The sequence below is a fragment of the Aedes aegypti genome, chromosome 3 (assembly GCF_002204515.2).
Source record: "Aedes aegypti strain LVP_AGWG chromosome 3, AaegL5.0 Primary Assembly, whole genome shotgun sequence".
In the NCBI taxonomy this organism is placed as follows: Eukaryota; Metazoa; Arthropoda; class Insecta; order Diptera; family Culicidae; genus Aedes; species Aedes aegypti.
In genome coordinates, this window is record NC_035109.1 from 185,086,448 (window position 1) to 185,158,536 (window position 72,089).

Below are 72,089 nucleotides of genomic sequence, written 5' to 3' on the forward strand. Positions count from 1 at the left end.
ATTATCTTACAGAACTGCCATTGGAAACTTTCTGCATGTAATATGATGATAGTTATGTCAAAACACTAAGAAAGGCTTTTTAAAGACATACATATCAATATAAGATACGTTGCATCGGTTGAAATATATATAAATAAAAGTTATGTGAAGTATAACCTAAAATACTATTACATTTGTTGATAAATTGTATTGAAACATTGGCTTTTCAATAATGGTCAAGACTTATGATATGCTAGAATTTCCCCGTGTGGACACCCTATGCAATACCAATGTAGTTTTCAATCGAATTGGTTTAATGCTCATAATTCAATCAAAAATAATTAGTTTTCTAAGAGTAAAGTATCCTGTTTCTGATTATTGTTATGCTTTTACTGCAGAAGTTTAGTAAATGATCATAATAAAACGATATAGGTTAAGTTTTTAATGATGAAATTTAGGTTGCACTATGTGTTGCATGTTACCCCACATCAGGGGTAGCATGAAAAATGTATACTTTTCGTCTCTTCTGAGCCCAGAAAACCAAATACTGTTAAAATTATTATCGCGTGGTATTATTTACGTGGCGATTAGGCTACCAGATGGTTTTTATCTCATCTGAATCCTTAAATGTTTCATCCATATAGCTTTGAAGTTGAAATGTGTTGCAAGTTACCCCGTTTGACGGTACGGCAAAATTGCAAAACAAGAGCGGCATCGGCTTAGACTGCCGAGAATACGTAAATTCCCCCAGTGGCTTAGCTAGAGTTTTTTGAGGCCCGGTGCGGAGTTCGAACTAGGGGCCCTCAAAATTAAGGTGAATGCGCCTATGTGACATCGACTGTTGAATTAAAAGATGAATAATTCGTTTTTGTAGAGTTATGACTAAAGTGATGGAAAAATGTCAATTGGGTCCTAAAATTTTGCATGAATTCTTGTTTTAATTTAATAATACGGAAGAGCATGATCTTGGAACTACTTTAGCAATTTTCCCAACTACAATTACGGCTATAACATATTTAAACTTCAATTGAAACATGAACCTTGACACTTTCGATCATGTTTGACGTTCACTTTTGTCGACAAAAATGCCATAGGGGTTTTAGTTCTTACACTGGGGTTGTTCCTATCTGTCATTTTGGAAGGGACATGGAAAACAAAATATACCCAAAATATTAGTTTAAACCAAGAGGTGTGACAAAATCTCAAAAAACCGTAAAAAACTGTTTTTTGGAATGAATCAATAAAAATCATTTAAAAAATTAGTAAAAATCTGTTTTTGGCCTAAACTTAAGCGTTTGGTACTAAAATTGGGACAGGGCTTTAGGACCTTATTAAACGAAAAATAACCATCATCGTTTTACACATTTTCAAAACCAGTTTTTTTTGCTCAAAACCGAACCAATGTTCATGAAAATCTATCGTTGCATTGCACTTGCTATCTGCAATGCAGTGTTAGATTTACATGTGCATATTTTTAAAATTGAACGAAAAACTGGTTTTTCATTATTGATTATTGCTGATGATTGAATGATGGTTTTTGAGCCTTAATTTGCTATATTTCTTTTTTTTCTAAATTCATGTTCAGAAATATATTAGTTTACTAAGAATTATGGGGAGGACTTCTAGTGAAATGACATGGAAATGGAAATATTAGGAAGCAAAGTAGGTCTAGAAAGCAATGTTTTACAGCTTTTATTGGGTATTCTGGAAAATTTAGACATGGGAAAGCCTTAATTATAAAATGAACTTTTAAGATTTCTTCAGGTAATTTATGCGAATTTCAAAAGAATTTCTTTTTAGATACCTTCAAAAATTAAACGTAGAAATTTTCTGAAGAAAATCACATTTCAGATATTTTTGAAGTAAATCATAAGTACTCCAGGATTATCTCGACTGATTTTACTATTGTGTTTGTGCAAAACGTTCAATATATGTACATTTACCCTACCATTTTACCACCACATATGTGTCTAAGAAATAAATCGTATTTTATTCAATAAATATTACTATAAGTTCTTGTGCCTCCGCCATGGCAGGACGGCTAGAAAGTCGGTCGTGTTTTACTTATTTTTTTACCAATTATCACACAACGTAATTAGGGTCCAAATCGCTGCGCGATCATAATTTGGTGCCGTGACCAAACACTCGCAACCGTGGGCAACAGTTTTGCTCTATTAGCCGTGCAATATTTTCGAAACAAGTGTCGATAGTGAAGAAGCAAAGTGAATGATGCCGTCGACTGCAAGCCATTCCTGTCACTCCCAGCTACGATGGTGTGGCCTCGTATAGGTAGCCATCTAGCAAAAGTGTGTACGTTCTCGACCCACCGTGAGCTGCAGATAGTTCTTGTCGAGAAACACGCTTTCATCATACGGCGAGCTGATGTATCGGATTCTGGCAAAGTTACCGCATTCACATCGCTGCTATCCGCATATTGAAAGAAGGACAAGCCACGGAAAACAATAGTTCACCAACTGGAATCACATCCGTACGGGCCGATTCTTCAACGTACTCATAGTCATCCGTTCAATTGTAATTGTGTAAAATGTTGTTCTCGTCTCGTCAGCACGAGTTTTCTTTTTTTTGGAAAACCGTTGGTTTTGGCGGGCCGGTATGTTTGTGCAAAACGTTCAATATATGTACATTTACCCTACCATTTTACCACCACATATGTGTCTAAGAAATAAATCGTATTTTATTCAATAAATATTACTATAAGTTCTTGTGCCTCCGCCATGGCAGGACGGCTAGAAAGTCGGTCGTGTTTTACTTATTTTTTTACCAATTATCACACAACGTAATTAGGGTCCAAATCGCTGCGCGATCATATTGTTTTCTTAAAAATTCTATCGAGATCCCGATTACAAATTTTTCAAAATTTCACCTAGTATTTTCTCCATTAAATTTTCTAGATTTTTCTTCAAAATCATCATTCAGATTTCATCCAGACAAATCTTTCAGGAATTACTCCAGAGATTGTTCCTAAGATTTCTTCAGGAATTATTCTAGAAGTTCTTAGATTTATTTCCCAAAGACGTCTTCGAAGAATTTCCTCACACATTTCCCCAGGAATATCTCCAAAAAAGATCAAGAACCATCTTAGGAGATTTTTTTTATTAATCTCCCAGATTCAGAAAGAAATCACAAAGTAACATCTAATGAATCTTGATTAAAGTTTGAAAGTAACCCTTGATGAACTCCCACAATGTTCTCTGAACGAACTCCTGGGCTATTGAGGAAGTCTTGAAGGATTTCGTAAAGAAATCGATTGGAATTACTAGAATATTTACTGTAGGAAGGTGTGGAACCTCGGATGAACTTTTGTAGAAGCCATGAAGATTTCACTTGAAAAAATATACGAGACATTGTTTGAATGAGCTGCAGGAGTAATTTGGCATGAAATGTTTGAGAAATTTTTAAATATATTTCTGAAGGATCTTCATGAGGAACCCAGATCAAATTTGAAGAGGAATTTCTAAAAGAGTATTGGGGACGGACCTGGTGTAGTGGTTAGAACACACGCCTCTCAAGCCGAGGACCTGGGATCGAATCCCATCCCCGAGATAGTCACTAAAAATTTCAGTGACGACTTCCTTCGGAAGGGAAGTAAAACCGTTGGTCCCGAGATGAACTAGCCCAGGGCTAAAAATCTCGTTAATAAAGATTAAAAAAAAAGAGTACCGTCAGACGGGGCTACTTTTGATTCCGGGGGCTACTTTGGACACTCACGTTTTGGATTTATTTCCAGCATAAATATTAATCTGAGGCATTTTGTGTATTCAGCTTTTTTATTAACCAATTTATGTTCAACAATCAGGCATGAATATTTTTTGGAACAACATCAACAATAACAGGATAAACAAGAAAATATATCAAAAAAGTCCAAACAAATATTCACAAGCTACAAAACATTTGCTATGTAAACATTGTATGAATTTTCCACATATCGTGGAAAGTTGTTGGGAACACCACAAAACTATCGAATCGTCATGATTCAAAGAAATTTGTGATAAATTTATGATAAACGTTGTTTTTTAGAAAAATAAATGATCAAATGTCTTAATTTTACGACTCATATTTAATTATAAAGTGTTGGTTTCCATATTTTACAACACAATAAAAAATAAACAAAGGATTAAGAAAAGTAAATAATTGTAAAACATATATATTTCAACTCATATAAACAGTAAACTTACAACATAATCCTTAAAAAATATTGTTCAGTCATATTTTACATGAATCTGCTATACAAAACAATGGCATCCTTCAACTGCTAAAATAAACTACTCTTACGCCATCTCAAAGCTATTAAGAGCCAAAATGTATCTAACAAAGGCAAACTTTTATTGTTTATGATCTTGTGAATCATTATTCTTATACTTCATGGATTGTGTTTGGAATAAAAATCACTTTCAGTTACAGGAATTAATTAGATTTTTCTACATATCGTTCATATAACATTAAGAATCAGAACGAATATTTCTGTACAAAGCTAATTTTTCATCGCAGTACTTGGTAGTTACACAATTCGTTTGCGTCAACTTGAACAATCAAGCATAAGTCGCTATTTATTAGCTGACATTTAAAAGGAAGTAAACATATCATCATGCAAACTAAAAATTATGAATAGCATGTTTTTGTGAAAAGTATTGTATAGGTATGTGTAGTTTTTTCAAGCTTTACAATTTGCTAAATTATGTATATCATTGAAAAACATTCGAAAACATCACAATGAACGATAATCAATAGAATCAGTTTGAAATTTATGATGAAAAATCATTTTACTATCAAAACGTATTAATTTCTAAAAGTGTCCAAAGTAGCCCCTTTTTTGTCTTGAAGGACACATTTTTTTCGCTATTCAAGCAACTTTTTTATTTATTGATGGATTTGCCTCATATTTTGCACATTGGTTACTTACAAATACAACTTAAATATACGCAAGAATTATCGAAATCTATCCATTATTCACAGAGCTACAAATCCTCAAAGTTGAAGAATGTGGAAATAATGTCAAAAGAAGCCCCGTTTGACGGTATTAAATTTATTTCCTCGGATAATTCCTGGAGAAATTTAAGGAGCTATTCATAGGGTAAATGTAAATTAATCCTTGAAGGAATCTACATAAAAAAATCCTAAGAGGATAACTAAAGAAACTGGCATAGGAATTCTCGTATATCTTTTTGGAAAATCCCCAGTAGAATGATTTTTTTCTTGAAAGAACTCCTGTAGGAAATTTTTTAGGATCTCCTAAAGTTTCAACTGTGGAAATCAAAATAGTCAAAGAAATCGTTGTACATTATGATGAAATTCCTCTAAGCATTCCTTGAAACAAAACAATGCTAAAAGATTTTTTTGGGAGGCTTGGTGGTGGAATCAATAGAGAAAATTCTGAAGGAGATTACAGACGTACACCTGAAGAGATCTTTATAGAAATAACTAGAAGAGTTCCTGAAGTTTTTCCTTGAGTAATTTGAAAAGAAATTCTTGAAGGCCCTGTGAAAAATCGTGTAATAGTCTCGTAAGGTCTCTCGGGAACCTCTTGAAGCAGGATTAACTACAAGCAGAATAAAGAAAAAGAGTGACTTTCAAGACCTTCCGTTAAAAATAGAGACTATGTCTCTAAAAAGAGATCTGCTCCCAAGTAACATTTTTAGTTTTTTCATTTACTACAAGCTGTTGTTACCACCATATCGTTAATACTCATTTTAGAACTTATTAGTCTTAATAACCTTAATAAACCTTTGATAAAACTCTGTTAAGCCCGAAAAGGCCCACACTACAGGAGGTTGTTAAGACTATACCTTAAACCCGTTTCTAAACTTCTTAGTTTTGTATCGTATGAAAACATCTACCCTTGTAGTATGCTACAAAACATTCATAAGAGCTATTGTATAGTCTTATTCAGCTCAACTTGCGGTATTAAATCTTTTACGATATCCTAATACACAGAATAAAACCAATGGTAAGAGCATATGATTGAACAAACACCAACCAATAATTTGTTTATAAACCATAACCTTTTTTTGATATTGAAATCATCATGATGTCTGCCGACTCATAATAATAAATTAAAATAATCATTTTTTGCGTGGCAGAAAATTTTCTTACTAGCGCGTGAAATTCCTGCCAACAAAAATTTACTGGTGGAATGACATAAAATTTTTCGATTTACAGCAACGCGCCACAATTACGGCAACATTATTGGCTATCCAATATTTTACTCCATTCCATTTTCAGAATGATTTCATGCTCATCTCAATCATAAATTGGAATTTCCCACGCATATTGTAATTATCAATCCGAAACGGCGACAATAAAAATGGATTCCATCCAGTTAAATCTTGCTGGTCTGGTCTGTGATGGTTTAAGATCAATTGGTGATTATTCCGAACAATATAATCATTCATAAACGCTTTTGATCTTAAGAACCCGTGCGCAAAACCCTAACTGGCTAAAATATTCCTAAACCAGAATATTTGTTCTGCACTAAGACAAATTGGTTTTTAAATACTTGCGATGATTGATGCTAAAGATCTATCAATCGTCATAAAAATTAAATCATTACCAGTACTACAATAATAATAATTTCTACGGACTCCGCAAGACCTTATGGTCTGGAAAACTGTTGCTCAAAAGCATACCATGTACAAGACACTGATAAGATCGGTAATACTCTACGGGCATGAGACGTGCACGCAGGACGATCTTTGGCGGAGTATGTGAAAACGGCGCGGTGTATGCGCAACTGTACGGTGAACCCAGTATTCAGAAACTCACCAAAGCTGGAAGGGTAAGATGGGCAGGGCACGTTGTGAGAATGCCAGACAACCATCCCGCAAAATGATGTTCACCTGGAATCCGGTCGGTACAACACGAAGAGGGGCGCCAGGAGCTAGGTGTTTCGACCAAGTGGAGCAGGATCTTGGAAGTGTGGGACGATCGAGAAACTTAAGGACGTAGCGTCATCAAAAATAAGTGAATAAAGACGGCCACCTATAAGGGGAAAGTACTCTAAAATGAATAGATGACTGAGAATGGACCAAAGAAGAAAATCTTCCATTTTCGCTTCATAGTCTGTCAATTGTATTGGGCACAAATCTGCCATTATTTGCCGAAGTGACGTAAACGCCACGGTAAATGCTGGGCTTAGAATATCATTGGTACCTCGTGCACCTGCAGGAATACAATCAACTCCCGCTGATGGTGTCTGGGTTCGATTCCTGGTCGGTACAGGATCTTTTTGTAATGGAGATTTCCTTGACTTCCCTGGGCATAGAGTATAATCGTACTTGCCACAGGTATACCAATATAAAAATGGCAACATTGGCAAAGAAAGCTCTCAGTTAATAACTGTGGAAGTGCTCATAAGAACACTACGTTAAAAAGCAGGCTCTGTCCCAGTGAGGACGTAAATGCCAATAAGAAGAACGTCAACAGAATAATACGGACCGAAACAATCGGCAAAGACCAATGCGACGAAAAAGGACTAACGATTGGAAACTCGGTACGTGGAACCGTAAATCCCTCAACTTCATCGGAAGCACCCACATACTCTCCGAGGCATTGAAGGACCGCAAGTTCGACATCGTAGCGCTGCAGGAAATTTGTTGTAGAGAATCAATGGTGCGTACGTCTTGATATAATCATTCATCTACTAGAGCTGCGGCAATACACACGAGCTGGGAACAGCTTTCATCGTGATGGGCAACATGCAAAAGCACGTAATCGGATGGTGGCCGATCAATGAGAGAATTTACAGATTAGCACTGGTTAAGTTAGGTTAATACTGATGCAGGTTAGCATCAAAGAGCATAATCAATGTGCACAGCCCACACTCCGGATGCAGTGGTGATGATTAAGATGCATTTTACGCGCAGCTTGAGCGTGAAGCCACGACATCAAGATCATCATAGGAGATTTAAACCCTCAGGTGACCGACGATTGGAAAGTTCAGCGCTCATCGGCTGACAAACGGGAACTGCCTACGATTGATTGATTTCACCGCCTCCAAGAATACGGCCATTCGCAGCACCAACATAGCCTTCCGTACCGATACATCTGGAGATCATCACAGCATCGACCACGTTTTGATTGATGGACGACACTTCATCGACATTATCGAAGTCAGGACCTATTGTGGCGCTAACATCGACTCCGACCACTACCTGGTAATGGTAAAACTGCGCCCCAAACTCTCCGTCGTTAACAACCTACGCCCGCCTCGGTATAAGCTTGAGCGTCTGAAGCAGCCGGATTTCGCCACAGCACACGCACAGCATCTCAAACATTTCCTAAAAAGGAATCGCTCGCCGAACCCCCTCTCGAGGACTGCTGGAGTACAATAAAAACAGACATCATCGTCGTAGGCGAGAATATTGTTGGGTACGTTGAACAGAGTCGAATGTTTCTGGAGGAGAAGAACGCAGCGCGGACAGTAATGCTGCAACAAGGTACTTGACAGAACGTGGCACGTTATAGACATAAACGGAAGCAGCAGACCCATCTGTCCCAGGACAAAAAGCGACACCTGGAGGAGACGGGATGCGAAGAAATGGAATTGTTGCACCGCACCCATGAAACGCGAAAGTTCTATCAAAAACTCAATGCATCCCGCGGAGGCTTCGTGCCGCGAGCCGAAATGTGCAGGGATGAAGATGAGAACATTTCGTCAGACGGACGTGAGGTGATCGAAAGGAGGAAGCAGCACTACGACGAACATTTGAATGGCGCTGAGAGCACAGGCTTTGAGGCTCAAGGCAACGGGAGAAATTACCACGTCGGAATGTCGAACAATAGCAACCAACCAGCTCCCACTTTGAGGGAAGTTAAGGATGCCGTTCTACAGCTCAAAAATAACAAGGCAGCTGTGAAGGATGGTATCGGAGCGGAACTCGTTAAGATGGTCCCGACGAAGTTGGTCGCTTGTCTGCATCGGCTGATAGTCAGAATCTGAGACAGAACAGCTATCTAAGGAGTGGAAGCAAGGGATTATATGCCCTATCTACAAAAAAGGGCGACAAGCTAGAATGTGAGAAGTATCGAGCGATCACTATTCTAAATGCCGCCTACAAAGTATTATTCCAGATCATCTCCCGTCGTCTATCACCAATAGCTAATGAGTTCGTGGGAAGTTATCAAGCCGGTTTCGTAAACGGCCGCTCGACGACGGACCAGATCCTTACGGTACGACAAATTCTCCAAAAAATCCTGGAATACCAGATCCCTACACATCCCCTGTTCATTGATTTTAAAGCGGCATACGACAGTATAGACCGAGAATCATGGGCGAGAACAGCTTTTTCGGGAAGCTCACAAGACTGATTAGAGCAACGATGGATGGTGTGCAGAACTGCGTAAATATTTCGAGCAAACACTCCAGTTCGTTTCGATCCCACCGGGGGCTAAGACTAAGATGGACTTTCGTGCCTGTTGTTCAACATTTCGCTAGAGGGTGTCATGCGGAGAGCCGGGTTTAACAGCCGAGGCACGATTTTTACAAGGTCCACTCAATTTGTTTGCTTTGCTGATGACATGGATATAATCTTAAGAACATTTGAAACGGTGGCAGAAGTGTACACCCGCCTGAAACGCGAAGCAACAAGAGTCGGACTGGTGGTGAATGCGTCGAAAACAAAGTACATGCTGGTGGGCGGAGCCTAGGAACCAGCGTTACGATTGACGGCATGCCTTCGAGGTGGTAGATGTATTCATTTACCTCGGATCCTTGCTGACGGATTGTCCACCGTTAGCCGTGAAATACGGAGACGCTTCATCTGTGGAAGTCGTGCCTACTATGGGCTCCAGAAGAACCGGCGGTCAAAAAAGATTCGTCCCTGCTCCAAATTTACCGTGTACAAAACGCTGATTAGACCGGTGGTTCTCTACGGGCATGAAACGTTGGCGATGCTCGAGGAGGACCTGCAAGCGTTCGGCGTATTCGAACGTCGGTTACTTTGGCGGCGGTGTGCAGGAGAATGTGGCGGCGAAGAATGAATCCCGAGCTCACTATACTCTTCGGTGAACCTAGCATCCTGAAGGTAGCAAAAGCTGGAATAATGCATTGGGCGGGGCATGTTGTATGAATGCCGGACAACAACCCTGCAAAAATTATGTTCGCCTTCGACCTGGCACGTGCAGGAAGGCGTGAAGCACAGCGGGCACGGTGGGCTGACCAGGTGCTGCATGATCTGGCGAGTGTGGGCCACAGCCGAGGATGGAGGGAGGCAGCTACGAACCGAGTTGTATGGCGTGGAATAGCTGACGTGGTTTATTGACTGTAGTCAATGTTAAATTTAAAGATCTTTTCTGGTTGGAAATTTTCTGGATTTTCTAGCTAGGGCGTATAGTATATAAATGCAAAAAAAAATCATTGGCAACATATTGGCTCATGGAGGTTTGACCGTAGAATGAAAATTATACTCCTAGCATTCACTTACATACTCTAATTCTACACGTTTGTATAACGCTCAAAGTTTGTCTATGCATTATTTATTCTCAACCCTAGAGAGGGTTTCTTATAATGTTTTTTGAACAAGTTTAGATGCATAGCGTTCATCATATTTTAGCTAAACTCGCCGTGTAAATCAAGTGGAAAGTCACTTCACTCGAGTCGAGAATTGTCACCTCGCTATACGAGACCGACAATTCTCACCCCACGCCACACGTAGAATAAACTTAAGATGCAATTGTGCTTATTCTGTGCGGCGTGTAAGCGAGCTGAGTTGAATGAGGTGACAATTGTCGACTCGCTGCCAAGTGCTACTTTTCAGCACCGTGCTTTAGCACTGCTTCTTTCGGTAGGAAAAGTAGGCCGTTATGTTGATCAACTTCTCAATGAAAAGTTGATTGATTTGCAACGGAATTACAAAAACAAACTTGTGCAACTTTTAACTTTAGATGGCTGTTTTTATTTTATGATAACTGTTAATGAAGCAGCGTAGATATGAAAAAGGACTTTTCTTTAATAATAGAAGCCAGAAGAAAAACCTGTAAAATGAGAAATGGAAAGGTAGGTAAAAATGAGTTGAGAATATGTTAAAAAAAAAACAATCGAGAAAGATAAGAAAATGTCACAGCAGTGCATTCAAGAATAAGTCTAAAAGAAAACAAAGCCTAAAATCAAATGCGATATAGATTTAGTGTGAGACGACGGAGATTGCTGAATGCGTCCAAAGTGCGTCGAGTGACTATTTATTGTGGATTATGTGTGAGTGATTCGAGTCTCGAAAGTAAATCAAAAATTAATAACGGATTGAGCATGAGTAAAGATAGTCCAAAATGAAATGACATTTTATGAAGAATGCCGTATTCAGAAGTAGTATTGATCAGTTTGATATTGTAAATACAAATGCAGATTAAAGAAAATACGGTTAGATTGAACATAATGTTACTTTCTAAATGCATGACCTCTTCCCAAGTAACCACTAACCCACTAATTTACCTTTTTGGCCTTATAGAGCTATTATACGTCTAATAGTCAGCTTTATAATAGCGCTATAATGGCATGCAGGGTGAATTATAGTGATATTTGGTCACTTGGGTTAATCCGAATATAATTCCAGCAATTCCTGTATTATTTGAGTTAGGTAATATCCTAAGGAAAATGCATATATAAATTTGATATTAGTAATCGACTTCAACAACCCCATTTTAAAGAATTATAGCAATTTATTACATATAATCTATTAGATATCCATCTAAGGCACGAATAATTGTTAAAGTCATTTAAAAATTACAAAATTTACGCAAAATAATGAGCCTTGAGAAACACCATCCATGACCTCTACGAGATACCATTTCACGGTATATTCATATGAATTCGGTCGTTTTGCTATTTCTTTGAATGTAATTCAAAGAAATTTGACAAAAGTGTTCAGTAAACGTTTGTCGTCAGTCAGAAAGACTGGATCGAGGGAAATCGAAAGCTGAAGATCAACGACAGAATCCGTTGGCCATTGAATCCGAAATTTCGACGAAAAAATACATAACAATATTGACGAAGTCAGTGGTGCATTTTGAACTGAACGCGAGGCAAAAAAGAACGGAGCCCGAGCCAAATTTGCACTTGAACGTAGTAGTCAATGAACTTACGAGCAAGAGCTTGCCGTTGCTCAAGAACGGCCCGTTCAGTTCATAATAATGACTGGAGGTCCCACTTGAAGAATGAATGTATTAATCGTCGAAATTTATCATGAATATAGAAATCATACAGCCCTCGATATTATGCATGTCAAAAACATAACATTGACCTAGAATTTGTCGTAAATCAGTCAAAACTGATCGCGTTCATTTTTCGGCTCGCACGGGTTCATATTTTTGAACTGCTCAATGTTCAAGCCTACTTGATCGCTGCGTTCAACAAAATGAACTGGAACGCGAACTGAACGCGTTCAAATGCATCACTGGACGAAGTTTGATTTCATGGTACAAATTCAAGGCTATTCATTGAAAGATATGAAAAAGTATGTAGAAATTCAATTTCAGATAATTCCACCAACAGCTTGTTTTGGTGGACCAACACTGTTTGTCACGAATCTCAGTCGACGAACATCCCCCTCTATCTTCTAACGCCACACAAAATGTTTCCAAAACCACTCACTGGAAACGCACATTTTACCATCCATTCCGGTATTGTTATTTCATATTTACGTAAATTTGCATTTGAAATGTATTTCAATTCATTCTCGCTCCCTTCCGGATCATTATGAGACAACGATGCCTAGCGCTTAGCATATTGTCTTTAAACTTTGCACATTATATACGACTCCGGAACAGGGATCTAGCCCACCACCAATACATTCTCCAACAACGGTACAACACCTGGTGGTAGAACATTCTGATTCTGTTACAATCTCTCTCGAACAACACCTTTCGAAGGGATACATAAATGCACAGACACACACAAACTCTCGCATAAAGTGTCAAGGGAGGAAAGGGACTCGTTTGCACATTTCCTGAATCGTCCACAGGAAAAAACATGGTGCTTCTGCCGATGGAAAGTGTCAACCGGAACAGGAAAGTTGCCATTATCAAACGCGACACTACTGGATAACGAAAAAATCCTCTTCTTCACAAGACATCGCGATACACAGTAGGGTGCTGCTTATATTTCGAATGTTATCAAGAACCGAAAATTCTTGTGGTTTTTCTGAATTCAATCACATAAAAAGCGAAACCGGGGGCCTTCCTTAGCCGAGTGGTTAGAGTCCGCGGCTGAAGGTGTCTGGGTTCGTTTCCCGGTCGGTACAGGATCTTTTCGTAATGGAAATTTTCTTGACTTCCCATAAAGTATCATAAAGTATCATTGTACCTACCACAAATCTTAATAGGTAATGGCTTAAATGTCGAGGTTTCATTTTTGCGATTTGAATTCAGAAGAGCACACGAGCTATTGGTTTTTAGAACTTTCAATAAATTTGCCGCACCCTAATACACACAAGTTACGGTATGTTCTATTTCCTCATCGTCATCATGGCTATCGTCAGCCACCAAAGGATCAAACCTCCCAAGATAGGGACAAACATCAACAGAACATCGACTTACCTATTTTTGGCCGCCGCAGCTCGGTCCCGTTGGCGTCTATTTTTAAACCAATTTCCCACCTGGGTCGGGGTGAGACCGGTGGCCTGGGCCAGTTCCCGCTTCTTGGTCGGGTTCGGATATGGATCCTGGAGATACCACTCTCTTAGCAGGCTTCGCGTGCGCTCTTTGAAGCAGTGGGTCTTCTGCTCGCCGTCCCAGATGGTCCTTGGGAGCGGAAATTTTTTCCGGACGCGGTACTTATCGACTGGTCCTTCGCGGCGAGATGGGCATCATGGAGGAAAAAAAGAACGATACAGAGATTGGCGAGAAAGAAAGGAAAAAAACGAGGTTAGGAAAAGTGAAAATTGCTTTTTTTCGGGGTCGAAGGGAAAAAAGAATTTCCTACAGGTAGACAGTGTCGCCACCAGGATGAGACCAACCATGGGAAATTGAAAATTATTCCATTATGGTGGCTACAGAATGACATACTAGCAACCTAAGTGAAAAGGATCATTCTGCAAGCGTTTATGAGAAGTGGTATATTATCAAAATTGAGGATCTGTTGATTCCCTGCCCAATTTTGATTATTCCGGTCAATCACGAAGTAGCAACTACGAATTGTACGATCATCAATGCTTATGATTCTTTGATTATCAAAATTGTGAAATATATTTGACTTACCAAACCTTTGTTCTAGTTTGAATTTTTAAGACTACTGAATGTCGAAAAAAATACTTTAAGCATTCAATTCACAAGAAATCCAAAATAATAAAAATATAGCATAAAAAACAAGGTGGTTGGCGCCAATCCAAAAATACTACCTATTAACTTAGCTCAGGCTGACTACACATATCAATGGTTGCTATTCCGTGACTGACCGAAGTCAGTGAAGATGCACAAAGAATCAACTAGAAGTTCGGCTGGCATTGGCCATAATCTTCTTCAGTGTGCATAATTCAGTGCCTCTATTTATACATGGTCAATAACGGCGCCGGCCACGTCCTTGCAGTCAGATGGGATTGGGGGAAGGAATGTTAGTGTGTAACCTTTGCTATTTGGAGACCGTGTTTGCCTCTGCATCTCCACAAAGGTTACTGGGAGGAATGTTTGTAAATGAGGAGGATCGTTGGGTCACAGGATTCACTTTGATAAGCGATTAGACCATGATAAATAATTATTTGTGAGATATAAACATGCTTATATGTAAATATAATATTTTCATTTGATATGAACAATATCTATGTAGAGAAAATTTATGCCGACACTTGAGGTGACGAACCTTTCAAAGTTTGTTGAATAAAGTGAACCTTTTGCAAGTCTACACTTGTTCTTAATAATTACAAAAGAAAAGGTAAAAATAAGGAGTTTTGAGAAAAAAAATCAGACATAAATAATTTATGAATCAGAGTTTATGTCAACACTCACAGTGACGAACCTTTCAAAGTTTGTTGAAAAATCATATTTACGTCTCACCGTTGTAACGAGTAAAGGTGAAGTCATACATATTTTATAGATTAGAAATAGTAGCATGAAACGAGCTCACCAATTGATCCGTCATCAATGAGCAGCAACAAACGACTGCTCGGGCTTTCTTGACGCACTGCCCAGGAGCAAGCGTCAGCGTCAAAAGATCAAAAAGAACTAATCGAACGCGGCACTTTTTCACTTTACTCGACCGATGCGCGACATGTTTGATCCGGCCCCCGCAGGAGCAAGCGTCAAGGTCGAAGGATCAAACACAACTTCCAAAAAAACTACCTATTAAAGCGGAAAAAAACCAAGATGTCTTTCGAAGCTGCCTTAAGTACAGGCCACGGATTCATTTTGTGCGGCTTGCGAAGAATTCGAAAACTCTTCTCATACCTGGCCCATAGGCTGTTCTATTTATTTGAAGTTAGAACACGCCACTGTTTAATACATTGCTATCTTATATTTCGATATGGTCATCCAAGACTTTTATTTTATCTTAATATTCTGAATTCATTCTTGTTTGTTTTCAAAATTGTTCAATGTTAAATTTTGAAAGAATTTTAAATTTTTGTCACCTTCATCTAAGCACTTTAGCGCCGTTAGTATTGTCATACATATAAATTAGGATTAAGGAGTTCGATTTATGGTTCACAATGTTATAAAAACAAGTATTTCAGTAAAAAGATTGATTTTATTAGGCATACAACAAACATTTTTTAAACAATTTGATTCCCACAGATTCCTTACCATGGATCTTATACAATCTTGGCCAAGATTTCAACAAAAATAAGGATATTTTTATCTAAGAATAATGTGTAAGATTCCCAAAAAGAACACCTAACATAATTTTAATGAAAATTGGGCTGAATTCGCACAGAATTCTGTGTAGCAATCAACAGAATCATAGCCTAGATTACTGCAAATCTGCGACATATTTCTCACAATCCTAGACAGGGTCTTTTTACACTCGGCTGAATTTTTAGATTTTGAGCTACATAACAATGAAATCCTGAACAGTATTCTTCCAGAATCCTGAGCCAAATGATGATTTTCTTCAGATTCTCCAAACGAAGCAATGATTGACTTTTGATCGTTTAAAAAATATGAGCCCAAAAAATCTGACAAAAACACGAAAAGACTGGACAAGCAGTTTTCAGCAAGAAAACCTGTCTGGAGAAGCTCTTGTGCAACGCCAATTCAAACCCGTGGGGTGACGCCTACAGAGTTGCAATGGCGAAGTTGAGGGGCCCAGCTGTGCCACCGGATAGGTGTCCAGAGAAGCGCTATTCCCTCGGCACGAACCGACGAGCTGGCCGTCCACACCTTACCAAGCTCAGGATGACGACGAAGAAGAAGCCCAGGTAACGAACGATGAGCAGAACGCGGTGGCGAAAGCCTTAAAAACCAGGAAGGCTCCGGGACCAGACGGTATCCCCAACGTAGCTCTGAAAGCAGCAATCCAAGAAAACCCGGGAGAAAACGGCCTGTGCGACATGCAGATCCGCTTTCGGAAAGGTAGATCCACCGTTGATGCCATCCGAACGGTCATGGAAGCTATGGAGATGGCGCGGAAGCAAAAGAGGAGAGAATATCGGTACTGCGATGTGGTCACTCTGGACGTAAAAAAATGCCTTCAATAGTGCCAGTTGGGCTGCGATCATCGAATCGCTGAAAAGATTGGAGGTCCCCGAGTAGCTTTGTAAGATTCTGAGGAGCTACTTTCAAAATCGTACACTGATCTACGAAACAGACGCTGGGAAAAGGTGCACAACAGTCACGGCGGGCGACCCACAGGGTTCTATTCTTGGCCCGACCCTCTGGAACGCTATGCATGACGGAGTGTTGAAGCTGAGCTTCCCCCGGGGTGTGAAGATCGTCGTCTTCGCGGATGACGTGGTGCTCGTAGTCATCGGCGAATCACTAGAAGAAGTAGAGATACTTGCTACTGAAGTAGTAGACGCCGTGGAAGAATGGATGCGAGGGAAGAAGCTTGTGCAAAACCGGAGTTGTGATGATAAGCAACCGAAAGGCAGTGCAGCATGCGAGAATCTAGGTTGCACAGTGTACCATCGACTCAAAGCGGGAAGTCAGACACCTGGGAGTGATGATCGAAAATCGACTGAGCTTCAAAAGCCATGTCGATTATGCATGTAAGAGGGCCGTGAAGCTGATATCTACTCTATCCCGGAACATGCCCAATAACTCAGCGATCAGCAGCAACAAGAAGCGACTACTGGTGAGCGTGTCTACGTCGATACTCAGAAACGCTGGCCCCGTGTGGGTGACAGCACTGCAGACGATCAGGATCCGCTCCCGGCTGTAGCGTGTGACGAGCGCGTATCGTACGATATCATCGGAGGCAGTCTGTATGATTGCAGGATTGATCCATATAAGCCTTCAACTCTAAAAGGACAGCGAGTGCTACAGGGTCCGAGGCACGCCGGAAAAGAGTCAGAGATGAAGGAAATGGCAACAGCAGTGGTACAGCGCTGAGAACGGTAGATGGACCCACCGACTAATTCCGTGCATGTCGATGTGGGTAAACAGAAAACACGGAGAAGTGAATTTCCACTTGACGCTGTTTTTGTCTGGTCATGGCTGCTTCAAGAAATACCTGAATAGGTTTGGACACGCAAGATCGCCTTTATGCACCGGGTGCGGCGATGTTGACGAAACCCCTAAGCACGTGGTCTTCGAATGTCCACGCTTCGTGATTGAGCGAGCCGAGATTACATCCGTCGTTAGCAATGACGGTAATGTGCACAATATCGTCCAACGAATGTGTGCTGACGAAGAGAAATGGGATGCGGTAAACAAGACAATCGTCCAACTGATGTCTCTTTTACAACGAAAATGGCGAGAGGAGCAGCGGCACTAAACACAGCGGACAGCACATAGCTCTGAGTCGTTGGGGCAGCCGGAATCGTCGGACCAACCTTGGCACTTGGCAAGTCCGCCTATTGAAGCGAGCATTGAAGGAGATCAACGGGCGCGACCGGAGTAGGCTAGATCCTCCGTCGGGGACTAGACCGAGTAGAGCGGGCGTAGCGTACTATCGGTAGTAAGTCGTCGAGGCGCCTGCAAACCGGAAGTCATCCTCCAACCGGAATTGCAGAACCGACCTCGGCACTTACCGACCAACATCGCGTCGGAATAGGCTATGTCGTTCCGCCGGGGACTAGCCAAGTAGATCGCGAAACAGCACCGGCAAATGGTCGTCGGGGCGCCTGTGAACCAGAAGGTTCCCTCCACCGGAATCGCAGGACCGACCTCGGCATCTGCCCAGCCAGCTTCGGAGTAGGTTAAGTCCATCGTCGGGGACTAACTGAGTAGATCGCGTAGTCGCACCGGCAAATGGTCGGCGCCTGTGAACCAGAAGGTTCCCTCCACCGGAATCGCAGGACCGGCCTCGGCATCAGCCCGGAAAGCATCGGTTCGGAAGATCTTCCGCCGTCAGGGAAACCTTTGTCGGAGTAGGATACATCCACCGTTGGGGACTATTCTGACTAGTCCGTAGCGAGTCACCGGCTTTAGTCGTCGGGGCGCCAGTGAACCGGAATCTACCCTCCACGGAATCGCTGGACCGACCTCGGCATCCAACTGGTCCAACCTGGAAAGCTCGAAAATCGGCGGATTAGCAGCAGGCGGGGGAGTACAGGAGCGCAAGATGCACGCAGAAAGCGAAGCAAGGAGCAGTGCAGCGGTTAGCCTCCTTCCACGAAGTAATGCCAAGAGGCTGTTCCGGGGGGGAATGACTCGTGGGCGAAAGTGGATTTAGTCGGTGTGGGTTCGAGTCCGACACTCTGGCGCACGATGGACGTGAATCTTAGTTCGCAAATGCAATTTACCATCCCCTAAAACAAATAAAAGTACACACATGAGCCAAAATAAGCCAATTTTGGAAGTGAATCGTAGTTAAACCACTCACAGAAGTGAGTCGACTCATATGATCGATTCAGTGACTGATTTATAAAAAATAAAGCATGCAGAAGCCTAGTACGAATAAAAAATGGAAAATGCAACAATTTTTGAATGAGGATATGTTTCATATAGTTACTTCAACTTATAATTCAAAATTTATAATTTTGCCCTGAAAGCTATTTGTAATCAAGTGTGCAGTTTGTTATTACTGGACAAACAATTGGATTTACACGTTATTAAACAATGCTACGATGAAGAGAAGATCCTTCTCTATTTCCCAGTGGAAATAGTTTTTTTTCTGAAAAACGATCCTCTCCATTAACAAACATCCCTCCCAGTCAGTGCTGTTAAATATCATGAATATCACGTGACTTTGACCATTGAATATTGCTAATATCATCCTTCGCGTGGAAAAAGTCATCGGGAAATGTTCTTCCTGGTGGTCTTTTTCGAATTACTATCGATTAGCAAAACTTCCCAAGTAATCATAAGCACTAATAATAAGCCCTTAATCAGCATCATAGATGCGTACATGCATTATAATTGCACCACAAAAGCTTACACACCTTATAACAGCACTTCCGCTGTATAGAAACCCTATTACAGCATCATTAATGCTTCTAAGCCTGATGCATACAGGCGTTAAATAAGCACTATATTGGCTTTATATTCGAATACAGGGCATGTTTAAATGCCATCCAGTGTTTTGACAGATATACCACGTGCTTTGTGTTTGCATATAGTGGTAAGAGGGAGTCAAACATAAATCTTCTCACTACTACAATTGCAGGTTTTATGACGGGGAAAAGTGATGGTTTAAATTGGTCACTTTTCTTTCCAATACTTTTCATCTTATGTGGCCGTAGGAGCAAAGGAGCAGGACAACAACTCAACAATACGGGTGTCGCAGGTTCGAGACGCAAAATGAGGAATTTCATCATCATAACGAGGATCAAAATGTGGCAATTGCAAGTCCTCAAAAGGATAAAAACTACCAAAACGAATATGTCTGATACGGAGAAGTACTATCTGTATCATTTTATTACATTTTTTGCATACTATTAGAGGTTTCCGTTTTCATTCATTCATGTATATACCTCGTGTACCAGTTGCTTGGCCGCATAAGCAAAAGCTCTCTGGCTGCGTACTCGAAAGCACAAAGTATTCGCCCTAAAAACCTGGCGAAAACAACTGACGTTTCTCACGTGGTCTTATATCAGCATTAGTGGTGCAGAGAAGCACGGTTATATCTTGGCACTATAATGGCACGCTATTTCGCCTGCATCAAATGATTACCCTATATGCGCATATAATGCTGTTACCGTGCCGCATTATCGTGCTTACTGGTTACTTGGGTAAGCATTTTATTTTTTTCAAAATGTTGATATTTAACAGCACTGCTCCCAGTAACCTCTGTGGAAATGCAGAGGTAAACACGGTCTCCATATAAGCTCACCAGACTGCAAGGACGTGGACGGAACCGTTATCGACCCTGTAGGAATAGAGGCACTGAATTATTCACGCTGAAGAAGATTATCAATCCCAGTCGAACTTGTGCATCTTCACTGACTTCGGTCAGTCACGGAATAGCAACCATAGATATGTGTAGTCAGTCTAAACTGAGTTAAGAATTCAACTGTGGACGAATTTGCTAAAAATGGAAAGCACTCAGAACAGCTTTACCATATCTAATTTAAGAACCACATTTTTTTGGGTGCCTGCAAACGTTAATTGGTTTTGCACCTTCGAATGTAACGATGCACCGTCGGAAGTGACGATCATTACCAAGTTCTGCAGTGGTGCCTACCTTACGAGTTTCAACCGCCTCCTCCACCTTACCAAACTCTTATTGCATTACCGCATTAAAAGCAGCAACAACGTGTCGGTGTCAAGGTGGGATTAATTTCAAACAAACGATGCCGCCACTTTACGATTGCGACCTGAGGATGAGGATGACGATCATGTGTCGCTTATCTGAGAGCCACATCGGAGCCTTGCTGTCTATTAGGGATTGAGGCTACTTTTTGCTGTTTGGCACTTCGGCGGTGCCTCTCGTCAATTCATTACCTACCGCTCTATGAAACTATGGGCGAGCAGGTGGCCAAAATTCAGAAAAAATGACTTGGTCTGATCGATTTTTCATTTAAACACTTCTATTAGGATATTTCTGGAATATCAGATCAAGATGTTTTGTAGTCTGATTGTTACCGTATCTCAAATTTAAAAATTCTATAATACTTCTTTGAGATATAAACACGCAATGAAATGACAAAAATATTTTTGGCCACTAATTTATACAAAAACCGCCCATAGTGTGCCACCACCCATGAAGCCATTATTGTGAGTCGCACCTGGAAGGTTCCACATATCGACGCAAAAAAGGCGCAAAAACATATGTTGATAATTGTAGTCTCATCATTTGGGCTGGGGTTTGTACCGGTGTGAATTGAAGGAGTAGTATTTACAATTGCAAAGCCACTTTGATAGGTTTCATGTACGAAAGAATGTTTTGTCGCAAACAGTAAAACTAATGCTTGCAAGAATTTTTTTCCCAACAGCCAACATAAAGAAAATTACCATACCGAACATTAGAGCAGCGATTGCATTTCAACATTGATAACCGTACATTACTTATGAAGAATCAACCAAGTGGATGTTATTGAAACTTTTTGCCATCCCTCTCTGGAGCTTACCTAATGGTCGTCCGCGTAGTTTTTCTGCCTCGTGGTAGTGCGCTTCTAGCCACATTGCCTGTAGTTTTCCATGGGACGATTTGGTGAACTTGTGCCTTTCCAGTATCGTGTACAGCTCCCTGCAAATAATAACAAACCGAAGTTAGTAAACACGATTAATCGAATGCCAATAATGTATTGAATGATCATTAGATAAACAACATCAATCAGTGGATTTTTTTTCGTTGAATCATTTGAAATATCAGTGGGTTAATTATCCGGTGCAACAGAGTTTTTGCCCAAATTCCTAACGACTCTTTTGACATTAATTCTCCTTCCGTCAGACAACCCCCTCTTAGAGAACTTTTTCGGCCTAACGACCCTTTCGTGGCAATGATGTGTTAGAATTGTCAGCGCTTGGATTAGACGAGGTCTACAAATAAAGTTAGCCATTTTTAATAAACAATCTTAAATCTCATAACATACAAGGTACACCTGGGCAAGCTGAAACGGGTGGAATAGATTCATATTACCCCTACCGTGTCATCTATCCCTTAATCTAAATTATTTGAAAATTTCACATTTATCCAAAAATGCTAGGAATAACAAGAGCTTTCACTATTGATGGCAAATTCAAGCAATTGAGTGGCTCAAATCTCCATACAACACTCATCACCAATTGTTCTACCACAAGAATGTGTAGTAGAGTATGGAAATTTGTTACACGTTTATAACTAGGTAATATGGTCGGTGTTCAGAAAGACCAGACTAGATGATAGTTTCGCCTTGTAAAGATTAGTCAAGAACATTGCCATTTCTGATTTTTTCGATGCCATTTTGATACAGATGTTTCATCAAACAAACAAGTTCCATTATTACAGCGAATAAATGCAAATATTTTGTTACTACGAGTGCTAGGGGTATGCTTTCCTGAAACCATTGAAAAACTTTTGGTCCAGTCTGTCTAAACACCGGCCATATGATCAGTAAAATAGAATATCTTATTCAACAATTTCGAACACAAGTAGATTGTAGATGATTACTTATATTGACACATAAAGTAAGATGGGGCAAAAGTTCGATTTTAACTTCATCTAAGTATAAATTATTGAATTATGTCCCGATTCTGTTTTTGCACGGATTTTTTTACACGGCCGTGCAAAAAAAAGTTTCCACACATTTTTTTTTTTTTGCCAATACCTTATTTCAGCATGAAACGTCGGGAAATTGTGTTACTTTTTTTGCACTATTTTCGAAATTTTGAACTGAAAACTTGTTTTGCACGATACGCATCTCCCAAAAACAGAATCGGGTGTAGCCAAGATTGGTTCGACGTAATCGATGCACGTGAACTGCATGCAAGTGAACTCGAATAGTGTGATACGCCACATTTAAGAGTGAGAGCATTATTTTATACCGAAATTTCTGGCAATTCTCCAATAATATGTATAGAGCAAAAACATTAGAAAAATAAATTGAGATTTTCCCGCCCACACTAATTAGCATGAAATGCAATTCGTGAAACATTTTAAAGTAGTTTATTATTTTATTTCAAACACAATTACGGAAAAATATGAATTCAAATATCAATTGAAATAAATAGTTTATAAACTACTGCGAAAAGATTTGAAATTATCAACAGAAACTTACAGAAAACGGTTTGTTAAGAGAAGAGCAGATCTGGAAAACTCAAACCAATATATTTTTTGCTCTCAATGCAAAGGGGTATTAGCTAGGAGCAAAACACTGCCTAATATCCCTATTAATACGGCCTATAAATATTAGATTGCTAATACTTGTCGAAATTCTATGCAAATTTGTTGCACTATGTCATGTGTGGCTGCAAAGTTGCACTCAACGAATATTTACGATGATTCGCTTCAGCTGCATAATAATAATGAACTATTCTGAAGGTTCATTGAGAAAAGAAACGTGTAAAAGTAGACCAGACACTTCTGGCACAATGGACTAGAGCGATAAACTTTGAACCCGTTCAATCTATTCATTGTTAATACGCAGAGATACTGCATACTATAAGAAGTGAATATGTAAAAGTATTTATGGTGTGGTGTGAATTAAAATTCTTTTCGAACAAAATAATTGCTTGCGGTGTAAGTGTTGTAAACTAATAGTTGGACTGTTTAATTCTCTATTTTAGTTATAATAAGATTTTTTGCAAAATTCCCTCAAATTTAATATCTATACAATACACAGAAAACATTGCGAGTTTTTTGATCTGGAAGCCTATACGAATTTAAGGAGCTTATGAGTTGATAACCCCAAGTTGGTCACAACTATCGTTTGTTTAGCGAGCACCGAAAGTACAAGACTTCACTGCAAATCTCCATCATAAACTACTTCCAATATGATGATGAGATACGTTGTCATCATTTTCTGAAAAAAGTTTAATTTTAGTAGTTTTCTACGAGCAAATAGGTAATCCACAAACTGTAAACTCACTTTTTTTTTCCCAACAGTGGTCAATGATTTTAGCATGACATGCTTGATTGCGATGACCCTTCAGCTCAATCAATTTGATTATTAATCAGGGTTGGGAAAAATCTTGAAATTCACTCTACAGTAGCCAAGCAAAGCCAATCACAGTCAGCGAAGCCAGTGAAACTCACGCCCATCGCTGCTGTAGGAAAAAAGCCTTGAAAAAAGCAAAACACCCGTTGCTAAGGGCAACCCAGAATTACTATAGAAAAATGTTCTATTTCCCGAATTTAGAGCCCTCAATGACACTCATGATTTAGAAAATTCGTGCACCCAAAATAGGCTACTTGATGAGATTCATGTTTTTGGACTACTGTACTGGAGAGCCACGTCATTTTCGCGAAAATTCAAGCCTACTACTATTACCATTCCCAGCACTGGTATAGGCCTCTGCACTGTTTTGATTTGGTATGGGATTTTGACATTTACTGGCCTTGTTGTTTACACATTTCAAGGTAGAGGGAAAGAGACAAAAAGATTAATATCTCCTGAAGCCTGGTTTGCTACTGAAAAGGAATCGCTAAAGAAATTTCTCGTCGATTCCTTACAGAAATTTTCTACAGCCACTCCCATTTGAACTGACATTTCTTTTCAACTGTGTACTGCGATCAGAAAAAAAAAACGTATTCTTGATCGATTCCTTGCAGAAATTTCCCATGCATCAAGATAGGCCGAGAAATTACTTGTCTGCAGCGAATCAGACTTAAATGCTGTTCCGCTCAAGAAAAGTAAAGAAATTCTTTGACTGAATGGGTCAATAAGCTGCATACAGGGAGCCCCCTTTGAAATGACATTTCTTCTCATCTGCGTACTGTGATCAGAAAAATGTAATTTTCTGGACCATTTCTGAGAAGAAATTTTCCACGAGTATTAAGGCTCGTTTGCTACTGACAAGAAAAGGAATAGGCGATTCCTTTTCTTGTCAGTAGCAAACGAGCCTTAATACTGCTAGTATCATTAATTATTATCAAAGATGTCTTGCTCCAAGTGTTAGTGACAACTGTCCAACTGAAAAAACAAAACATATTTCATAGAAGATACAATTTGCATGGAATGAAAAATGGTAGAACAAACTTCTAAGTGTTTTTTTTAACAAGGTTTTGTCAGCCACCAATTTGCTTCTAACCTCCTCAATTTATATTAAGAATCATGCAATTAAAAAAAACAGTGGTCTTGATTGACATAAACGCATTAGCGTGGATGAAAAAAAGATTTTGTTATTGTTAGTTCAATAAAGTTGCGTTGACATTTTTCTTGAAGAATTCAGTTTCGTCTTGTGATTGGATACATTATGTTTTAGAATGTATGAGCTTATTTTACTTATATGATCACTAGTGTGAGACAAAATTTAGATTCTCGCTTCAGCCCACTTTTGGGATTACATTTGGATCCCAAGACAACTGTGCAAAATTTCAGCTCGATCAGTGAAAGTATATTTTAGCGCCAGCCGTTTAAAGTTTGTATGGGATTTAATATTGCGAAGCTTACTTTTAAAAAGAAAAATCGCCAGAGGTCGCCCATTGACCTCTATAAAAATTCTGAACGCAGACCTCGATAGGCATTTTTATCATAAAGAATATTGCCGAAGACCGCGAAACAATCTGACACTTGTGAAAAAAGTTATTCAATGATAACTTATTAGCAAGGCGACGTTGATTAACACATAAAGGAATAACAATAATGCGGTCTTCGACAATGTTGTTCATCGCAAAAACACCTATCGATGTCTATTGAATTTTTATAGAGGTCAATGGGCGACCTCTGGCGATTTTTCTTTGCAAAAGTAAGTTTCCCCATATTAAATCCCATACAAACTTTGAACAGTTGGCGCTAAAATGTAGTTTCACCGATCCAACTGAAATTTTGCACGGTTGTTATAGAACCCAAATGCAATCCGAAAAATGGACTGGAGCGAGAATCTAAATATTTCATATAGCCGTGTCCCAGGCTAATGATCACCCTAGCGAGGGATCACAGCATGCCGTACGTGCGGGCGGCTGCGTTTTGAATATTGTGTGGCTGGCGAAAAACCGATTTGGCTGATGGTGCTATGCCAACTGTCGATGTTCTAATGTATTTTTTTATTTAATAAAAGTGTTTTTCTTCTCAAAGATTCAATTTTAAGATAGCTTGAGTCGTTCTTCTGCCATGCGTTTTACATGATTTCACTGGCAGTTCTGCCGGTACTTCGCCAACCGGTTAGGTTTTTTTTCGCAATTCAGCATGTGCTTTGAAAATATTCTTCTTCAAGGCTTTCAGTAACAAAGTTAGACGAAATGTATTCCTTGAGCATTTTCATAAGAACAATACTCTACAGTTTTTATTTACAGTATGGCCCTTTATAAAGCAGTAAAATAAGTCGCATAATAATGAACGCATTATATAAGGTTCGAGTAGACCACAGTTTGAAATCGGTATATCTCAAAATCTAGATAATTTAAAAACTTGAGGTCTTTAGTGAAGTTGTTCTAGAGGTGAAGCGCTGTATGATGACACCACATTTAATTCGGAATTTGACCGCTAGATGGCACTAGTGGGCATTAAATTTTTACTATTGTTATGCAAATATTTCAGGTTCCTGACCATTTAGAACAGTGATCCTCAGCTTTGTTTTTTGACCATTTTTATTTCTTATAATTTATTTTTTTTATAATAATTTGGTTTGGTGTGCTTGATAACTTTAGGATTAAAACAGCTTCCCGATTAAAAAATGTTCGAAACTTATCATAATTAAGAGGTACGGACATAACGTGTGGCCCGCGGGCCGCACTTTAATGACCACGGATTTAAAAGGATGGCGTTTTCGGCAAAATTGTACAGTAAGTTAAGAACTATCATTGTTCGAGCTAGTTGATTCAAAAATTTGCCACTAGGTGGCGCTAATGAGCATTAAACTTTTGTTTTGACGATATTTCAGGAACCTGAAAGATAGCGTCTTTCAGTAGCTCAAGGGCTATCATTATTTGAGCCAAGAAATAGGATATTTTGCCACTAGACGGCGCTAGTGAGTAAGAAACTTTTGTTCTGCAGATATTGCAGGATCCTGACTTTTTAGGCAGATGCCGGCAAAGTTGTTCAGAAGCTCAGGGACTATCATTTTTTACCAAATCTCGAACTTCAAGGATTAAACAAAGAAAGCATTTGAGCTACTGAACAACTCTGCCGAAGACGCCATCTTTGTAAATTATCAGGCTCCTGAGATATTTGCAAAACAAATGTTTTATGCTCTTTAGCGCTGCCTGGTGGTAAAATTTTGAATCATCTAGCTCGAACAATGATAGTCCTTGAATTACCGTACAACTTTGCCGAAGACGCCATCTTTCTAAGTGGTCAGGATCCTGAGATATGCAAGACAAAAGTTTCATGCTCACTAGAGCCGCTTAGTGGCAAAATCCCGGATTTCTTAGCTAATAAAATGATAGCCTTTGAGCTACTGAACAATTTTGCCGAAGACGTCATATTTCTAAGTGATTAGACTCCTGGGATATTTATAAAACTATTCGCGTAACAATTTCACGCGACAACCGAAAGGTTAAAAAGCCATATAGTGCGAAAAGTGTGTTTCGGTAAGTGATCCATTAGTTGAGGGTGTTCCTATAGTTGCGGTAGAGCCATTTTCACTGATTTGATTGCATCAGTTACAGAACCGACACTGCCAATCGTCGTATTGTCTTGTTGAAACACGAAATAGTTGAAAACAGCGTTCAAATTGCATTATAACTGATGAAACATCGCTTAAATTGGTATTTTTTTTTACTTGTACCAATAGTTGCGGTGAAGTGTTCCTATAGTGGAGGGTCCCAGAAGAAAACAACGGATACCGCAACTATAGGAATACAAATTAAAAATATACCGCAACTAAAGGAACAGCGTACCAATAGTGGAGGCATTATTTTTCACTGACATGCCGTTGGTTACTGCGATGAAATCATTTTTTCTCATTAAGTCAAAGGCCGTTACTTCCCGTTACAACATCAATATGTAGATTAATTGCCTATCTTGAATTTGGGCGGCTAAATGAAGTTCAATCGTGCTTAGTACCTCCACTATTGGTACATCTACCCTACTCCAGTATCACCAGATCAGTTGCACTTACACAAAGAAGCAACCAGAGGCTTGCTGTTTGGTTAGCAGACTGCCTATGTGTCTGGCGTAAGCGTTATGAAGCAGAAGCGGTAGCCATTAGACCAGCAGCCCTGTCTTACACTGAAAATAACTCCGTTACCAGGAAAATTAAAAAACAGACGTCATTTGGTCATTTTCATTCAATGGAACAAAACAGAAATTAAATTTTAATCGATTTTTATGCAAGAGTGTTTGTAAGTATATACTAAATATGCTCTAAGGTGTATTTACATAAATGCATGATAACCAATTTCGGCCCACAGAGGAGCAAAAGTTCGAATCAGCAGGTACATTTTTTTCGCGGAAAAAATGAAAAAACCGCCTCAAATCCACATATTATCTTTAAATTTAGCGAATCTTTCCTACTCATCTAGGAACTAAAATTACAAGTTTGAACCAATTTTTGCGAAAAATTGTTGTTTTTAGGTATTGCCGAGGGTCTTTTAATGACAATTTAGTGTGTATTTTTCTGTAAACATAAGTTTATGGCTGATATAAAGGTAACGAGATTTTGTGTACCAGCCAGCGAACTTTTGCCCCACACCAGATTCGAACTCTTGCCCCACCAGTGGGCGCAGTCAAATTAATTTTAAAAGTGTTATAACTATAAATGGGTAAAAAATTTGATGAAATTTTCTTCAGCAAAATTGTAGCCAATTTGCTGAAGGCTATCTGGGTACTTTTTTTCAAATGTTATGTTCGAAAAAAATTTATAACATAATAACATATGCTGATATAATTTTGTTTTGTACCCTTAGTCGGGTATGGTATTGTATATAGATAATATAAATAGCATTGATAGACCCACCTATTTCGGACATTTGAATATATTACTAATTACTTTTCGATACAGTCCTCATCTTAATTATATAGTCGAATAAAGCTTGTGTTGAAGGAATTAGTATAGTATAGCATAATACAGATGGATTAGTGAATTAACCCTCTAATACCCAACCCCGCCTTTAGGCGGGGTACACTTTGGAATTTTGTGTATTTTTTCGTAGCTCGGAAATCAAAATGATTTTATTTTTGGCTTAAACCTTGACTCATAACACGCATATGAGAAAAGGTTTTTATGACTTTTGAAACTTTTTTGTATTTTTGAAAATTGTTTGAAAAATTGTATTCTTATATAACCTACAAATGCCTGGGGTTTATTTAACGTGTAATATAAAAAATCGTACCTTTTATATTTTTCTACTATTAACCTATAACAGAAGAAGGGCTTGGTGGTATTAAAATAATTCCAAACCTGTGGTTCCGTTAATTACACGGAAAATAAAAATATTTTCAGAAAAATATTTGAAATTTACTCTTTTTAAAAGTACCGTGAAAACTTGAATTTTTATTGTTGCCAAAAATCAGTAACTTCAAGAAAAAATTAAGAAGGATAGTGATGTTAAAAAATAATAATTATAAAAATCAAAAACCAAAATTCATATATTTGCGAATAAAAATAAATCATTGCCCAAAACGTGTTTAGAACGATTTTAGATAACTTAAAATGATATTTAGATCGAAAATAAAAATTTGGGTATTAGAGGGTTAATACCGATTAACATAGAAATAATGCTCTCGGACAATGCTCAATAACAACAAATTGATATAAAAAACTAACACAATAACGGAAAGCAGAGTCTATGACTATCATATGTCATATATGAGTATATAGACTCTGACGGAAAGGTATCAAATATAGTGTGCAAGTTTCGAGTCAGACGATGCGTACAAAAACGATGCACATGATTCCTACAAAACCGCTAGAGAAATCAACCGAATTGGAACATTCATTGTCTGATTCAGTCCAGGTTCCTCTATCAACTTTACAATTTGTAACAAATCATTTGTAAAAAAAACTAAACATTACAAAACAATGTTTTGCTATTCCGTTGCAAATCAGCCTACTTTTCATCAAGAAAATAGACAACATTACGGCCTAATTTTCCTATCGAAAGAAATAGTGCTGAAAAGTGCTAGTGTTTGACTTCGGGAGATGCGTGAAAATTTGAGTCGGTTAGATGTACGGCAAGCCTCGTCGGATAAATGTACGGCTCGTGCTGAAAATATCATCATTTTGCAACTTGTTGCTCAAATAACTATTTTGATGTCTTGAAGATTTTTATACGGGCAGATGAATATCAGAGACTTAAATGCTCATTACTCAACAGTAATACTCGTTAGCTTTGTTTTTTTTGCGGCTGATTCTAAATATTAAAGTATTGTTTTGAGTAGCAATCAAACGAACATAAGCAAAATTCTGTATTATATTCAAATGAATTATAGTTAAGGTTCTTAGAAATCTTCTTCTCTGCTTAGAAATTTCAGAATATGCCTGGAACCAAGTAACCAAAATCGACACAAATTCAAAAATATGAAACGTGGAAAAATGTATAAAAATATGTAGATAAAGTATGCTAACGTTAGAGGGAGTAATATTCAAAACATCATTTGATTAAAGGTGTGAAATGAAGCAGATAGGAATAATGGAAATCAATTCACTCAGACAGAGACCACAATTCTCGAAACAAAACAAATGCAACCCTACAGACGATTTTGCCGGCAGGCACCATTACAGCAATTCACAAATGCGGTGTAATTCTTCATTTGCCTTTTCATGACGGCTCTCGGTTGAGCGTTGAATGGCAGAACGTACATTTAAACCTTTTAGGGCTTACCCCACGACTCGTATTCCTCATGTAATGATGAATTTAGCAATAAGCAACGAAAATTAATGGTTATGAGTACAAACTTAGGCTTAGTTAATAGTTTTTGAATTGACAATTAATACAAAAGGTTAATTCAAAGAAATGTTCATCAATCTGCTTACAAAGTCGAATCCAGTATTTATCCAGGAATTCCGAAGCTTATTGTACCGATAAAATACAGAAAACAAAAATCATAGCTCAATCTGAGTTGCAGGAAACCTATCTCCACGTCGTTTGGAAAAGAGCTCAATTGTCGAAAAATGATTCGTTGTGCGCAAACCAGACAACGTTCGAGCAGTTTAACGCAAAGGTAAAGACCTGAGCAATGCTTCGTTGCCACAATGCCTCAGGGCGGATCAGCCAAATCATGCTCATGAACGTGACCTACTCCTCTAACGCTGAATCCAGACGAGAGCCAAATTATTTTAATAAGCGTGTTTTCCTTCTGGCCCCGTAATCGTGCTGGCCAAAAACGTAAACGATCGCTCTCCCAATGATAAAAAAAAGTACAACCATCAGCCAATTGTACCAACCAGGCGAAAAATCAACAATCTATCTTGTACACATCCGCGAGGGGCAGGAAAAGGCCCCCAAAATAGCACCACACCAGGCGAGCTTACGTTTAACTAGCTATAAACTACAATTACTTGCTGCTTTTTCTCCACTTTTTAGACCATTTTTCTCCGCCAGCTGGTGGAAGTCTCTTCTCTGTTTTTTTTTTTTGGCTCGAGGTGCCCACCTACTGTATCGCTGTTTTGCTAATAAAATTATTTATCGAAAATTAAAAGAGAAAATTTCCAAATTATCCACCGTGCACGATAGGTCATTATTACAAATTTTATTGTTGATTCTTCTCGGGCAGCCTTTCCGGAGTGTGCGTAGGACTTTTGAACTACATATATCAGATGGTTACGAAACGTGCGTCAGACAGGTGAACTGACTGCAAATTTGGGTAAACTGTGGCATCAGTTCAGCAAACTTTTCCAAATCAACATAGGCTGATCGTTGCGAAACGTTTGAAATATGATAACGCCCACGAGTCTTAATTTATTATCACAAAATAGTACTCTACTACAATTCGCCGATCGTCAAATTGATCAATTGTCAAACAATCATTCTTTTGAAAACATTTCTACATACTTAATTTGGACTCCTTGAGTTCTAGTATAATCGTTAAATTCTTAATATTAAAATTCAGCATTTTTACAACTTTAACAACCTGTAGGGCAAAATTGGGTAGTATGAATAAAAAAGCTTAGCTTTCCTACATGTAGCACAACCTCGAAAACGAAATTTACAGAGTTTACTACACTTTTGGTATAAATTAACAACCTTTCGAACATGTAGTACGTATGTACTACTTTCGAACATGAGTGTTTACTACATACGGGTAGCAGCGATTCGTCAACTACTTTTATGATCAAATCAAATAAAAAATCAACGCTCCGCCTTCAAAAGGACGTTTTTTCAAATTTCGTCTAACTATCTTTTTACAACTCCAGAGGTGTATGTAAAAACGAGCTGACGTTTAACTTTCTGTTAGGGATTGTTTTTATAATAACAGTAAATACATTTTACATTTATTACACCGAAAAAAGCCAATAAATTTTCGTAATAATAATAACAGTAAATGAAGCACCGCGCGCCCATACTCCCCTACTAGTTCGCATTCATGTACCCATCGCAAATCCCACCGACTGCGATTGGACCAGTTCGAAACGTTAATCGCGTTCGTTTTTTTTTTTTTGTCCGCTCCAAAAGGTAATTTATTGATTTTATACTGGTGCCTACACGTGGTGGTTGCCTCGCTAACGAGCCTCGTTTGGAACCGTTTACCCATACGGGCGGTCCACGTTTCGGTGTTTGGCTCCACTACGCACCCAATTGGCCGCCGTTCCACCAATCCGAATTCGCGAGCTCTTCTTCACCCCACAGGCCAGGAGGCAATGACAGTCGTAAGAGAGCGCGCTCCCCCCTCGCGATTCAGTTGCAGCTGATGGACCATTTATCTCTCTTATGATTTGATGAATTTTTCTCTTACAATTGGAGCAAGAATAATTGTGTTATATTGATAATTTCGAAACGAATATCTCACGATGATGTGCAGATTTGAACCAACAACAGGCAGGCATCATCATCTGGCGAGGCGTGGGATTGCTCGGAAAATCCCCAAGTATATTTGGCGTTAGAAATACACAAATCTGTATAACAAGCTTCACACGAATGCATAATCTGTGGTTGCATCGTCTTGCAAGTCGATTAATCCGTCTAATTAGTTGGAAGGAACGGACATTATTGTAAATACCGCGATTTTGAAGCACGTTGGTCAATATAATTTCGAACCTTTACACAACACTCCACGGTATAATGATTCGAATGACGACAATGTTGCCCTAGAGAGCACTACGATAGGTGTGAGAAATGAGCTATTCGTTTGAGAAATCACATCCATAAATCCTACTCAAGCAACATTGGTAGCTGAATAACAGCTTATTCAGCTAAGTTGCTGTTTATACAGCTCATTTTAGTTGAATGAACTGTTATTCAGCTACCAATGTTACTTGGATAATGCTCAAAACAGACAGAAATGGTTTTGCTCTAAGTATTCTACTAATCTTCAAGTTTTTTTTAATGTGATTTTTTATAATGCCAGAAATGTGTCATCTGGGTATAAAATTCAACCCAAATACCGTGCACCACTGCTTATTTGGATGATACCTCATGCAAACCATCGGGATTCATTTTTAATTTGATTTTAAAATTATCAATCGAAATCTTACTACGTTCCATTTCACTAAACTCCGTTTCATGAGCTAAATGACGTTTGAACTATTTTAAATCTGAACGATGTGCAAACTAGCAGGGTTCAAATTGAAGTGTTCAGATTAAAAAAAAATAATTTACACCGTCTTCATCCAGAGGCTACACAGACTGAACATAACTAACATTAGACAACGGACACACGAAACGACCAGTGGACCAATAAAGAATTGTTGGTTTGATGAAAAGTTTTCTCCGACTGGGGCGGGAATCGAACCCACACTCCGTAGCACAATACGCCTAACCAACTGACGCCGCTAACCGCACGGCTACGTAGCCCACCAAATAGAGGGTCTTATTTCCCGGACTTGACTTTTTATTTTCGAAATCCCGGGATTTTGCAAAATTAGTTTAAAACTGGAAGTGCGAAATTTCAATGTATTTCATGATCATGTAGGTTTGAGTGTGTGTTAAGGTTTTGGAAAATATATTGAACATTTTCAATTTGTATGAAATTGAAGCTACATTGCAATTCTCCACTTCTTCATGGAAAAATCATATTTATGATATGTTGATTGGAATTTTAAAATATGATTTTGAGTTACTGTGAGATACACAAATATAAACACATTTACACGACTTTGTATGGCATAATGGTACAATATTGAGGCAACTATATCACAATTACACGATAGATATTTAAGAATATTTGTTATTATCGTGCCCTAGAAACAATATGAGCTATGAAACTGTTGTATATACCTATTTTTGTTTTCATGCTTATTTTTAAAACCTGGAGGTGAACTTTAGCCACAGCCTCACTATTAAAGAAATAAAAAGAAACGTGACAAAAACATGCATATTTCAACTCCTATTCCTACGCCCATAGTATCTTCATAAGAAGAAGCACTACTGTGTTGAAATATATCGAAAAAATTCTTTTTGCAGTTTGATTGTATATCGACTTACTTTTCATCATAGCAATGACCAACATTACAGCCTACTTTTCCTGACAGTACAAAGAGTGCTGAAAAATGTTACTTTTCAGCACTAATAACAGTATCGAAAACTAGAATTTTTTAGTACTGTTATGGGAGTTATCAAAACGACGTCGGATTACGTCCATACGTCTATTGAATTGCTCTCAATTTCTCAATGACTCAATTAACTAAATTCTGATTCTACATTCATTTGGCGAACCAAATCGAGTCAGATTCGGATCGTAGAGCCAGAAGCTAGTTGACTGTGAAAGATTCTGTGTTTTGCGGACGTAAAGGTGGCAGTAGCAATTGTGAGCTCACTCTCAAAAAAGAGGAGAGTTTTAAGAAGTGGTTCGTGTATACTTATGTGTAGGCAATTTAGTACATGAATAACCAACAATATGGTAGAAAATTGCTAGCAGCGTTTTACCTGGTCTGTATTTCAAAATAGAGTCAGCATTGAAAGTGTGAAAATTCGTGACAGTCTGAAATTTTGTGACAGACTCGGCGAGCCTCGTTGGATAAATGTACGACTCGTGCTGAAAAAATCATCATTTTGCAACTTGTTGCATAATAGTTACTACTAATCTTCAAGTTGGTGGAAGTTCTTCTTAAAATTCAGGATAACTCATCACACATTACTATGCGGCTTTGCTTACATATACTTGCAGTCTTATGGCCACTACTCTCATACGAATAAGATCCAACTCTCCATGATGCACTCCAGGGGATATAAACTGCCCTTCTACTACTACGTGTCCCATGTTCTATGTAAGCCTTATGAACCGCGGGACAAACATGCGTAGAACGGCAGTAAAGGTCTTTGCAACACTCGCAAGAAACCATTCAACTAATCATCTCCACCCTTCCAGGCTATGATAATTTCTATAAGTCGATTGTTCTAACCCTACCTGTCTGAACAAAATTATGAAACATTCGTTATTTGTCGTTGTAAGTTCATTGTAATAAAGGACGACATAGACCAAAAAAAAGTAGCTAAGAAAAAGTAGAAGAGACAATCTCTTAACACCACACTTATTAAAAAAATATATGTATAAAATGATCAGAAATCGGAACACAGAATTTTTTGAAACGGTTTGGTCTGGATTCTTGGAAGCATGTAATGAAGTCTTGAATAAATAGCAACAAGAAAACTAAAGAAAAAAAACTCTATTGAACTTCTGGTGACATTCTTCCAGCGATCACAGGTGAAAATCTCTGTGAGAGGAATTCCTTAAGATCGTATCAAGTAAAGAAAATTAGTATAAACAAATTTCCTTCAGTTTTTCGATTATTCCATGTGCCGAGAATTAGTTTGATTAGCGCATTTTTTTTTAATATGGACCAAAAGAAGTTCGTAGATCAATATTTTTATATGTTTCTCAATTTTTCTTTGAAAATTGTATGAGATTGATTCCATCAACTTCAAGTTTTCGAATCAGCATATACTCTCGATCAGAAGAGTAAAAATAATCCTTAATAACTTGCAAACTAACTTTTTACAATTTTTCATCGTAAAATGTGGTTTTTCATCACGCCAATCCGTCATGAAACGACCTACTTTCCTGCACTAATTACGCAACTGAAACCAGTGGTGTAATCACTCATTACGCAACGCTTTCTCATTAAGCAACTGTTATGAGTTGCGTAATAAATCATTCCACAACATTTTTTCAGAAATTGTAAAATAATGGTGAGTGCATTCCGATAAGATTTTGATACCCCTTCTACGAAATTGCAAATTAGTAGTTTACGGAACAAGTTGCACGAGGCTTGCCGAGTAGGATAATTACGACGAGTGCTGTAAAAATCGAATTCTACAACGAGTTACAAACAACTTTTTTTTGCAATTTCGTAGAAGACCACTTGAGGGTATCAGAAATTATATCGGAATGCATTCACCATTATTTAACAATTTCTGAAAAATTGTTGTGTTGATTCATTACGCAACTCAAGACAGTTGCATAATGATTAAGCGTTGCGTAATGAATCATTACAGCACTGGTTTCAGTTGCGTAATGACTATTCCTGCACTGCATACTTTCTTGACAGATTGGCGTGATGAAAAACAGCCGTTGCAGAACTCGATATTTACAGCACTCGTCGAAATTTTTCAACTCGGCAAGCCTCGTTGGGTAAGTGTACGACTCGTGCTGTAAAAACCATCATTCTGCAACTTGTTATGTGAACTACTATTATAGAATTGGTAGTTTTATCATACTGAATGTATGATATTTTTCAGTATTGACAATTTTCATCATACTGGATTCAAAACTGCTGGTATGTTCAAGAGATTGTACCGTAATCCGGGGTATCATTGATCAGCGGGGTAACATTGATCGGAATAACTCATCTCGTAGAAAGTTCGCATTATTATTTATTGATGGAACATTTCCAAACCATGAATGGTGCTTCCCTTTCTTATATTCATGAGCTAATAAAAGTGAAGATTTTTGCGAATATTGCATTTAATTTATACGTAAATTTGGCAACTTTTCGAAATAATGATTTTAATGGTTAAGGATGACACTACCAAACATTACATCTCACATAAGTTCTGTAAACGATATGAACATGGAAAATGCGGTTCTTACTTAAAACGGCATCGCCGAAAACGATTCCGTTGTCAAAACTTTCATAAGTATGTTCAATTAGGCAACATTACCAAATTACTATTAAGAATGTAAATTTCCCTTAGGAAATTGCCTACCTTTAGGCGTATTCCGTGGTTCGAGGTGTTTTTAATTTTAAAATAACTCAAAAAGTAAATGTTTTGTAAGCGTTTGGCCTTCATATTCGGCTTCAGGGGCCATGATTTAAGTAAGTAACGACATTTTCAATTATTCAGAACGTTGTTTACATAAGTGATCAATGTTACCCCATACCAGCTAAATCAAAAAATCGCTTAAAACATTTTTTCGAACATTCTTAAATAGTTCAAAAAATAAAATAAAGTATATAGTCACGAGCTATAGGTGGCAGTACTTGTTTTAAAAGTATACAATTTGCAACTTTTGCAGTTTCAAACGAAATATTTAAGAAATATTCAAAAAATTGATCAATGTTACCCCGGATTACGGTACTAGAAACCAGAGTGCGGAAAAATCTGAGATTCACGCTGCAGTAGCCTAGAAAAACAAGACACAATCAGTATAACTAGTGAAACTCACGCCTATCGTTGATGTACGCTAAAGGCCTTGAAAGTAACACAACACTTGTTTCTAATGGCAACACAAAATTACGGTAGAAAAATGTTCTATTCCCCACGCTTGCAGCCTGCGATGACACTACTGATTGATAAAATGCATGCACCTAACAAAGGCTACATGATGAGATTCACGATTTTAAACTACCGTTTTGCATCGAATTCCCGGACGCTTCGAAAGCCGGACACTCTGTAGAGTTTCAGCTATTTTGCATGCATATGCAATTTAATTTTAAACAATTATATACGAATCGATGCCTTACTTTAAGTTCTACATAATTATGTATTTTTCATCATAGTAACCTGGTAAAATGATTGTTCAAAACTTAAAAAAACATTTTCGTGTCATATAGAACGTAAGTTTATGCGCTGATTAGGTCAAAGCTTTGGATTCGCTACTCGAACGAATCTTATCATTTCAAAGTGTTGAAGCACATTGAAGTGATATTGATCATAATTAGGCAATGATCTTGTTTCCCGTGATGTTTTCGAATAGCGAAAAGTGCTAAAAACTGCTTAAGTGTCCAATATTTGTAAAAAAAATTCTAGTGTCCGGGTTTTGAAGCATGAAATTCTAACGTTTAGAAAACCGGACACACCTTGCTTCGTAATGATTTTTAAAAGATGATGAATAAAAAATCATAATACACTAATAATTAGAGTGTACATTATTGTTTTAAGGTGGCTGCAAACTTTACAAAGCTTGGGAAAGTAATAGGCTGCTGTGAGTGAGCGAGTGTTTAATTCAACAGTCATGCACTACATTTAGTGCTAGTGCTATGATAATTTAACCTATATTTTTTCTTAAATTGAAAAAAAATCCATGGTGAGCAAAAATGGGTAAGTAATGAATAATAAAAAGTGCAATTCAGCAGTTATATCCTCGTCCAGTGGGGGGAAACAGAATATAGCTTCAACGCCAGGAATTCGATTATGCTTCTGTTTGACTAGTTCTATCGAAAACAGAAGATGCAAACCTTTTCATCAATATGCATGCTTTTTGCATATAAGTAGTACATATTCTACTGTTTACAAAACATATGAGCTTCAATTGAATATTATTGATTCCTAACCGTTGACTGATTAGATAAAAATAAATAATTTTATTATAAAGGCTTTAAATAGGTTCACATTTTATCTTTGACTGTTCCTTCTTGTTTGTAGTTAATATAATGAATTGTATAGTAGATTTATATCTTTGTTTCAATTGTATCAGATCATTATTACGTTTGTACAACGTGTCAGAAAAAAATCTCATAAATATCCATAAAATCAAAGTGTTTATTGATAATTTTAGAGTGTCCGCATTTCGAAGCAAATATGTCCGGAGTTCGAAACATTTATTATTCAGTGTCCGGATTTCGAAGCAAGACATGCTACATATTTAATGTATTTTCAATGATTTGTAGCTCATAACTAGCTATTTCTAACTAATTATTGCTCTCAAAAGATAGTTATTTTCATACCTCAACAAAATGTTTCGTCCCTTAAAATGAAATTCCCAAAAAAAAATTAGATTGACGGTGTCTAGGTGCTTAGGTGTCTGGATTTCGTATCAAAACAGTATTGTAGACAGGAAACCCTCGTGATTTTCGTGAATCTCAAGCCTACTATTATTACATTTCACAGCCATGCTAGAAACACAAGACAGATTCTTGTAAATGATAATGGTTAGTGCTACAAAGCCATTGAGCCATAAGCTGGTGGAAAATTCGACTTTTTACCCATTATGCAATTGAAGTTTACCTCATGTAAAAGCAATTCGAGCAAAATGCATTTTTATGTTGTTTATGCAGTATTCTGTATTTTGGAAATTATGATTCATAATGTATGTTAAAATATATGTATGCCAAAAAAACATTTTTCTTTTTTTGTTAGAATTCATAGTGGCATGTTAAATTTCACGACTAATGTCATATGATTGTCTAATGTTATCGATAAGAAATAATAATTGTATTTGACTGGAACAATGTACAACAAATAATATCGAATAACTCTTTGTATGTGAATTTTGTTACAATGAGTGTATTTGAATGTTGATCTAATAATAATGAAAATAATCTTTGGAGTTTTTGTTGACAACCGTTTACTGAATTAGAATTTCCAATGTGTCTTGAGGATATTATGTGAAAAACAGAAAAACCATCAATCGCAAATCAAACATTTCTTCCATTTAAAATTTTACCAATTATTGATAGTATTGATTAAACTGAACCAACAGCAATTTAGTTTAAATTCAATGGAAGATGAGAAAAATCAGGCTGCTCACTAAGCTCCGCCTATCCCTACAACCTTCTGTCTGATGATTGGTATAGAAAACAATTCACAATAGGTAACTAACTTCAAAATATATAATGCATTTTTTAGCCTGTTCTTCATAAAACCCATCGAAAAAATTTACCGTGAGCGGATAACAATACCAAATTCAACAATATCATTTTCCACGGATGTTATTCTAATTTATTTTAATTCACCATTGCATAAACTTTAAGTAATACTATGACAAAAAAGTACGAGTCTATTCAATTGTAAGCTTTTAATACATGTTTGAATTCAAAATTTGTCTTCATTGATTATGATTCAGCACCACCAACACGGATGATGTCCGATTCAATGCTCAATCGATTCTAATATGTAATCAAACTTCATAGCGAAATACTTTGCTACTGTACAAAAAAAAAATGTAAAGTGTAATTTCAAAGGCTCTTAAATTCAAATACATTTTCCGTTCAATTGCGACACTGTACATTTTTGGCAACACATCGTTCGATTTACAAAAAACATTCGTGTCTAGCACTGTGTTAAAATCAATCGATTTCGCAATTGTTATTAGTTACTTCTACAATTTGATCAAAACTCAGCTTGCACTAATGATTTTCTAGCTCAATTACCAATGGGTTGTGTTGGTAACATGCTGAACATAAAACGAATCAATTTTGTACGTTCAGTTTTCTGGAACATTATATTTTCGATTGCGTTGCCAATATCTAACGAACAATGCAACAGTATGTATAAAAATAAAGCGTGATAATTTAAAGAGTTATTGTTTGAGCAATTTCCACACCTTATTGAGGTTTATACTTTGGAATTAGCGCATTTTGGGTACAGTTAAGGTGATTATAGAACGAAGCCACACATCAAATTTTCAAGACCACAAGACTTGAGAACCAAACAGCGCTCCGCCTAGAAAATCTATCCCATTGGTCAACACCAGCAAGCAAGCAATTTGATTAATTTTCAACGCGAACTGTTGTCAGATACTCTCGTCTCGTGCACTTGAAAATTCAAAGTTTGGCTTTGTTTTATAATCACCTTACGGTAAAGAAACCATTCACAACCAAACTGAATTGTTGAAATTGTTTTGCGGGGGTTAGAGTGCCGTGATTGATTTTCATAAATTTGGCTTTAGTTTTCAGTCTTCTTTGCTCCCTGACATAGGGTGATTCGCCAATTGATGAACGATCAAAATGCTCGCTAATTGTTGAACACGTCATAAGGAATACATGGACCGTTCAACAATAGGCGACGTTTTTAGCCGTTCAACATTAGGCGAATTGCCCTAATCTTATTTTGTATTGCCCAAGCTGGTGTCCAGAGAGTACACTGAAAATCGTATCTAACATGGGCTCGTTTTGCGTTATCATTGAAGTTGAGGATCAGTACTCTATTGCAACAAATCACATTCAGTCATGTGAATGTCATTATATTTGAATGACTTATTTTACAGTCCCACACATCTGGAATCTCAGTTGTTCAAGGTTCTTTAATCCACACTGATTTGAGGGGTTCAAACAAAATCATACACTGATAACAACCAACGATCGATTGATTCACCCACCTAAAGTGTCCCGTGTGATATGCAACTATCGCCCGCGCTCGCAGCACCGCCTCGGAACGGTCCAGTTCCGAGATGTTCGGGTGGGCCACTGGTAGGCTCCATAGAAACCGCGCCAGCCGTTCAATGTCCCCGGATTCCTCCAGTGTTTCGCAAACGGTCGCAACCTGCGACGCCGTAAAGTTCAATGTCGGTAAGGCAAACAGCGGACTAGGTGCTAGAATCGGGTGTGGCTGGACTGGTATTTGCGGAGGATTTCCTGATCCTCCCGTCGGCGGCCCAACGGCCATGGATGGTTGTCTAACCACCGCCAGATTGTTCGTGTTGGGTGCAATTTTGAACCAATGATGGCGGTGGGTAATTTTCACTTGCCAATCGCTTTCGCAAACTCGGCCACACTTTTATCTATCACTTCCGAACGCACACTTGAGGTATAACACTATAGGCATAATTCCGTTCACTGCCGTAGACTCTGTTTCAGCAAACTATAACGATCATTCACTGATTTATGCTTCTTCTGTTTGCTCTCGTCGTGAGGAGTATTTTAATCCAACAGGACGTATATTTTCACATCTCTAAACGCAATTCTTCCACGGTTTCTAGAAATTTATTGCATATTATTTTAACAAATCAATTCGCACTTATCTTCCAAAAACGCAATCAAGCTCACAATCTTTCATCACCGCCACTTTAGTGTTGCAGTAGGCCGGATCCAAGCAACCCGTTACAATCCATCCAGCACGGTCGGCCTGGAAAACGCGCGCGATCTCTTCCAACCCACCGCGAAACTGTGAACGAGCACGACGGCAAACGTAAATTGCTGCTGAGCGACCGAAATGCGACGGTAAGTCATTCGCAAGAATATGCTCCAACAACGGCTCAACAAGACCCGCGCCAGCTCTTTCACCCGCAACAGTTGTGCAAACCCAACAACAACAACAGAAACAACAAAAAAAATCTCCGTACTCCTCGTCGCGCGAAACCTCTAATAGCGCATATTTATTTTGACACGTCTCAGCAGCAGCGTATATCATCTATCGCGTATGGATTTTGTAAAGCTACTGATATCTTATTTGATTTTCAATACATAATCCCTCTCGTCTTTACAAAGAGCAAGGCGCGCGTTCTCTGGTCGTTTCTGATTAGCTAAGAGAACACCAATCATCGTAAAAAAGGGGCGTTGATCTTTTTTACGATTTTTATTTTGAATGGCATGCGCGCCGCTTTCACAACTACCACTAAGGGAAGAGGGGATCGAAATCCACCAATACCATTTCGGATGGATGGTTGTGTGAGTGGCAACGAGCGGCCAGTGCTGCCGAGCCGAAGCCGTTTTGTGCAACTTGTAAACCAAGCAGGCGACGGGGTCCGCGTGTGTTTGTGAACGTTTCCATTCCATTTCCAACTGGTTTCAAGTACAAAGTAAAAGTATCATGTTCACTGCTTTGCTGCTTTGGTTATGTATCCCATGCTCTTTGTCTGCGATGATCTTTTTCTGTACATAACTTTTCCTACTACTGTTGGACATTATACGCAGGGAAATAACATGAATACATGCGAAACAGATAATTCCCTCTTTTCCCTAACCTCTTGCAGCACAAAAAATGTGTATAATTTCTATTTGTACGCGTATATATTTCAACTGTAGAGGAATTCTGCTATTGAGAAGCTATATGAGAAGGCAGCAGCTGAGCCGAGTTGAGCTATATCCATATACACCACAAGCGTATCTGGTATCGTATCGTATCGTATGAGGTCGAACGATGGATATGTGGTGCAAGGTCTGCTAGTGAGAAAGAGCGAGAGAGAGGAGTGGTACCGGCTGTTGACCGGGGGGAGTTGCGGAGTCGTTTTGCCCCCACTGGGGAGAGCGCTGTAGCGATGGCTGACTTTGAAAGCCCCCTCTCTCACTACTCGCTGGAGAGATTGTTCAACACCCACCTCCCAAGCTCGATCCAATCCGATGTCGGCGCGGTGGGATGAGGCTTAAGAGCAGTGCCCCAGATGCACTATATTAGGTGAACACTGGAATAAGCCATGATTCGTGGCATACGTAAGTACGGTATCAACCAGCCAGTCTCTTGTCATTCATAGTGGGGAGAAAATAGACTAAATCCAATTGCAAATTTTCAACTTTTCGATTTAGAAGGTAGCCAGCTTTTAGACGCCCAGCTTTAAATTTGTAAATGAAACGTTGATTATGCATTAGTGAAGGAAGGAGCTATGTTAACTAATGATTGTCATATTTCACTGTTTTCCGTGTCTGTTATTTTGTAATATTTTTTATTTCAACTAACACAGAAAAATAACAAATGCAAAATGATCAATTGACATAAATCTTTTCATTATTTTACAGTCTACAGATATGGATCATTTATTTTTATTTCTTTATTAGTATCATTCCAAACATTACATTCATTTCTTATATCTAGGTGTTCTGTGTTATTTGACAACACTATCATCCTAATTTGGTAAAACAAATTTAAGATTTAATTAACATTTTGTTAACAATATATTACATTTCATTTGCCGTAGCAGTTCAGTTTTTTTTTTTTTTACAGGTGAGTTGATTTCACCTGCTTATAAGAGAAAAAAAAATCCTTTTTTATATACTTAACCTAACTTAACCTAAACATATAACGCATTAATCGTGGCAATAGAAGATTGTAACGATTTTTGCCTGAAATTATTAATGATTGTATTTGACATTTGTTCCAATGTTTCAACATTGGATACTCTATGTAACTCATTGGTACTATACCAGGGAGGAAGCTTCAGAATCATTTTCAAAATTTTATTTTGAATTCTCTGCAGAGCTTTCTTCCTGGTATAACAACAGCTAGTCCATATTGGTACAGCATACAACATGGCTGGCCTGAAAATTTGTTTGAATATCAACAGCTTGTTCTTAAGACAAAGTTTTGATTTTCTATTAATAAGGGGATAGAGACATTTTACATATTTATTACATTTGGCTTGAATGCCTTCAATGTGATTTTTGAAAGTTAAATTCTTATCTAGCATGAGCCCTAGATACTTAACTTCATCTGACCAATTTATTGGAACCCCTCTCATCGTGACAACATGTCTACTTGAAGGTTTCAAATAAAGAGCTTTTGGTTTATGTGGGAATATTATTAGTTGAGTTTTGGAAGCATTAGGAGAAATCTTCCATTTTTGCAAGTATGAAGAAAAAATATCCAAACTTTTTTGCAATCGACTACAGATGACACGCAGGCTTCGTCCTTTGGCGGAGAGGCCTGTGTCATCCGCAAACAAAGATTTTTGACATCCCTGAGGTAGCTCAGGTAAGTCAGATGTGAAAATATTGTATAATATTGGTCCCAAAATGCTGCCTTGAGGTACACCAGCTCTTACAGGAAGTCTTTCAGATCTGGAGTTCTGATAATTAACCTGAAGTGTACGATTTGACAGATAACTTTGAATTATTCTAACAATGTATGTTGGAAAATTAAAGTTTTTTAATTTTACAATCAAACCTTCATGCCAAACACTGTCGAATGCTTTTTCTATGTCTAGAAGAGCAAGACCAGTAGAATAGCCTTCAGATTTGTTGGAACGGATCAAATTTGTTACACGTAAAAGTTGATGAGTGGTCGAATGTCCATGGCGGAATCCGAACTGTTCATTGGCAAAAATTGAATTTTCGTTGATGTGGGCCATCATTCTGTTCAAAATAACCTTTTCAAAAAGTTTACTGATGGAGGATAGCAAACTGATTGGACGATAGCTAGAAGCTTCTGCAGGATTTTTGTCTGGTTTTAAAATTGGAACAACCTTAGCATTTTTCCATTTGTCAGGAAAATATGCTAATTGAAAACATTTGTTAAATATATCAACTAAAAATGATAAGCTACTTTCTGGAAGTTTCTTGATGAGGATGTAGAAAATTCCATCATCGCCAGGAGCTTTCATGTTTTTGATTTTTTTAATAATAGTTCTCACTTCTTCCAAATCAGTCTCCCAGGCATTTTCGAAAACGTTCGCTTGATTGAGAATATTTTCGAACTCCTGAGTAACTTCATTTTCAATTGGACTAGTAAGTCCTAAATTAAAATTGTGCGCACTTTCAAACTGCATAGCGAGTTTTTGAGCTTTTTCGCAATTAGTTAGTAATAATTTGTTTTCCTCTTTCAATGCCGGTATTGGCTTCTGAGGTTTTTTCAAGATTTTAGATAATTTCCAAAAGGGCTTAGAGCCAGGGTCCAATTGAGAAATTTTATTTTCAAAATTTTTGTTTCTTAATTGAGCAAAATGTTTCTTGATTTCTTTCTGCAAATCCTGCCATATAATTTTCATAGCAGGATCGCGAGTGCGTTGAAATTGCCTTCTCACGTTTTTAAGACGGATCAAGAGTTTAAGATCATCGTCTATAATCACGGATTCAAATTTTACTTCACATTTTGGAATTGCAATGCTCCGGGCTTCAACAATGGAATTTGTTAAAGTTTCAAGAGCATTGTCAATATCAAGTTTAGTTTCTAAAGAAATGTTAACATCAAGATTAGAGTCAACATACGTTTTATATATATTCCAGTCGGCTCGTAAATAATTAAAAGTGGAGCTGATAGGATTGAGAATCGCTTCTTGGGATATTTGAAATGTAACAGGGACATGATCAGAATCAAAATCAGCATGAGTAATCAGTTGGCTACAAAGATGACTAGAGTCGGTTAAGACCAAATCAATCGTAGATGGATTTCTAGAAGAGGAAAAACATGTGGGGCTATCAGGGTATTGAATTGAGAAATATCCTGAAGAGCACTCATCAAATAAAATTCTGCCGTTGGAATTACTTTGAGAATTATTCCATGACCGATGTTTGGCATTAAAGTCACCAATGACAAAAAATTTTGACTTATTGCGAGTCAATTTACGCAAGTCAGTTTGGAGCAAATTAACTTGCTGCCCAGAGCATTGAAAAGGCAAATAGGCAGCTATGAAAGTATATTTACCAAACTGTGTTTCAACAGAAACACCTAAAGTTTCAAAAACTTTAGTTTCAAATGATGAAAACAGTTGATGTTTTATACGCCTATGAATGATGATTGCAACTCCCCCACATGCCCCATCAAGTCGATCATTACGATAAACAAAAAAGTTAGGATCTCTTTTGAGTTTAGATCCAGGTTTTAAATACGTTTCGGTAATAACTGCTATATGCACGTTATTAACCGTAAGAAAATTAAACAGCTCGTCCTCTTTACCATTCAGAGAACGAGCATTCCAATTTAAAATATTTAAATTATTATTTGGATCCATTAGAAAAACGTAATCCAATAACAATTTGATTTGTAAATTTTACACCTACTTGGACTGCTTCAGTCATAGTGGTGGCTTTGAACATTGCATCAATCATTAGATTCAATTGTTCAGTTAGAAAATTAAAATCAGAGGCAGACATGTCATGTGATTTCCCATTGGAATTTCCGGTAGACGAAGAAGCGGAGTTACCTGTGGCGGTAGGGTTTTTTCCATTTGATTTGAAACAAGTAGAATGGGTACCCATGGATCGAACAGGGGAGGAGTTCGAATTTCCTGCTACGATATCGGCAAAGGATTTACCGTGGGTAGATACATTCGAAATTGAAAGATTCGAACGGCTACCCGACGGATTGAAATTAGTTTGTGAATGAGCATGATTATGATCTTCCTGATGGGTATGATTCATGATCAAGCGATCGTTAACTGAAAAATGAGCATTGTTCGATACTCTACCAGGCAAATTCCGGAAACGACCGTTATCGTAACGTATATTATCTTTCATCTGCCTGGCACGAGCCTCAATGACCCTTTTGCGTGAAGGACAATTCCAAAAATTGGACTTATGGTTAGCCCCGCAATTACAGCATATGAACTTGGTGGTATCTTCCTTCACTGGACAGACGTCTTTGGCGTGAGAAGAACCTCCGCAAATCATGCATTTAGCATCCATGCGACAATTTTTTGTACCATGACCCCACTTTTGGCACCGACGGCACTGAGTGGGGTTCTGGTAATTTCATCCAGGTTTCTGGAAATGTTCCCATGTCACACGGACATCAAACAAAAGTTTTGCTTTTTCTAAAGCTTTAATATTATTTAGTTCTTTTTTGTTAAAGTGAACTAAATAAAATTCTTGAGAAAGCCCTTTCCGAACAATGCCAGATTGGGTTCTCTTTTTCATAATGATTACTTGGACTGGGGAAAATCCAAGTATATCATTTATTCCATTTTTGATCTCTTCAGGTGATTTATAGTCACTTGAGAGACCTTTCAAGACAACTTTGAACAAACGTTCGGTTTTGTCGTCATAAGTAAAAAATTTGTGCTTCTTCTCTTCAAGATGTTTGAGAAGAAGTTCACGATCTTTAAGAGTTTCCGGCAAAACGCGACAGTCTCCTTTCTTTGCGATTTGGAAGGAAACCTTGATTCCCCTAATGGAGTTCAAGATCTCCTGCCTAAATCCCGCAAATTCGGAACAACTGACCACGATAGGCGGCACTCTTTGCTTCCTCACTTGAATCAAAGAGCCTGGGCTAGAGGCTGCTTCGATTTGGTGTTCGGAAAATTTGTCTAGAGCATCGAACTGATTGCTCATTTCGATACAATTATTCATTTCACCCTTGGAAGAAAGTTCGCATTCCGGGGAAACATCCTTTCTTCCATTCTTGCCACGTGTAGTGACAGTTTTAAAACCCACTTTTTTGGAAGGAAGTAGTGAATTCAGAGATTCACCCTTCCTTTTGTTTGTTGTTGATACCATGTTTAGTTAATAAACGAAAGAAGACGTGACCTTCGAGAGGTTTTTTCCCTAGACGGTGTCCAAGAAGGATTACCACCGCTAGCTTTCGCCAACGGGTCCAACGAAAAATCGAAGGCACGGGTCCAAACAAGGATCGTAAAGGGATCAATAGTAGAAAAAATAGTACTGAAAAGTACTGTTTTAGTAGCACTGAAAAGTACCGTTTTTAATTTTAGCACTGAAAAGTACTGTTTTTGTAGCACTGAAAAGTACTGTTTTATTGCTTTAGGTAGTTTTTAAGAAAACTTCCAAGAGCAGAGAGAATTCGTGTACGCACAGCACGAAGGTACGATGCGCACTGAAGGGAACTGAAGGTAATTTTCCCAACGCGCCACCCTCCATTTGGATGAGCAATGTGTTTTAGAATGCTTTTTTCAGCCTAGATTACAGAAAATGGTAAAAAATGATTCTCTTTACATTTTTTTTTGTTTTTCTCAAGAGAATCGTAAAAAAAAGTATATAAACGATTTTTGCTGCTTCCGTTTCAATTTTGTGCAATTTTCAAGGTTATTTTTTTCCGGTGATAATAGGTATCCACAAGTGTTTAACATCCGTTATTGAAACAAGTATTTATAAGCTTTACAAATCACTAAAACATCTACAACAAGCGTCGAAAGAGACAGTTGTCTGAGTAGCAGAAAAACCTGATTTTGTCGAATGTCTTCAGCAATCCTTTCAACTAGCCCGGAGAGTGTTGAAACTAATATATTCAATCAAAATCTAAAACAGAACATGGCTGAAGGTTGGTAAAGTATATTTCATGTGATGAGAACACTTTGAATATGATAAATTGGAACGTTGAGTTGACTATGAAATCAACCTTATAAAATCCAAACATGTAACTTTGCTTATCGATTCAAAAAAAAGTTCCACCCTAAATTACGCACAGACATGTTTCCTAGAGTGTCCTCTAAAAGGTCTGAAATATGCAGCTGCAATTTTAGACTATTTTTAGGTATACTCCTTAACCCTTCTACCGGCAGCTTCATTTTTTACCGCAAAATAAATGTTAAAATTGTTATAACTTTTTTTGTATTTCAATATTTTTGCAAAATTTTTTCACAAGTTCTCAAACAACTCTTCTAGTATAGGAATCCGTGTCGATATTAATAATTGGTGATCTGGTTTTGAATATATTCCGATGTTCCTTGGGGGACCGACATTTTCCATATTAAATGTCTTTGGCGGTCATATTGTTTTTGATCAATTCATCAAAAAAAAAATGTGGGCTATATAATACCAGGTAATAAGGAGCTTCTCTGAAAAAATCATACAAATCGGTTTAGTATTCTTGGAGATATCTGAAAATTACGATATGATGTATTTTGAAGTTTTTAAGATCTTTATTTGGCCAGTGTGGTTGCAGAAACCTAAATGGTCATCACTTAAAGACGGCTGCACCAAATTGCTTCATTTTTTCACAGCATACTCTCATTAATGTGTTATTCCGAAGAGTGAATATCCGAATACGATCAAAATTCTGTAGCTTGAGAAATTAACGGGGGGCTCTAGTTACGGGTCGATCCCCCAAGGAATTTCGGAATATCTTCAAAACCAGATGACCAATGCTCAATATCGACACAGATCCTAAAACAAGAAAAGTTTTTTGAGAGCTTGTGAAAAAATGGTGCAAAAATATTGGAAAACAAAAAAGTTATAACGATTTAAATTTGAATTTTGCGGTAAAAAATGAAGCTGCCGGTAGAGGGGTTAACCAGCACAAGTATGAAAATGAGTTGTTTGTGATTAAAAATCCGAACATCTTGCAACGCTATGTGGTCTTGGCTCAACCAGACATTACACCAGAGCAAGTTTATGCTTAAAATTATATATTATATGTGGTTTCCAAGATTTTATTCAAATTTTGTATTAAAAACTGAAAAATTTTAAAAATTGCAATTTTGTTACATAAGAGTGTATAAGTCACTTTTGCAGCTACGAGTGAAAAGAGACATAAATGAAAGATGTAACGATATTTATTTTATTCAATCTATACAGATGTATTTTGAAAAAAATATTCAGCTAGATATCCAGTGAACGTTAATCCAGAATTGCAGTTCGTAGGCGCATCAAAACATTTAGGTTTATTCTACGACTGGCGTGAGGTGACAATTGTGCGTGTCGTATAGCGAGGTGACAATACTCGACTCGAGTGAAGTGACTCGCCGTGCAAATCAAATGGAGAGTCACTTCACTCGAGTCGAGAATTGTCACCTCGCTATACGACACCGACAATTGTCACCTCACGCCAGTTGTAGAATAAACCCAATTGGCTGGCACGGCGGTATCCTCGGTCCATTATATCTTTAAAATGACACAAATGCTATAACTAACTGATTGACAGATACACATGTCCAACGCATATTAACCTTGAAAACAATTTGAAACAATATTTTGAAGTCCAATAGCTTTTCAAAGTTCGTGAAAAAACTAGCAGCCACCATCTTTACGTCCAAGCTCATCGCTGAATGAACGGGATTTGCAGACAGGGCAGTCAATCGTCAGATTCGTCACAGTGCGATGACGAAATAAAAAAAAGACAGCGTCATCCAGTATAATAACTCAGGCAGGTCGTCGTCTCGTCATCGAAGAAAGAATGCACGACGAACGTCAATCCAAAATTGTCAACGAACAACTTTGTCTTCATTCCGTTCGCTGCCCTTTCTCAAACGAAGGAGGCGTTTTTTATATATTTGCTTGCTCTGAACAAAACGACGAATGCCATCCCATAATTGCTTGTATTGGCAATTTAACCCGTGCTCCTCAAGCTTCAACAATAGCTCTGTTGGTAAGCGCGTGACGTTGACGATTCAGAGATCGTTTGTTCGATTCCAGACACGTTTTGTTTGTTTTGTTTTTGTTTTATTTTTTCAAAAAAGGCTCATAATCTATCGACGTCACGGTTCATATTTTTAGCCGGCTCAGAGCTCCCAAACAAAGATTCGACCCTAACGAAGGAGGCTTATTTGTTCGTCATGATGCATAGCCTTTGTGGCGGACCACTGCAGCAAATCGTCATCCAACGCTGGTGGAGTGACGATGACGATTCTCTTTTTAGTTTCGTCGACGACTTTTTCCATTTGACGGTGACGATTATCTACCCTGTTTGCAGATGTCAAAATGAATTTAAGTGCTTAAGTGATCTTCACGTAAGGGCGATAGGTAACAGCAGAAACAAAAAATGACTATTTAAGCCAACTTTCATGCAAGTTTATCAACTTGTAAGGCAATTTATTTGCTTAATTTGGCACAGTTTATTATACTATCAGCAAAGTTTATTATACTATCGATGCTGAAAAGTTATTTTTTGGGTTTTTAGAAATGTATTGCATTTTGCCATATAAGAGAAACGAAGAGTTTTGTATGTAGACTGCAAGCCTGTTGATAAAATCGATTTAATCTAAATTTTATCGTGCAATTTCAACCAAATTACATCTGAAATAAAAGTAGAAGTCCTATTTACATGCCTGCTGGATTAGATTGCAAAAATATATGAGAAATCATACTTTAAATTTTATGTAAACATCAATTAAACCAATATTTTATACAACTATGGCAACCTGTAGCAAAAAATTGTGACGTGCAGGGACATTTCTGAACACGGCATCAGATTCAGCGACCCCAAATCTACTAGATACTGTTTCAAACTTTGCTAGGTTCTTTGACTTCGCCTTCCTTGTTGGTGTTTGGAATCGTATGTGAACTGTGTATTATTTGAGAATATCAACAAGTGTAGAGCATCTTCAAAAATATGTAGGAAACGTTTCAAAAATGATCATTTACCCCTAAATGTATTGCAAATGTTCCAAAGTATTCGATGTACTATGGCTTCATTTGCGCTTTTCTTGCGCCATAATATGAAAACTTATTTTGTTGGTATTTTGCGAAACAGACCATTAGATCATTATTTTGTTTTATAAAGATCGCCATTTTTGCCATCATAAACTCCCGAATAGATTCAGAAACTACCAAAACTTTGGCCTAAATATGTGGAACCAAATTAAAATTCACATTTGAATAAATTTTGATGTTGCCACGGCTTTATTGAATGAAAGGACGTAATGACTAGAAGAAGAAGGTATTTCAAACAATTTATGCAATTTTTACAGCAGTTCTCTCAGCAAAACTGCAGCCAACAGTTATTCTGGAAAGACTTATTGCTTCACTGTGGAGGTTTAGGGGCAAAATGTCGAAAGCCAAAACGTCTACTTTTCGACATTTTGTCCTTTCGACATTTTGGGATTCGACGTTTTGGGATTCGATGTTTTGTTACCCAACCCACTGAGGACGCCACTAGAGACCCCTACTCTACTGAGGTTTTTCGGCTACTGTTCCGGCCTACTATATAAATATTGTTCCTGATTATGAATTTAGCGATAAATATTAAGCTTTACTCGAATAAACTCCACTGTGCACTAGGAGGAACCAGGAGTTTGGGGTCCCTCCCCCCCACACACTCCGGGAGCCATGGCCAAACCACACCGCAGGGATCCAATTACATGTTTCACGTATCGAAAACACGTTTGTGGTACTATTTGCCAGGATGTCGTCGTTTGCGCTCGCCTTGCAGTCTATTCACTCGAAGCTTCTTCCTACACTACATACTACCTACCACTATCTACTCGAGTGTGGAATGGGATGGATGGCGGTCCTTTTCTGCCGTCGGTCGTTGGGATAAAATGGAATTATTGTCACCGGGTCGAATGATCGCCTGTGTATATCAGCCACAATCGGGATGAAGTGTAATTATCGATATCATTTGAGCCATACTTGTATCCCTACCAATGCCACTGTGTATTATTTCGTCGATTTCATGCGCATGAAAGTACCATATCTTCCATTTCGTCAAATGATGAAAACATTTGTCTATAAGCGTCTTTTCATGGGTTCTTACTATTGAACAAATAAGCCTTATTAAAACGATTTCTACCTTTAATTCCTTTACTTTAAGAGATAGAGAGGTGCAATGTTTAGCAAAAAACACGTGTTTTAAGATATTTAACAACTTTGTAGAAGACATGAACAATGTTAAAAATCTTAGTAGGAAGATATGAACAATAATGATTTTAAACGAATTTTTTCATACGATTTTGTGTACATTCTGTTAAAAAATTCGTAACTCTTTTACAAGATTTTTAACATTTTTCATTTCTTGTACAAAGTTGTTAGATATCTTTAAAAGCGTGGTTTTGCTGAACATCGCACTTCTCTATCTCTTAAAGTAAAGGCACAGATAAACAGACGTAACACTTAGAACAAATCTCAATCAAAATCATAGTCACGAAGACATGTTCGCCCAATGCTAAAATCGGTATGTTTGGCCGACGAACCAACAGATGGCGGTAATGTGTAAACGTCAAACACGAACAAAAACGATGCGAGCGCTACGTGTGGTGGATTGGCCACCTACCATATTTTTGAATCGACCGTTAAAAAGAAGGTCGATGGACAATTATGAGAGTGTGACGTCTGTTTGTCTGTGGTAAAGGAATTATCGGTAGAAATCGTTTTAATAAGGCTTATTTGTTCAATACTTAGAACACATTAAAAGACGCTTATATATTATATATATTATAATTATGATTTTTACGTGTGATGTAAACCTTGTAATACCTTATTCTTTGTAGACTCAATCAGAAATATGATTGAGTTTTATGTCTCTTGTGATCTATAATAAATTATACTTATTCGCTAATCTATTTTTACAATTACATTTGAAATAAACTTATCGAATTCAAATTTAGATGTCCAAAGCTATACAATTTCAATATTTGGTTCAATTTCATGGTTGTTAAGACATAAATTTACATGATTGTTGATTCTGATGACAGCGCCGTGCAAACAATCAAGTCTGTTTTCAAACGCGGTCCGGGCAACCCGACCAGAACCATATAACAAAATTATAACACATTCCTATCAGCAGCTGTTAGTTGATATAATTTTGTTATCAGAATGGCTTTGTTCTCAATTTGTTCTATTTTCAGTAACACATTTATAACAACATTTGTTATATTTTTGACATCTCTTCTATAAGTTTGTTGCAAATAAAATCCGATGTCATAAACAGTAACATGATTTGCAATAATTCTGTTGTTTTGTAACATCCTTGCAACACATTCTGTAATAATTTTGTTATAATTATAATAAGGTTTGTTATGTTTTAGTTTTGATTGGTGCAAATTTTGTTAGAATTTTTGTTATTTTAACTACTAACGGTACATGTTTTATAACAACTGGTGATATAAAAACATCATATCAGGGGAACACATTCTGTTATAATCTTGTTTCTTCCGTCTGGTCGGGAAGTCGTCGCGTGTAAAGTTTGTTCGAAAAACTTGGCAAAATGTTGTGAGAAATGAAATACAATATGTGAATGGTCGTAAATTTGACTGTTCCCTTCATCGACACGTTACAGGACAAGTCGTAGGTTGCACTGAACCAGTATTTTCCAATGTTTGGTCTCGATTCTGACGACCAGTAAATTGTAGGAAGTGCGCAATGGCGGGAGGGACCGGGAGGATTATGAACGAAGGCGAGAAGATGCTCAAGATGTTATTCTGACTTATGCAATAGTGGAATCATGTGAATAGTTTCTTTTTTATACACATATAGCAAGCAACGGTGTGTTTGAAACCAAAATATGATGGTGGAAGTAAATGAAAGTCAATGAGCTGATTGCATTTAAAATTTGGGCCCCAAAAATCAAATTACGCCAGTGAGAGTGAAATTATTATTTTCCGAAATCTCCTGCTTTTGAAAATTAATTTTGAGTGTAAATAAGGTTTCATTCAGCTTCAGAAAACACACAACGAGAGAAAGAGCAGTTTTACTACTAGAAGGTAAGTTTTTCCATTCGTTGAGAGTTTCAATTTGTCTAGCAATGTATAATTTATCACCCCGGTCATCGTGATCAACAAAGCCGTCATCAGAGCTGATGGATGCAGAGTTAATACACGGCATGGCGTGGAAGTAAGTGTTCATAACTTACTTTTACGTCATGTCGTGTATTTTTTTATTTGGTTTGTGATAATAATGTAATTTTAAGAACGGATGTAAATTTGAGTCAAAATATTCGCTTCTTTTATGTGCATCTTAAAAGACTGAAATTTGCATGAAATTTTCGAAGAGTGTTCCCTTTCGTCAGATGATAAAAACATTTGTCTAAGATATGGTACTTTCATGATTTATAAGAGTTTTCTGCGCCATTTTGCGCCGAAGGCAGTTATAGGGGCCTAAACTACCCCTTGAAAAAAGAGTAATTCATAAATAACTTTGTTTACTTCAAAAGATAGCGTAGTGATATATTCAGCAAAAAGACGGGTTTTTTTTATTACAGAAAACTTTGTAGAAAACACAAAAAATGTCAAAATTCTTGGAAAAAAGTTATGATTGAAAATATGATTTTCAGGGGCCATTCACATACAACGGCATATATCTCAAAAAGTATAAGAGATAGAAAAATCATGTATTCGACAAAGTTGTTTCAAATTCCCAATTCTACAACTTTGCCGAAGACACCATATGTCTATCTGAATGTTTTGAAAAAATAGTTTTTCTATCTCACTGCTAGGTGGATTGATCACAAATCTTTTTTCATCAGAAGATGCGCTTTAATATACCAAGAAACTTCTCCGAACAAACTATACCGCTAAAATCAACGGTTTAGGCGCTATTCAAAAAGCGCATGAAATCGACGAAATAATACACAGTGCAATGTGGCTTTATTAGGAAGCCTCAAATGGTCGTACATCAGACAAGTTGATATAAATTCATTTGAAATAGATTGACCGAATTTCTAAGGATTAGCGTCTCAGTCCGTTAACGAAAATGCTACAGCCACATTACCTGGGTAAGAAAGTCAAAGAATTGTCTTATCCACGATTCAACACGAAATAACATCATTCCTACAGAATTTCTACAACCAGATGTACCTAGATGTTCTTGGATAAATAACATCCTAAAGCTTTTAGTACATTTTTAGTACCGAACGCTTAAGTTTGTGCCAGAAACACATATTTACTAAATTTTTAAATGGTTTTAGTTGGTTTAAGTTCAAAAAACATATTTTTATGTTTTTTTCAGATTTTGCACACCTCTTGGCTTAAACTCAAATTTTCGGTGTTTTTTTGTTTTCCGTATCCCTTTCTAAATGTCGGATAAGAACAACCCCAGTGTTAAAACTAAAACCCCTGTCGCGTCTTGTCGTCGAACATGATCGAAAGTGTCAAGGTTCATACATGGACTCATTTTTAACGTAAAAGTTTTAATATGAAATAGCCGTTATTTGGGTAGTTGCAGTAGCATGGTCTTTCGTGTTGTTGAATAAAAATAAGATTTCATTAAAAGTTTTAGAACCCTATTGTCATGAGCATTCCTGGAAGAATTTCTCGACACATCACTGGAATATGCATGGAGAACTATCATGAGTTTCCTAAAAAATCGTTGGAATATTTCATGGATTAACCAGTGGTATCGTGTGCTGGGTATAAGCATCTTAAACAAAGCTCGCTGTAAAGTGTGTATGACTTTGTGCACGAATGTAGTGTTGCTTGTGAACATCCATTCACTAAGGGATTATTACAGAAATTGCCACAGAGATTCCGAAAATTTCTGACCGGATTTTTTGAGGAACTATTCAAGAATGTAGGAATCTCAAGGATCAATAATCTAGGAATTGATCAAGGTTTTAACCCAGAATTCTACCTAAGAGACCTTTGAACATTTCCCCTCACGGAGAACAAAATATAGTGTTCGTAATCATTTTTCCGGTCAATTTAACTATATTTTAAGGTTAATTTGGAGATAACTAAAAAAATAGTTGAATTGACAGTATATTGTTAAGCATAACTATACCATATAGTTGTTGATAACTATATTTTTGATTGAATTTACAAACGTCAAACGTCAAAATTTACTATATTTTAGTTGACTCAAAGTGAATTTTATTGAGTTTACAATATTTTGCAATGTTTACTCAGCATTTTGTTCTGCTTTATCAACATATCTGAAAAGATTCGGTGCTGCTTTATCGATCTAAAAAAACATTGCAAAAATGAAAACAAAGGGCGAGTCGACAAACTTGATATGTGGTCTCCTGCGTGAGAGGTGGTCATCTTAGCACCTACACTATTCCTTGCAAGTTAGTAGTAAGTAGATTTGTGAGCATGACTTGAAGTCTAGGGAGGTGAATGTTTCCGAATAGTGATAATTATCAAAATTATAATTGTTATAAGTACAAGTGGATAGCTCAATCAAAGAAGTGTGTGTATTTGATTTGACGTTAATTTAGTGTTGGCATAAGTTAATTTTATTTCGAAACAACTATTTGTGCGTAAGTAAAACTAATTGACCGGATTGTTATCTTAACATACAGAAATTCTTCTGCGTGCTGAAAACCGTGGAAGGGAATTATTGATTGTTTAGTCAAGAAGAAATGCCGTGGTTCTCCAAAGTATTTTTTTTAACAATAATTCTTAGGATTCTCCCAGGAAATATTTTACATATTTCAAACATACCCCGTGAGATTTATCTGGGTTTTTATTTTCTGGTATTCATCTTAGAAGTTTGCAAGCATTTCTCAGATAGTTAGAAATGCTTCTGGATTCGTTCTTCCTTTTTTCCGGGAATCTTTTGTTGGATTCGTACATTACTACGAGGAGTTCTTCAATCGATAAAAGCAGTAATTTCTGGAGAAACTCCTTAGCGATTCTACAAGTTTTTTTTTCAAAAACTATTCTGAATATTCTTGCAAGATTTCTTCTAAGACTTCTTTTACGAGGAGTTTCTAAGGAATTCCGAGAGCGCTTCAGGAAAATATTTCTACTTCAGAAAAATCTCTGCATGTTTTTTAAGGTATATTCCAAAGTTTTCCCTAAGGGTACCTCTGTGAGTTTCTTTGCAAATTTCTCATAAAATAACATCAATAATTTAATCAAACATTTTATCTTGATTCCCTATGGATCTGCATTAGACTGGCCCCGCTGGGAGAAAAATAAAGTTGTATGATTCCACGGGGCACCCCCAGGATTATTTCTTGGGGTTAGAGGAAGCCTTTCTGAAAAAATCAGCTCGTTCCATGAGCTGGCGCATTTGAATTGAAGTTAACATGGGATTTTCAGCTCAAACATATGAGCAACAGCACATCATCTACTGTTTGGTTCAGGAAAATTGATGATCGCGTTCAATTTGACCCAGAATGTCAAAAACACTACTTGATGTAATAGCGAAGAATATTGTAGATGATTGTAACATGATCAAAATTAATAAAGTTGGTGTTTTAACCATCTGAAGTATATCATGCATACTGCTTGTATTTCTTCAACATAGCTTGGAGGTAGCCACTAAGCGCATCATAGCCACCTATGATGCTGGGCGAGCTGAGGCACATGTCGCGTGCATATAAGTGACTGTACGGGAGTGCTGATCTAAGCCTAACTTTCAACAACTGAAAGAGTAATGAAAATGAGATTAAATCCAGATACAACCCTCTGCAATTATGTTCATTAGGGTATCAACTAGTGTATTCGTCATTCTGGGCTTATTTGAACGCAAACAATTAGTATTCGGAACGAAACAGTGACATAGGATCAATTTTCAATATATTCGAGACGAATATCCCATACAAACTTTAAATCGAATGCGCCAGCTAATGGAGCAACCAATTGAGTTGAAATTTTGAGAGAGCGTTTATCTTACCCTAAGGCTCATATCTAGGGGGTGCCCCGTTGAGTTTTACAACTTTTTTGTTTAAGGGCCAGTCTAATCTGCATCAATAACCACAACAGTAAAAGTGATTTGCTCAATTGTAAATTTTCAGTAATTTGTCCAGTGACTCCACCAGATGTTTTCCTATGTATATTTTCAAGTTTTTTCATCAGTCTTCAAAAAGTCCAACCGTAAGCGTAGTTTGCTATCCCAGAATATCTTTAAAGATTCTTTCAAACAGAAACATATATACACCTCTGAAGCAATTGCTTTATATACAGAACATTGTTTAACCTTTTAAGCTCGAAATTTTATGTTTAAATGTTGAAGGTACATGTGAGTTCAGTAATAGAAGGCACATTTTGCAAACCTCTATTTGAAGGGCCCCCAAATCTACCTCCGCACCGGCCCTTCAAAACTCACGTAAACACGATTGTATGAAAAATATAATTTATCGCTCCAGTCCACTTATCAGGTTCCACTTTGGTCGGTAGGAGAAACTATATTCTAGCGCCAGCCATTCAAAGTGTATATGGGATTTACTAAGGTAAAACTAAATTTTACAAAGAAAAATCACCTGAGATCACCTCTATAAAATTCCTGATCGCAGGTATCGATAGGTAATTTTACGAACATTACCAAAGACCACAAAGTTGGGACCCAAGCGAAATCCAAAAAGTGGACTGGAGCGAAAATCTGAATTTTGTTCAAACTAGTGGTCACTGTCAAAGCAATAAAAGAAGTAGTGGTAAAATGAACACCATAAGGATTCCATCTCGTTTCTAATGGACAATTTTATCAAAAGGACTCATAATACAGTTTTAAAAGTTACAGAAAAAACTGCCTTCAAATCTATCTATAAACATAGAATGGTGTTTGTATGTCACGAATAAGCTTGAGAATGGGTCAAAGGATTTACATTATTCTTTCACTGTTGCATTCGACAACGGCTACAGCTTGTCTGTAAAGAGTATTATTTGTTGAAAGCAGTCGACAAAATTCAGAACTACCGGAAAAAGAAATTTAACTTTTTGCAATGAAAATGGAGTGGTGTTTGTATGTCACGAAAGGGCTCAAGAACGGGACAATCGATTTGCACAATTCTTTCACAGTTGTCTTCTTGAAGGGTTCCAACGTGTACGTGTGACGAGAAAGTTTGGGAAGTTTTCGAAAAATTCGGTAAAACGGGGGAGTACCAATATGTCATTTTGTATGGGAGGTCCCATGATATTTTTCAACAGCCTACTTGATGGCAAGACGAAGTTTGCCGGGACCACTAGTTTTAAATAAAATCAATTTATTGTTATTTTTTCTGTTTGGAAATGTTTTCGACTTCCCACGACTTACAGTATCATCGTACTTGTCACACGATATACAAATGCAAAATTAAACAATTCGCAATAAAAAAAACTCTCAGTTAATAACTGTGGACGTGCTTATAATGAGAATCAGTCACTGATCCAGTTGAGACGTAGCGTCAGAAAGAAGAAAAAGATCTTTTATCCTATTCTCTAAAACAAAAGAAGTTAAATTTGCAATCATGTCTTAGAGTTATTCCATGGATTGAATCCAAACTTCTAAAATTAAGACCAAGAAGAAACAAGCAATAACGAAGATGGGAACAGTAACCCCTTCTCGTGTGTCTAAAGGAGTTCCCAGAAACCGTCGGTCCTCGAGGGGCTGGGGCGGTGTAACGATTTTCCTGATTCGAAGCTGCTTCTCACTCCCGGAGACGAGACCGCGATGAGTCCACTTCTATGTCGAGATGTGAAGATATTTATGCTCCAACTCCAAGTGGCCGAGGCATCGTTCAGTTGAGTTGAGTTGAGTCGAGTCGAGCCGAAAGCAAAGAGGCACGATAATAATGCTATCATTAATGTTTCTGAATTGAACGGTAGCTGATTTATAAGAAAAAGCATCTGTCAAAACAAAATAATAATAACGATAATATTCATTCATCGGACATTTATACAGTAGAAAACTTTTTCGTTTTGGCTTCACCATTCAGTGGTCTGGTATGATTCGCAACTGGGCTAGGGAGAATTGTTTTACATGTGGCAAGAAAAGTAAAGATGACTATGCTGATAAAAAAGTTATGATTTAGAATGAGTTTGTATCAATCCTCAATGAAAATCATATCTGAAGTATTTGGGAAAACATTTCGCAAATATAACCAAGTTTAGGTTATTTAAAACCAATTGTGATGATATTTAAGAAAGTCAGTTCAGGAGTGATTTTTTCTTTGGTTGTTATAGTAATTTATTTATTTATTTAAACTAAAATTTCAGAAGAGAGTACATCTGCTTTAGGTTATCCCTTATTAACTCTTTCTCAGAAAGACATAAAATTAATTCCCGGGAAAATCTAAAACCCTAGTTCGGAGTTGCCAAGCAAAGTTGTACTAAAGGTGTCTGGATTCAGTCAATAACAACTTTCATTATTGCTGTTGTCATTTTGATAATCTGTTATCAATGTTAACTTAATAATAACAAAATTTGTTATCATAGTATCAGTGACAGACATGTTTGATAAAAGGTTAAATTATGTTAGCAAAAATCTTTTCATAACATGTTTATAAAGCGTATGTATTAATAGAGTAAACTTTTCAACTTCATCATACTTTTTTTTTATTGTATGAAATGTTCAAGTTCAAGTTCAAGCCAGATGACAGTGATAACAGGATTCGTTATCGTTTTGTTATCAATTTCTGCTACACGGGTAAAAATGCGCACTCTAAAACAGGAGAAAGAGTCATGATTTCGGGAGGGAAGTGTGTTTTCATGTTATGAAAATACACCATGACCAAAAGTCATGAAATCATGAAGCATTTTACCGTAACGCCGGCTGTACGTTACGTTTTCAATTTTTAGCGAAGAAAAATGGCAATTAAAATCCTCAAATCATGAAGCATGTATACTAGAACCATGAATAAAATTCATGGAAACATAAGCACTATTCATGGATTTAGTCATCTGTCATTTATGATTCCTATTTTTGATACGAATAGTGGCAATTTCGGTCATGAAATCATGAAGCAGAATCTGATATCATGAACACAGGTCATGAAAACATAACCACTTTTCATGTTTTCAGATGCCTGTCATTTATGATTCCAATTTTGGTGCTGAAAAGTGGCAAGTTGAGTCATGAAATCATGAAGCAGGATCCCTGAATCATGAGCTCAGTTCATGAAAACGAAACATTATACGTCAATTAAGATCCCAGTTTATATTTGCCATTGGTAAACAAATAAAATAAAGATTTAAATTGGTACTGCTTTTGTGCCGATAGTTTCGTAATAAACGCGAACATTCGGTGGCTAGGTTTGTACGCAAAATGTTGTTTCGAGCATCAACTGACTTGGTAAATGGTCACTGGGCTGGTGGATCGCATGAGTCATGGAACACTCCTTAACAACTCTGCGGATGTGGAAAGTGGAACTAAAACATCCGGCTGCCGAAGGCTTTTTGTGACCTGCTTTGTTATAGGACGTCGGGAATGCATCGCTTCCGAGCAGTTAAAATCGCCGACGAGATTGTCAAGTAAAATCTTCCCTCAAAGTCAAACATTGCCCGGTTCTGCAAAGTCAGGATTAAGTAAGTACATTGATTGGGTCGTGAAACAATGTGGGAACTGACGAGAATTTCACCAAGAATGTCATCGATATCATGACAAGGTTCCGAAGAATTGAAACTTTTTCAAAAACAAAACTTTTTTTTACAATTTCACAAGAAAAGATCTTCGATCGCCATGAGACACGTTAACTAAGGTGAAGAAAGTGACAGTTAGATTTGTGTAACGCCCTGAGCATACGAATTCTTGCATAATAGTCACGATTTCATGACTGTTAGTCATGATATCATGAAACATAAAATTTGATGAAATCATAACTTTTTGTTCATGAATCCGGCAACGGATTTTTTTCCGTGTATGGTATTGCATAGCTGCGTATGTTAAGGCTGAGGAAGATCCCAGTTTACGGTCCTATAAGTTATAAAAGTCTTCCAGAAACAGTTCAAAGCACTGAGTCGAGTAATAATCATCCATGTCATTGAAACTCTCCTGGGTACTCAACAAACCAAAACTTCACGTACATATCCATTCGAGGGACAATAAAATCAAATTGTCAAATTAAATAGATTAGAATCTAATGAATGTTTCTCGTTTGCCTCTCATTTCCCATCTACATCTTTTTTCCACTTTAATTGAATATCATTTCATCCATGGTTTTGATTTCGTTTCCTTCTCATCGGGCACGACCTGGACGGTATTAATGCTCTATCTCTCTTTGCACTGCCCACTCGTTTTGGCTATTACTTATTCCCTCCCATCGCCCATGCCTTTCGAGCCAATCTCGAAGCGACCAGTTTTCCGATGTTTTGACAGCCAAGAATTAGGAAATAATCAAAATACTTATGCATATGTGCTTGGCTCCCTCTGCTTGTTGACTTTTTTAGATTGGCTAAGCACATAGCACCATCCAGTTGATCGTTGATAGCCATCATTCGCTGAATGATTATTTAATGTTGGGCATTTCACTGCATGAAAAAAATCATAACGGATATACACAGTTTAACAATCCTATTCACAGACTGGTATGCGTCTGCCTCTATATGCCTGCTGAACTGATGAAGTTGTTTTCTCGACGGTATGGACATATATCGATACAGTTCAGGAGATCTTATCATGTTATGTTCGAAAATCAAGCTAATCATTTCAACACTTTCCGAGAACTCATGGCTGTACATGAAGTCGTTTGGAAAGTCGTCGTAAACGCCATGAACATAGGTTTTCTAGTGTATGACGATATGACATCTCATTCATTCGAAGTGAATCACCCTTTAGTAGGTGATCGATCAAAATTTGGTCAAGGGAAAATGAGTGTAAATTGGTGAAATCGTTTTTTTTATAAGACAAATAAATGAAATACCGATTTTAGTACTATGGACCGATGCACGAGTTCACTAATTTGACGTTTGAATGGTGCCGAATTCAATCGTTGCCATGGTCACGTAAATAACACGGCACCGCTCAAACGTCAAATAGTGAACTCGTGCATCGGTCCATACCATTTAATTCCACTAGAGTTTGTATCCTTTGACAGATACGCGTATTTCTACCTCAACCGTAAGTATGGAACTTGGATACCGATTGGCGAGCCGGAACTTGGATACCGATGGCGAACCGTAGCGCCGAGCAGCGCATGAGACGAGTCTCCCCGAGAGCATATCACCTAGCGCGCGCTTTCAGAATTTTCGTGAGCCTCCGTCTAGCGCAGCACACTAGGATTCCGATGAGCTGAGAGATGGTTTGGTGGGAGGCTCGTCAGTACATTTATGTGCTCCTGAGAAATATGATACTCTAATAGCAAGATAACGTGTTCTTTGGAATAATCTGAATCATTAACTGTTTTTGAATAAAAAATGAGACATTTTATTTAGCCGTGTTTTTAAATTTCATACATCTTTTGATTTGTAATTTAAAGTTTTGCCAAAATCTAGGATGTCGATGATTATTATTCAAATGAACTTTCTAGAAGTAATTTTTTTTGTACATTGACTGAAATATTTAGCTTAGTTATTATTTTTGAAAAATATCATCATTCTTCGACTGCTCAACAAGATTTTATTTTATTCAACGATGTGAACATAATGTTTTCATTATTTATTATTATTTTAAAATGGCATCGTTCTTCGCAGTGGCGCAACCAAGGGGGGTTTTGGGGGTCAAAACCCACCCCAGAGCCGAAAAAATATAAGGCTTATCTTGTATATTTCTGTAGTTCATTAACATTCTACAATTATGGATCAGTAATTTAGGCTCGTATTAACACTCTGAGTTTCAGTGGTTTTAACAGTAACATTCTTATTCTATGTTTTCTTTAAATCTTAGACCCCTGAAGAGGTTAATAAAACAAACATATTGGCAAACTTGTACTATAATATAGTACTGAACGAAATATAGTACAAGTTGGTCGTTTTATCAAAACAAAATGGTCGAGTTTGGAGGATTGGATCTCGACTTCTAGTACTTGAATTGACTTAAAATTTACATCCGAAGTTGGAAATACATAGGTTAGCCGGAAATTCGCAGCTTTGAAAAATCAATCTTTTGACCAATAATAAATCTCCAAATTTAACAAAAACACAAAAATAAAACTGTTCATTCCACTATTTTGCGAAATTGATCAATAATTCAAACTTGTATTTTGAAGTATATTATTTAGTGAAAAATTTGTATTCAAATAAAATCAAAGTGAACGATAAGACATTATTCACACGATGCGAAACATACGATGACAAAAAAGTTTGTGTTTGAAATATCATGAATTTTCTGCGGAGTGAAATAATGTGAAGTGAGTGAAAGCTTATTTATGAATTTCAATGCAAATTACAAAAAGCCCACTAGAAGCCAAGACCCAGGTCTCCACGTTTGATCTTTTAATATGAAAAGCGACCCGTGGGCAATTTATTCTGTTCAGTGCTGTAAGGCTATAATATTGTTTTGCCTTTTCTGATCACTTAACTGAAGCATTTGTGTCAGAAGTTGGTCATCCATTCAAATATATTGGGAAAAAGGTCCCATCCGCAGCATAGGGAAAGTGTACCAGTTATGGCCATAGTGGTTCCCTATTTGGCCATATGTGAAGTTTTGATGAGTTTCACATTTTTTATCTATTTGAATGTTTTAACATCAAGATATATCCTTTATCTTACTGCTAAAACACACAAAATTTTTCAAAATGTGGAGACTTTCAAGTTATCACGTATGGCGAAATAGGGAACCACTATGGCCAAAACTGGTACACTTACCCTAAATAATATTTCATTTTGCTCATTACATTGCAAACTTTCTCGACCTTCAGAATATATAAATTTCCAGAGAATCGTTTCTTCAGTTTTGAAAAATTACGCAGATAATGTTTTCTCCTTCTGCATATCGAATACTGTAACATGGGACAACAACGAATGCTATGGTAAATATTCAACGAACACAGATAAGAAAATGCTAATTGAGCATTATCACGCGTTATGTATTTTAATCTTGTTTAATGAGTTTAACCAAGTTTGCACATTCAAAACAAAATATACTAAAACTCTACAACCCATTTTTTGTTGAAACATAGGGTGCAGAACCATTAGGGCACTTCCCGGATTCACTTTAGCATGGGGGGTTTTTCTCGGTAGAATTGTCTGAAACTTTGGTGTAAGAAGCGCATCAGTACGATGCATATTGTGGCCAAATATGAGCGCTCTAGCTTTCAAAAAAACCCCACTGCCGAAGTGAGCCAAGAATGGGGTCTGGCTTCCTACTTTCCCAAAAATGATTACCTTCAAGATTTCAAACCCCCCCCCCCAGAACCAAATCCTGGTTGCGCTACTGGTTCATCGTAATGAACTGCTGATCTTCATTTGATGGAAGAATTCAGAGAGAGTGCTCGGGATCTTTCCTCAAATTCCGGGTCTTGCATCTTACGGACGTGAGTAAGATTTTTGAATGCTATAATCTGAATCAAAACGGCAGGAAAAAAATGCTTTAGAAAAACCTCTACTTATGGTCAATTGGCTTATAGTAACTTCAAGCTTAATAACATCCCACAAGCGAATATATGGCTTTGCTGGCAGTGTTGATCGCATCGGGTAAAAAACAGGGTTTTGCTCTAGAAGCTATGAATTAATAAAAATGAAAAACTATGCTGATTCTATGTATCGGGTAAGTGAAGACGAGTTGACTGAGGAGACAAAAGTCGGCTTGCTTCCATTTATGATTCGCTTATCTTGAATCGCAGAACATGCCTAAACGAAAAAGCAACATGAATCAATAAAAACGCCAGAGCTTGATCAATATGTTGGGAGAGCACCCATCAAATTGAATAAGAAAATGTTGCTGATCGCAAAGAGATTATTGGTAAAATGGCCGATACTTTTTCGATTATTCAATCACTCTTGTATCAGCGACAAAATGTTACTCTCGAAATATGCTATGCTTTCTGTTGCAGCCAAACCTTTTCGACCAAATGTCCATTCAACGAAATGTCCGTTCGACCAAATGTACTTTCGACCAAACGTCATTCGACTAAATGTCATTTGACCAAATGTCTTTCGACGAAATGTCATAGATTCATTCAAAACATATAGTAGGGAGAGATCCTCCAGTACTGGACACCTAAAACGCTAAATTAATAATTCAGAAACTCTTGGATTTATGCGATCTGGTTGCCCATTTATGATATACATTATCATTTCTATAAATACGAATTTTAACATTACATTTTGATGATGTATTTTTGTAGCAAACTGACCAATCTTATGAAGTACCGGACACAATCTGGAAATATCTAGAATTCTGTTTCGACCATTCTCTTTTACGACATTTGAGTTTTCACTCCACATAACGACATGTTTGCGTTCTTTTAATTATTTTAGTGCATATTATGATAATTTTCTTCTATCAAGCTCCACAACGATATCCTACTTCTTTATAACGACGTCATTTATAGTGACATCTCCATATAACGACGGTCCCTGACGATGTCGTTATAGCGAGCTTCGACTGTATGTACTCCACGAATAGTATTTCATCGCCAATGTATTTGCAACATCTACAGAGGTAATTTGAGTTTTACTTAGTATGCAAGACGTCCATCGAAAAACCTCTTTCATATATGATGAAAAATTACTCATTGGGCGTGTTGCATATTCGATACCATAATGGATAAGATCCATAAAAAAAGCGTTCATATGTCAAGGATGTGTTGTTCTACGCAAATATTACTCTCAACAAAAGCTTCCATTTCTACTAATATATCATCTTAATTGGACCATTATTTCTCAATTTTTTGACGATGTCTGGTATTGGGTGATCCCACTCTATTTAAGGGGTCATGCACAAATTCCGTCACGCTCCGAGGGGGGGAGGGGGTCAAGCCAAGCCTGACAAGCCTTACAAAAAAATTGGAGGACTCATACAAAAAACGTGACAAAGCGGGTGGAGGGGGTCAAAAAAGTTGAAATTTAGCGTGACATAATTTGTGTACCATCCCTAAGCATGTTCTCTGAAAATTTGATTTTATTTCGTAGGATGAACACCATGATCCTAAATCAGTGCTTATTGTTCTAAAACTTCAGGTCAAAACAGATGTTCGACATATTTTTATCATTAACTTTTGGATTTGAATATTTTTAACAGCAACTTTTGATTTCAACTTTGCAGTCTATTTTAAAGTGAACATGAATCGAAGCCAAAACTCAAAGCACAAATCTGGAGAACTAAACATCCGTTAAGGTTGAAAACTTAATTGCAGCAAAACCAGCAAGTGATTAATCGATTAAGTTTTCGGCTTAAACGGATGTCTGGTTCTCAAGATTTGCGCTCTTGAAAATTTTAAGTTTGGCTTCGATTTATCTTCATCTTAACATGCGTAAATTTTTCTTTTGTTTTGACGATTCGAGCCTTAAATGTAAATAAATATTAAATAAAGTTGGAACGTTTTCAAATAGGTTGCACATACAAAAACAAGGGTTAAAAGAGAATTACAAATATGACAACCAGCTGAAATGGCATGCCTTTCGAGTATCTTCTAAAAACACTGTAAGTGGCCAATGGACCAACAGATGGCGGTAATTTGTAAACGTCAAACGCGAACAAAAACGACGCGAGCGCTGCGGGTGGTCGATTGACTTTCTACCATATATTCGAATCGATTGTTAAAAAGCAGGTCGATGGACAGCATTGAGAGTGTGACGTCTGTTCGTCTGGAAGTCAATCGACCACCAGCAGCGCTCGCGTCGTTTTTGTTCGCGTTTGACGTTTACAGACTACCGCCATCTGTTGGTCCATCGGCCACTTACAGTGTTTTTAACATTGGGCGCACATGTTTTCACGACTATGATTTTGATCGCGATTTGTTCTAAGTGTTACGTCTGTTTCTCTGTGGACTCATTTGTTTTTCTGTTCAATTTTGCTACGCACGGTTGATGACAGTGACAGCTGTCACTAGAATCCAGGGCCGTCGAAGTACTCAAATGAAGTTTATGAAAGAACGCGTGCTGTCCAATAGGGGCAGCCAGCAATTGAGATAGGTACCGGGAAAGTACAGTGATCTGCAGTTTTAAACGGGATTTTTAATACATTCGATTATGCAACACAACTTTGGTTTGTTTTAATTGTAAAATGTCATAATTATATTTCTAATGAGGAACATTCAAACATTTTATTTGTGAATTTAGAAGAATTAAGAAGATGGATAAGAGCAGTACGTAGCATAAAATTTATTTCCTTAAGATTTTGCCCCATTCTCCTGGTTGAGTTCAATGAGGCTCATATTCCAATCTCAATTATCGAGTTCTCCCCCGAGGAAATAGTCTTAAAAAAAGTATCCTTCCAAATTTATATAACTATATACATACATTCCACCAGGGATTGAAACGAACAATATTTAAATAAAGATAGTCTTGAAAAGTACAGGAATTTTTCAGAATTTATATAAATGTCAGTATGTGTTCATATTTTCTAATGAGATTTGTTTGAGGATTTCATCAAAGAGCCCCATGAATTCCTGCAGAGTTTCCTCCAGGATATTACAAGTACAAGCTTCATTATTTTTCCAAATATTAATCCAGAGATTTCATTCATAAATTTCATCAAAAATTCCTCCTACGAAATCTGTACTGCGGGAATGTGTAAAATGAGAATATTCTGCTGTAGAATCATCCGACGTCAGGAGACACGTCTATGGCAACCAAACTTTTCCTGCGCCTATTTTGCGCTTTCTCGTGGTAAGTAGTCAAAATTTAGTGACAAACTCAACTATTTTAAGCAACCAAATAGACTTAGCACGATTTTAACTGCTTGCGTTGGTAAATTCGGTTGGTTTCCATACAAGAGGTAAATTCATCTACATCATTGAGTTTGCCTCTTGTATGCAAACCAACCAAATGATAATGATTTGTCGCATATTTTTTCGATTACTTCCACTGAGATATGAGCATACCTATCCACCTCGAACAAATTTGCGAAAAAAATGATCTAGTGATCCGGATGGCATATGGTACGATAGGAGTGACTTCACATGTTTACAATTAAACTTGATATTCACCATGGCCATCGGTATCCAAGTTGTAGAACATCTGCTTAGTAATGAAGAGCCTCTACAACTATTTTCTCCTCATTATGCAGGTTTGGAGATGGTCTGTCTACATGATATTGTCGAAGACTCGCAATCCAAGAGTTACAAGTTAGAACCTCACTGAAATTGTTTGTCATCACTAGAGTGTCCATTTCCCGGCCAAATTGCTCGTCCCGGGATTCGGGACAAAAATCTATGCTTGTCCCGGGTAATCCCGGGATCCCGGGATTTATCAAATTTTCAATTTTTTCGGTGGAAATGGAAGATAATGTAACTTTTCAAAACAATATGTTAATTATAGCAGATCACATTTCAGATAAGACTTTCTTATTCTGATGAAGTAACCTAACTAAAACCAAAACTTAGTTTGATTAATTTTGGGTTTGCTATGGACTTTTTCAAATTCTCTATAACACATATGAATGGAAGTATGACAAAAACCTAAGTCATAATTTTAAAGCAATATGCTTCAAACATTTGAAAAGAAATAAAAACTTTAGAACAGAAGAAACGATTAAAGCTTATTGAAGGTATTGTAGATCATTCTAAAAGTTAATTACTGAAAATTATTGACTGAAGTTTACTGTCGTGAATCGCAAGTCAGTCTCATCTGCACTTTGGTCAAAATTAAGTTGATATCAGTTTTCATTAAATCTTTTAATGATCTTTCAGCTGCAATAACGAAAAATCAGTTTTTGTCCAGTAAAATTAGGAAATAAAACACCAAGTCGAATTGTCCCATAATGAAAAGTAAACGCATGTCAGTCCCACTTCAGATTTTCGCATCGTGTAGCGCAAAAATGGATCGTTATTTGGTCATCTTTATATTTTTCTTGGAAAGGTAACGGAGTGAAAAGCAAATTATGAAAGTTTCATTGAGATCGAAACATGTTCCAATATCCTGGAATTTTTTGAATATTTGTATGAAAAACGAGATTGAAAACTTCTTAGTCAATTTACTCAAAGCCTACTTTTTATAGATGGTACTGACTTGCGATTTGCGGCAGTTTAGGTGTATTTTCAAATTTGTTATCTCAGCATAGGCTTATATGTAAAAACGGCTAATGTTAAAAAGCAAAGCATTAAGACTTTGCAACTAGACAAATAAAAATATGTGTTTCTTTCTTGGTAAATTGATCTTCTCATGAAAATAATTACTCGTTTACTCTGTTTTTCATTTAGCTTTTCTACTTTATCGAATAAGGTTGATAGTGAGGAAAAATGTCATTGTTTTTCATTGAAATTTAGTGGTTTTCATCAAATTCTACGTACATTTCGGGAATCCCGGGATTCCCGGGATGTCAGAAATAAAATCCCGGGAAACGGGAAATCCCGAAATTCATCAAATCCCGGGATTTTTTGTCCCGGGATGTCCCGGGATGGACACTCTAGTCATCACTTTAACATCTCAAGAAAAATGAGGCGCACCAAACATGGTCTCAAAATTATTACTGCTAGGTTAGGCAACACGTGGGCTGCCAGGACAAAGACCGCGGCAAGCTTGGCTTAGCAACGTTGGGTGCGTCAAGGATCTTATCTCTTGGCTAGCGCGATCTAGAGCATCTCTCTGGTCTCAAGGTCGGCAGGAGTTCTCTAGTAGGCTGATCAGACCTCGGATATTGGGATAGGTGTAATGAAAACTTAAGTGGTCCAAAATTTAACTTTTAAGTAAATAGCTGTGTGCTGTGTACATAGCTGTGTTGGTGGATGTGCACGTCATCAAATGCGATCTTCGTGGGAAACAGACCGAATCCATTCTTCTACGATGCCTAATCCCTCT

The 72,089-nt window shown here is 37.5% G+C and overlaps 1 protein-coding gene across 1 annotated transcript; it reads right to left on the reverse strand.

Moving 5' to 3' along the window:
• Window positions 1–13,520: 13,520 nt before the first annotated feature.
• LOC5577351 (homeobox protein SIX3) lies at window positions 13,521–42,772 on the reverse strand. Its single transcript, XM_001656377.2, has 3 exons — window positions 41,676–42,772; window positions 21,588–21,706; window positions 13,521–13,774 (listed from the first exon to the last, which is right to left on the reverse strand). The coding sequence occupies exons 1-3, from the start codon at window positions 41,960–41,962 to the stop codon at window positions 13,521–13,523; spliced, it is 660 nt and encodes a 219-aa protein (XP_001656427.1). The 5' UTR covers window positions 41,963–42,772.
• Between the last annotated feature and the right edge of the window lie 29,317 nt (window positions 42,773–72,089).

What these genes read in the sequence shown, in the direction of transcription:
- LOC5577351 (XM_001656377.2), bottom strand. Translation starts at nt 41,962, where the DNA reads ATGGCCGTTGGGCCGCCGACGGGAGGATCAGGAAATCCTCCGCAAATA. An exon ending in TATCACACGGGACACTTTAG is followed by an intron (nt 21,707 to 41,675) that starts GTGGGTGAATCA and finishes TATTATTTGCAG; the next exon opens with GGAGCTGTACACGATACTGG. An exon ending in ACTACGCGGACGACCATTAG is followed by an intron (nt 13,775 to 21,587) that starts GTAAGCTCCAGA and finishes CTCGCCGCGAAG; the next exon opens with GACCAGTCGATAAGTACCGC.